Here is a 72,089-nt window from a genome sequence, read left to right as displayed (position 1 = left end):
TAAAAGATTATGTATTTTTTAAAAAAAAATAAATATTTAACCATGTTTAGGAAAAAATTACTTCTATGTATAATTATTAAAATTTAGTTACAATTAAAAAATAAAAATAATTCAAGTTGAAGTACTAAATAAAAAGTGAACAACTCGTAATTTTAATTACAAATTTGTCAATCAAACATGTATAATTCAACTTATTAATTAGGGAGCTTTTTTGATAAATCCCTTTTCTAAGACCTTTATTTCATCCAATCCATATTCTTTTTGACTATTCCATTAGGTCCTATTTGAGGTAAGAAGACTAAAATATCATTTTCATCTACTTCTGTTCCATTTAGTCCACATTATTTTCTTATGTTACAATAAGTCCTATGGGTGACATAATTACCAAAATACCCCTAATGTGAATGTTGCTATTTGAGGTAAGAAGACCAAAATATCCATTTCATTTACTTATGTTCCGTTTAGTCCACATTATTTTCTTATGTTTCAATAAATCCTATGGGTGACATAATTATCAAAATACCCTTAATGTGAATGTTCACATCCTATGGGTAACATAATTACCAAAATACCCCTAATTTGAATGTTCACATCATCAATGTAAATGTTCACACCGTTAATGTGAATGTTCACACCGTCAATGTGAATGTTCCTATTTGAGATAAGAAGACCAAAATATCCTTTTCATCTACTTATGTTCCATTTAGTCCACATTATTTTCTTATGTTTCAATAAGTCTTATGGGTGACATAATTACCAAAATACCCCTAATGTGAATGTTCACATCCTATGGGTGACATAATTACCAAATACCCTTAATGTGAATGTTCACATCGTCAATGTGAATGTTCACACTGTCAATGTAAATGTTCATACCGTCAATGTGAATGTTCATATCATCAATGTGTAGGGGCTCGACCCAGCCCGGGCCGGGGCCAACCCATGTAAAGCCTCGTGGGTGCTTGCCAAAATTCGGGCCGGGCCGGGCCAGACCGGTCCATGGGCCAAAAAACTAGGCCTAGGCCCTAGCCCTGGCACAAAGGTATTCAGGCTTTGGGTACCCCAGTGGGTCGAGCCAAGGGGCTTGGGCCTAGACTTGGGCTTGGGTCGGGCATGGGTGAACCTCACCATGTTTTTTAATTCTTTTTAATTTTTTCTTCCAAAATTTTATTATTTTCCACAAAAAAGACACCGAGCCTCTGGCAGGCCGGGCCTCGGGTCGAGCCTTAAATGGGCCTTATGCGGGCCGGGCTTTAAAGTGATGGCCCAGGTCCTAGCCCAAGTTCTCGGGCTGGGCTCAGGCTCGGGCCCAAACGAGCTTGCCTTGGGTCGCGGGAGGGCTTCGGGTGGCCCACGGGCCGCGGACCAATTTTACACTCCTATCAATGTGAATATTAACATGTCAATGAGAATATTCACATTGTCAACAGGTCGAACCCGCTCCGGGCCGCGGGCCAATTTTACGATCCTATCAATGTTAATGTAAACATGTTAATGTGAATATTCACATTGTAAATGGGCCGGGCCCGCGGACGGGTTTCGAGCCGCCTACGGGCCACGGGTCAATTTTACACTCCTATCAACGTGAATGTTAATATGTTAATGTGAATATTCACATTGTCAACGGACCAGGCCGGGCCCGCCCCGGGCAGCGTACGAGTCGTGGGCCAATTTACACTTCTATCAATGTGAATATTCACATTGTCAACGGACCGGGCTCGCCCCAGCCCAGGAAGGAGCTTCGGACCGCCCACGGGCCACAGACCAATTTTACATTCTTACTAATATGAATGTTAAAATATGAATATTTACAGCCCGCCCTGCCTCGGGCAACGGGCGGGCTTTGGGCCGCCCACGGGCCGCGGGTCAATTTTACACTCCTATCAATGTGAATGCTAACATGTCAATGTGAATATTCACATTGTAAACGGGCCGGGCCGGGCCTGCAGACGGGTTTCGGGCTGTCCACGGGCTGCGGGCTAATTTTACACTCCTATCAATGTGAATGTTAACATGTCAATGTAAATATTCACATTGTAAACGGGCCGGACCGGGCCCGCGGGTGGGTTTCGGGCCGCCTACGGGCCGCGGGTCAATTTTACATTCCTATCAACGTGAATGTTAATATGTTAATGTGAATATTCACATTGTTAACGGGCCGGGCCCGCGCCGGGCAGCCCACGGGCCGCGGGCGGGTTTCGGGCCGTCCACGGGCCGCGGGCCAATTTTACGTTTCTATCAATGTGAATGTTAACATGTCAATGTGAATATTCACATTGTCAACGGACCGGGCTCGTCCCGGCTTGGGGGCGAGCTTCGGACCGCCACGGGCCACGGGCCAATTTTACATTCTTACCAATGTGAATGTTAAAATATGAATATTTACAGCCCACTCCGCCCCAGACAACGGACGGGCTTTGGGCCGCCCACGAGCCGCGGGCCAATTTTACATTCCTATCAATGTGAATGTTACCATGTCAATGTGAATATTCACATTGTAAACGGGCCGGGTCGGGCCCGCGAGCGGGTTTCGGGCCGCTTACGGGCCGCAGGTCAATTTTGCACTCCTATCAACGTGAATGTTAATATGTTAATGTGAATATTCACATTGTCAACGGGCCGGGTCGGGCCTGCCCCGGGCAGCCCACGGGCTACGGGTGGGTTTCAGGCCGCCCATGGGCCGCGGGCCAATTTAAAACTTCTATCAATGTGAATGTTAACACGTCAATGTGAATATTCACATTATCAATGGACCGGGCCCACCCCGGCCAGGGGGCAATCTTCGGACCGCCACGAGTCACGGGCCAATTTTACATTCTTACCAATGTGAATATTAAAATATGAATATTTACATCATAAAATTGCTAACCGTTCAAAATATATTTGCAAGCGTATCAAAATTAAATATAAGGGCATAAGAGTCTAAAAAAATAGTGTAAATCAAGAAAAATGACTTTATGGAATAAAACTATACATACATGGGACTAAATGGGTTAATAAATTTCTTCATGAATTTTTGAGTTAAAACACTACTAAATGGGATTTATCAAGAAAAACCCTATTAATTAAATCATTTTAATTGATTAAATTGCTAATACATTCAATATTTCTTGTAACATTGTTGATCGAAGGTAAAATATAATCAACTTTAAGATTGAAAAGTTTCTTTTCTCATAAATAAGATATAATTAATTATATTTTATACATAATCCATGTATTCATGAAACAATCATCCATTAATTTAAAATAATACACCATATTAATCGACTTTTTAGTTTTCACAGATTAAAACAATTACTTATTTTAAATAATTCACCACATCAATTATCTTTTAGTTTTGAATTTTACCAAACTTTGTTAGGGCCTTTCAAATTCATATGAGTTTTTTTTTTTTTTTTTTTTTTTTTTTTTTTTTTTTTGGGGGGGGGGGACTAGTTTAATAGCTAAAACAAATTTGGGACCTTTTTTCAGCTCAATTTTTTGAGGCCTAAAAGCAGTAGCTTTGCCAAATTTGATGTATGAGCAGATTAGGAAACTACAATTCCAACAATATTTAGGAAACTAAAATCCTACTTCCAACATTACTTGTTCGGTTTCCAAATATGGAAACTCAAACGCTATAAAATCAAATAACCCTCCTTTTCATCATCTCCATTAATCCTACAATCTCATCCAACTCTTTCTTTCTCAAGCTTTTTGTCAATGGAAACTATATCAACAGATTACAACATTCAGATGTATCCCTTACCATGGATCGACCCACTTCCTGAAACTCCAATTATTGTCAAAATTTACATTACTCATCTTCTCAAACTACAGCTTCGTAGTCCTCAAGGCCATCTCAATTCCAATTATCCTACAATCACTCTTTCAGATTTTGAAGAGTCTTTCACGATTCCTCGTCATGTTTTCTTCTCCAAGCGTACCTCCGATCTCCATATTTTCCACCGGCTCTCCCAGATGGGATTAGATCCTAATTTATTCAATCTCCTGAGGCAGAGCATCATCAATTCCATATTTGATCCTAGTTGGAGGCGATTTGGGAACTTACGTGGGATACAAGTCATTGCTCGGGTCAATGTCACCACCACAACCGAGTTGCTTTCTGAGCAAGCAACGAGTTACGATCAGATGGTGTCTATGTTTGCAGTTGCAGATGAGGTGGTGATTATGGAGGATGTTGGTGGGTCTGTACAGAGGAGGGGAATGGGTGTTTCGAAAGCCGCCATTGATGGGTTGAAGAAAGTCTTGTTTGTTTGGAGGAGTTTGGGGAGGGAACAGAGGTTACATCTATGCCATGTTGTCATCTTTTTCATCATGGTTGCATTGTGCCATGGTTGAAATCACACAATTCTTGTCCCATGTGCCGATACTAAGTTCAAGACCCATAATATACAACAATGATTTAGACCACTAAAAAATACATCACTAATAGCACTAATACATTGGGAATGGCAAAAAATAAAAATAAAAAATAAAAACAAGGCATAGAAAGTAGGCGGGGCCTACTGCCACATCATTAGTGCTCCCTCTAGTGATTCCTTTTTAGTGCTCTCAAGCATTTTTCCATAATATATACCGTTACGATGATCATATTTTTTTTACTATATTTTGCTTAATATATTACATTGTAAACAAAGAATAGATAGTTTTGATGGATTCTTGAAAAATTTTGTATGCTCTTTAATTGTTGATTGCTTTGTTGTTTACATAATTTTGTTATCAGATAATGATAACAATCTAATACTAGGTGTTTTTTCATTGATCGACCTTGGTAAAAATCTCCTTTTCTTTTTCTTTTATTTTTTGCATACTTTCAGAAATTGTATATATATATATATATAGAAAAGAAGTGTTTTTTTCTTTTTTAGGTGACACATTTTAAGGGGCTTATTTTTTTTTTCTTCTAAAAGAGTCACATTATCATGCATTTCCATTTGTATATAGAGTTCTACACAAACTCAAACACAAACCCAATTTAGATAATTCACAAGCCCAATATCAATTTTATACAGATTCTATAAGCGCCTATAAATTAGCTGAAGTTGGAATGTGATTTGGTGTGATTTTATCACTCTTTTTCTACAGTTGATGCAACACATTTTATCAGATGATGGAAGCAACTAACGAAGAGATTTATGAATGTATAGTTCATTTTCTTATTTTGAATCGTAGAAAAAATAAAATCAAACATTATGAAACTCGGGTTTTTTTTTGGGTGTAATCTTTCCTATATTTTATCTTTATTAACAAGCTTCTGTGATAAAACTACTCTCTTATTTTTATTAAAAAAATTTGAACACAACATGGACTGATTGTGTGGAAGATTTTCATATTGAATATTTTCAACCCATGATAGAGCTTGTTTATTGCGTTGCTGCTGTCAATTTCATTGTGTCCTATTTCTCATCTATATTGGTTTCTTGTGATTTTTTATTTTTTTTATTTTTAATATAGAATTATTTATTTGTTTTTGACAATCTTATTGACTAAATTTTGGGTTTCCCATATATTCGTTTGTTCTCTTGTTAATTATATTCTCACACAAAAATAATTAAACTAACAAAATAAGAGAATATCACAAATCTTTTATGTAATTAGAAAACTAGTACGAAAAGGAAATTTGGAAACAATAAAACAATTAATAATTAAAAGAAAAATCAAACTTAAACCCTAATAATGAATCTAATACAATAGTTTTCAAGAATCAATCAAAACTACCTAATCTAAAGCCAACAATACTTCTATGATGATCACGTTATTACATCATATACGATAATCATAAAAATATTATCAATCTAGAACTACGGATCGGCACGTGGGACAAGAATTATGTGATTCCAACCCTGGCTCAATGCAGCGATGATGAAAAAGATGAGAACATAGATGGAATGGAAGTAAGCTCTGTTCCTCCCTAAATTCCTCTAAACAAACAGCATAAGTAGTGCACTTTTCATCATCTCCTTCACCATTGAACTCCACTACTTTCTTCAACCTATCAATGGTGGCCTTTGAAACACCCCTCCTCGCCCTCATCCTCGTCCTCATTGCCTCTACAGTTTCATCAACACCACCTCCATCCTCCACGATAACCACCCCATCTGCGGCTAGCATATCCGTCATCATATCGTCTATCGATTGCGCAGAAATCAACTCCATCGTGGTGGTGATTTTCAAATCCACAATGACTTGAAACCCAAGACTCTCCCCATATTTAATAATGAAACCGGAATGAGAACTAATGCGTTCCTTCGTGGAATTGCAGGGTTCGAGATTGAAACCCCTGGACGAAAGCTGGTTGAAAACGTAGGGATCCCACGAAGCAAAGAAGGGGAGATATTGAAGAGGAATGGTAAAGTCATATTGAATATCAGGAAAAGCATAGGTAGGATAATTGGATTCAACATTGCCTTGATGAGTTTGCAACTGTAATTTAACTAGATTGTTGACATGTATTTCGATTAGCCTTGGAGTTGGAGCTGGAACTAGAGGTAGTGGGTTGATTTGTGGTGTTGTATATGTTTGAATTAGGCCTGTCAACGGGTCGGATCCGGGTCGAATCTATCAAAATCTGATCCGATTAACTATTAATCCGAATCTGAATCCGAGCCCGATTATTAAAAATCTGATTACTTGCAATCCGATCTGATCTGTGTTAAACAGATATCCGATCTATATAATCCGATTTGATCCGATCCAATCCGTTTTTTTTTTCTCTCTCTCTCTCTCTCTGGTTAGCAACCATAGGCCCTACTAGTAGTAGCAAAATGATACATAATGAAAAACCCAATAAAAAAAATTACATGAAAAGTTATAATATCATAAACAATTGTCATTTTTATAAGCCTGAAATTTGAAAATAGAATTTAAAGTTAAAACATATGAAGAAATAATAAATAAAAAAAAGTATAGGGATCAAACATTGCCATTTTCCTTCAAGGTTTTCATAAGGAGACCTCCCCAAATATCTCACACTTTCTCGGATTTTTGAAATAAGACTCCCAATCACCTTCAAACCATCCTGAACAGCTAAATTTAATATGTGCGCGCTACAACGCACATGAAACAACTGTCCACCCAAATGTAGTAATCCTTGGCCATGTAGCCATCGCTTTAAGAGTCTCACCATGACATCATTACTCGTTGCATTATCAATTACCATTGAAAACAACTTCTTATCTATGTTCCACTTTAAAATTAGATCTTTGATAAAACTAAACAAATGGTCTCCATCATGCGGGTAATCAATGCGTCTATAAGTAAGGATTTTCTTCTTTAACTCCCAATCATTAGTCACATAATGGGCAGTCAAACATGTATAGGCAAAATTCTGATGGTCTGAAGTCCATATATCAGTTGTCAAGGTGATCTTAGAAGAGAGTTCATCCAAAAATTGATATAACTTGGCCTTTTCTATTTCATAAACATCAAGGACATCCGCTGTAACAGTGTTACGAGACACAAGTTTGAATATTGGTTGAAGATTATTGCAAAATATTTCAAAAAACTCATGCTCAGCCATGTTAAAAGGATAATTATGCTTGATTATCATCCTAGAAAAATCCATACGACTTCTCTCTTGATCGAATTTAAAAGTTGCAGCCTTAGGAGTAGATTCAGAAGCAGCCTTACTAGCATTCCTAGGGGCATTTGGCCCTTTAAGTACTGGGCATGTCTTCGACAAATGATTTTTTAAAGGACTAGTCCCTTTCCTACTCTCTCCAACAAATTCCCTATTGCAATGCTTACATCTAGCTATGTCATTTCCACTAGGTCCTTTAAATTTGACAAAGTCATCCCATACCTTCGAAGTTAGTTTTCGAATCCTCTTTGTGGGTCCTTGAGATATATCGTCATCCAACTCGGCATCATCAAGAATAATAGGTTCGCTATAATCCGAAGACATCTTTGGCTCAAAAACTCAAATATGCACTGCACAAGAAATCAAACATAAAGGAGCAGGAGTTCATTTAAAAACAGTGTGCACCAATTTGGAAATTATATAGATTTGTGTGCATGCGATCAATCTACTGTAAAGGCATATGGAATTCATTTAAAAACAACAAAACTGATAAGCAGCTATCCCATTACTAAGTCTTTGCAGAGGATATAAAAGATGGTATAATGCACCAACCATAATAGATATATAATTAGTGGAAGATATATAAGATGGTGGAGCTCTAAAGATGCATGTACTACAAGGGAATTTAAACCAACATCCTATCATTGAGACCCACAATTTCCAAAACCTATGGACACCAGTCATCTATATTATTTGGGAGTAATTATGGAGGATACAAATTGCAGTGTATTCATGGGGTCTATTGAAGGTAACCCTCTCTTCCTCTCTAATTGGTGTTAATTGTTTTTAAGATTCTACTTAATTAGTTCATATTTTTGTGTAAGTGAAGTGAAATAAAATTCTTGATTTAAAATACTGATGAACTTAACCAAATTTGTGGAAATCATATTATTGTTCTATAATTAGCAACTGTAATCTATAATAGACTTAACATTCACCTGTCCTGCTATGTAGCAATTCTCCTTCCTCATATCCTGAGTTGACTAGATATAAACTGCTATGTAGTAAGGCTGTGTTTGGGTCATGGAATTGGGATAATGATTTGAAAATAGAAAGGAAAATATGAGGGAAACAGTGGAAAAAACACAGCCTAATAGACAAAAAACATCAAGTTGAAACAGCTTAAATAAATCAACCGACCCCCTGATTCAAAACTGATAACAAAAATATGATATTACATTCAACAAACAACCCAAAGTACCCATCCAATAACAAATATATATAGTCCCAAAAACATCCAAGAAAATGTTTCAGAATTGATTTTCCATTCAAACAAACAACCCAGACCTCTTATATAAAGGAGAAACACAAGCACAAGGCAGTAAAAAGTAAATACAATGACAAACACAAACGGATCAGAGAGCTCATCGAAGAATACCTAGATCAGAGAAGTCGGAGAAGAAGACGATGAAAGATAGATTTGATATTGACCAGAGAGCTCACCGAAGAATACCTAGATCAGAAACGGCACAGAGCTTGATTTGGCTAAGTTCATTGTCGTCAATCGGAGTAGGAAGAGACGATTGGAGAGAGATTTGCTTACGAGAGAGATCTAGGTATTCTTTGATGAGAAATGCTGAAAGAGACGATGAGAGAGATTTGATTCTGAGAGATCTGATATGGTTTCTAGGAATTTAATCGGATTAGGCAAACAAATGGACCGGATCGGATTTATCCGAATCCGAACCGTTTTAAATGGGGCTATGCAGATTCGGATTATAAACAGATTTTCGAATTCAGATATGTATAATCGGATCGATTTAATCGGATCGGATTCGGGTTATACCCGATCCATTGACAGGCGTAGTCTGAATGTCATAACTGCTTAATAAAGTTACCATGATGAAGCTATAGAGAGAGTGTTGGAATGTTGACTATGGAGGTATGCGGTGAGTGACCTTATTTTTAGTAATGCTAGGTATCATGAAATTGTTTTCATGATCATGAAAAATTTATGACTTTTGAATTACACTTAGAATAAAGTACCACACATCAATTAAGGTAATCTAAGGATCACAAATTTTTCATGATCATTTTCATGAAATTTTTTTCATGATTCTTAACATTTCTCCCTTATTTTATAGTAGTCACAGAATTTTATTTTTTGATTGAGTTCTCATGTATAGAAACCTTAGTTCTATTAAACTTGGGATTTAAAACAAACCAACTTTTCCCAGATATTAGGAAACCACAAATTTAACTTTCCAATATGACTTTGGATTCCAAATGTAGAAACTCAACCAAAATTAGGAAACTAAAATGGGTTTTCAAATATGGAAACTCAAAACGGCTATAAAATCAAGTAATCTTGATCTTCATCATCTTCATTCCAACAATCTCATTCTCACTCTCTCTTTCTAGCTTTTGTCAATGGCAACTATATCAACAGACTACAACATTCAGATGTATCCATTACCATGGATCGACTCAATTCCTAAAACTCCAGTTCTCGTCAAAATTCACATGACCCACGTTCTCAAACTACAGCTCCGAACTCCTCGAGGCAATATCAATACCAATTATCCCACATTCACTGCTCCAGATTTTCAAGATTCCTTCACCATTCCTTATCACTTTCTCTCCTCCATCGCTTCTTCCGAATTCTATATTTTCCACCGTCTCTACGACATGGGATTCGATCGTAGTTTATGCGATCTCCTGAAGCAGCATATCATCGATTCCATATTCGATCTTGATTGGTTTCGATTTGGGAACCCTCGTGGGATTCAAGTCACTGCTCGGTTCAAATTCACCACCACAACGAATTACGATCAGATGGTGTCTATGTTGGCAGAGGAGGTGGTGATTATGGAGGATGGTGGTGGGTCTGTACAGAGGAGGAGGGGAGTTTCGAAAGCCACCATTGATGGGCTGAAGAAAGTGGTGGTCTTCAATGGTGGAGGAGATGATGAAAAGCTCAGGACATGTGCTGTGTTTGGAGGAATTTGGGGAGCAAACAGAGGTTTCTTCCATGCCCTGCTCTCATGTGCCGATACGAAATTCGAAATCTATAGCAATGATAGGTATCATGAAAAATTTTTCATAAAAATAATCATGAAAGCTTTGTAATTTTTAGATTACACTTAGAATAAAACACCAGTAATCTAAGGAACATAAATTTTCTATAAAATTTTTTTGATGATCCCTAACTTTTCCCTTAATATATTTCTACGTTGTAAATAAAGAAATAGATAATGTTGATAGATTCTTGCAAAATTTTGTATGCCCGTTTATTATGATTTAAGTTTGATTTGTGTTTTAATTATTGATTGTTTGATTGTATTTAAATTTTTCTTTCATTCCCAACAATTCCAAAAATAAACTAGTCAAATTCAAAGAGTAAATTTGTAATCAGAATTTTACTTTATCTAAAATTACAAAACAAGTAGAAAAATTATATGCTAAGGGAGTTACGGTTCTTAAAAATGAGGTGTTCTTTAAAAAAAGCAAAAATGATGAGAAATAATTTGCCGTTGATCCCATTGGTTAGTAATAAAATAAGGAATAATGCTTGGGACCCCCTTTTGGGGGTCACCCCCTCACCCCCTTTGCCACGTGGCAGGAGGTGATTGGTGGAGCAAGAAAAAAAAGAAAAAGAAAAAGAAAAGGTAACCAATGAGAGAGAGAGGGGGTCAAAGGGGGTGGGGGGAAAAGGGGGGATGAATCATTACTCTAAAATAAGCATATGAAAAATGATAGGGTAAGATTTCTCTCGAATTTACCAACTGGACCAGGTCCAATTTAGGGGAGTAATCTCTTAACTTATCATCTACTGTGTTCTTTGCTTTTTTTTTCTTCTTTCTCATATGGTTATATATTTTACGAAAAATTACAAAAAAAAAAAAAAAAAGGCCCAAAATTTGAACCTTGTACAAAATAAAATTTAAAATTTTAATTTTGTCAATTTATTTTCTAAAGTTTTTAATATAAACCATCTGTCTATTTTACCAATAAAAAATAATACTTTTGATTTTTTTGTATATACTTATATTAAATTTAATGATTAAAATATCATTTTCGGTCGATTTTATTTAACGAAAATAGAATTAAGGTTTAGATTAAAAACATTAGGGTTTACATTTATAAAATTAAAAATTCAAAGTTTCTTTTGTTGGAATGATTTAACTTTTTTTTTTTTTTTTTTCCTGCTGTAAATTTTCTTACATTAGTTCTCTCTTATTTTTATTAAAAAAATTTGAACACAACATGGATTGATTGTGTTAATGATTTTGGTATTGAGTGGTATTTTGAAAAGTTGGTAAAAAGTTAATTTTTTGACTTTTTTGTGGCTTTTTGGTTTTTTTGTGTCAAAAAAATGGATTTTTTGTATAAAAAATCTAAAAAACTAAAAAACTGACTTTTTTGAAAAGTTCCCAAAACACCCTTGAATATTTTCAGCCCATGATAGAGCTTGTTTACTTTGTGTTGCTGTCAATTTCATTGTTTCCTATTTCCCATCTATATTGGTTGCTTCTGTTTCTTTTTTTTTTTTTTTTAGGGAATAAAATTATATTTACTAATTTTGTTTTTTTTTTTTACAATCTTATTGACTAAATTTTGGGTTTTCCATATATTCGTTTGTTCTCTTGTTAAACATATTCTCACATACAAATAATTAAACTAACAAAACAAGGGAATATCACAAATCTTTTATGTAATTAGAAAATCAATTCGAAAAGAAAATTTGAAAACAATTAACAATTAAAAGAAAAATAAAACTTAAACCCTAATAATGAACCTAATACAATACTTTTCAAGAATCAATCAAAACTACCTAATTTGAAACCAATAATACTACGATAATCAGGTTATAACACCATATCATCATGAAAATATTATCAATCTGGAGCTATAGATCGACATGTGGGACAAGAATTATGTGATTCCAGCCAGGGCACAATGCAGCGATGATGAAAAAGATGAGAACATGGCATGGAAGTAAGCTCGGTTCCCTTCCCAAATTCCTCTAAACAAACAACACAAGTAGTGCACTTTTCATCATCTCCTTCACCATTGAACACCGTCACTTTCTTCAACCCATCAATGACGGCCTTTGAAACACCCCTCCCCGTTCTCGTCCTCGTCCTCATCGTCTCTACAGTTCCAACACTACCATCATCGTTCACAATAATCGCCCCATTTGCGGCTAATAGATTCATCATCAAATCTATCGATTGTGCAGAACCCAGCCCGAGCGTGGTGGTGATCCTTAAATGCACGATGACTTGAAACCCAAGACTCTCCCCATATTCGATAATCAAACCAGAAAGAGAACTGATGATGCGTTCCTTCATGGAATTGCAGAGTTCCGGATCGAATCCCATGGACGAAAGCTGGTTGAAAACATAGGGATCCCACGAAAAGAGGAAGGGAAGAAGTTGAAGAGGAATGGTGAAGTCATATCGAATATCAGGAACAGTTAAAAATGTAGGATAATTGGACTCGATATTGCCTTGACGAGTTCGGAGCTGTAGTTTAACTAGATTGTTGACATAAATTTTGATGAGCGCTGGAGTTGGACCTGGAGCTAGAGGTAGCGGGTCTATCTGTGGTGTCGCATATGTTTCAATGTCATAGTTTCTTAATATAGTTTCCATGATGAAGCTTGAGAGAGAGAGTTCTGGAATGGTGACTATGAAGATATGGGGTGAGTGACCTTCTTTTATAGTACTAGTCAGAAGAGTTTAATATTTGGTTGAGTTCTAGTATTTAGAAACCTAAGTAATATTGGACTTCCATTTGGTTTCTTAAGCTTCTAATTTTGGTTGACTTTTCACATTGGGAATCCTAAATTATATTGGAAACTGAATTTCGTTTCTTATATGTATATAGAGAATTCTATCTACCATGAAATTTTACCTCAAAAGTAATTCTTAATGTTAAATGTATTTTATAAATTTATAATTGATAAAATGTGTGTTCCACTCAAAATAAACGTGATTCATAAATATAAAAAAATTTAAATATTTTTTTATTTTGAGAAAATGATTAGGTAAGAAATTCATTTTATTTTATGTTTTTTTACACTTACTTTGCCTACCATTGGAAACTTTGTGCATGGGGATTCTTTCTTTGTTCAAATCTTGAAATTAAATAAATAGATTTATGAAGAAATCAAATTATATATATACTAAGAACACATGCTAATAATTACAACTAAATTTCAACAGAAATACACAAAACAATAAAAGGGTAAAGAGACGAAACCGAAGCCTGCACGGAAGCAGTTTCTTTAAAACAGATTTCGCCGCCTCACTGGTCGAGTGCTTGAGGAATCTCGGCGTCTGTCTCCCAGGATACGACGGTCACAACTAGCTACGGCAGAAGCACTATCTGTCTAGCTTAGCGAACAAAACAGTGGCAGCACTCTCTCACTGTAGGAACTTTCAGGCAAATTGACTTGTGAAATGGAAGTAAAAATTTCTGTGTTTGAGACTTGACAGGAGGGTCTCAATTTATACATGTATAGGGGAGAGAGGAAGACCCTCCAGCCTTTATGGCTGTTCATAATGCACCATTAATCTCTGCAATAAAGGCAGGAGTTACAAACCCCATTAATGCTCTATTAAACTCTGTAATAAATGCAGGAGTTACAAACTTCATTACCTTTTTTCCATGAAGCTAACTTCATGAGGTAATTTCTCATTTAAATCTCAATGGTTTTTGGCCATTCTATCTGTGGTGTAAAGATCTCAATGCAAAGTATCTAGATTCACTTGGACCCAACACAATAGATGGTTGGGACCCACTTTAATCTTTAATTAAAGTCACCACACTTTAATATTAAATTAAAGTCTCCAAAAATCATTTTTTCCAACAATCCCCCACATAAATAAAAATTGACCAAATGACTCAACAAACGAACACCGTTCAACAATAATGACTCTGAGAGAGAGTACAACGGACTAACCCCGACATCAGAGAAGGTAGCTTTTGGCTTTGAACCTCTCCCAGTGAAAACCTATCGAGTTTACTGGCTGATCAGTGAATATGACATCTTGAACTGCTCTGCCGTTTATGTAAACTGAGACAATAGATCTCACACGGGAATTACTCCTACCACCATTATGTTCTCACTGGTGTGCCCTGTGTGGCCTTAGACACTAGCCTGGTTCAGCGAGTGGTTTCAAAGAATCTTGGCCTGCCCAATTCTCCTAGAAGCGGCCCTACTTCACACTCACATAGGTGACTCTACTTGAGTATCCTGCTATACTCAGCTCAATAGCTTAACACACTAGAGTCATTAAAAGCTCAGCTTAACCTCTACACTTGCAGGTATTACTGATAGAAGGAATGGCTGGAGGTTTAACCTCCTCAGTGACATACCACCGTTACACGCAATTAGGTTGTCCCATTGAACCTAGATCTTGGGATCTCCAGTCAACTAGGTTGGGTTTCCATTCCGGTAACTTCCAAAGGCCTCAACCCCATTCCTTTTGACGACGTTTCGACTAACACTCGATTTAACCCTTTGGTTAGCGGATCCGCAATGTTGCCCTTAGACTATACATAGTCTATAGAGACAACTCCATTCGAGAGTAGTTGTCGTATGGAATTATGTCTACGACGGATATGTCTAGACTTTCCATTATACATATTACTCTGTGCCCTACCAATTGCAGATTGACTATCACAATGAATACAAATAGCAGGCACAGGTTTGGACCAACTTGGAATATCTTCAAGGAAATGGCAAAGCCATTCAGCTTCTTCCATTGCTTTATCCAAAGCAATAAACTCTGATTCCATCATTGATCTAGATATACACGTTTGTTTGGAAGATTTCCAAGACACCGCTGCTCCACCAAGAGTGAACACATATCCACTAGTGGACTTTGAGTCCTTTATATCTGATATCCAATTTGCGTCACTATAGCTTTCAAGCACCGCTGGATATCGAGTATAATGCAGCCCATAATCCCGAGTGTAGCGTAAATACCTTAACACCCGCACAATACCCTTCCAATGAGAAGCATCGGGATTACTTGTGTATCTACTAAGCCTGCTAACCAAGTAGGCTATATCCGGCCTAGTACAACTCATCAGATACATTAAACTTCCAATTACCCGAGAATATTCTAACTGTGAGACACTTTCATTATTATTCTTGGTAAAATGTAGACTTAAGTCTACAGGTGTCGATGACACACTCGTATCTGATCCACTAAACTTCTCAAGTATCTTATCAACATAATGAGACTGAAATAGTACAATTTCGTCAGAGATTCTTGTAATCTTAATTCCCTGAATAACATCTGCAATGCCCATATCCTTCATGTCAAACTTAGAGTTTAACAACTTCTTGGTAGTTTTGATCATTTCATCGTTACTACCTATAATGAGCATATCATCAACATATAGACACAAAATGACATAACCTCTGTCAGTGTCTTTGACATAAACACACTTGTCACATTCGTTGATTCTAAACCCATTTGACAACATTGCGTTGTCAAACTTCTCATGCCATTGTTTAGGCGCTTGCTTCAAATCATACAAAGATTTGACAAGTTTACAAACTTTCCTGCTTTGCCCTGGAGCTGAAAATCCTTCAGGTTGCTCCATGTAGATTTCTTCATTCAAATCTCCATTTAAGAAAGCTGTCTTTACATCCGTCTGGTGAATTTCTAGATTGCGCAAAGCAGCAATCGCAATCACCATCCGAATGGATGTTATCCTAGTAACAGGTGAGTACGTATCAAAGTAATCCAGGCCTTCTCGTTGCCTGTACTCTTTGATAACGAGCCTCGCCTTATACTTGTCAATAGACCCATCGGCCTTCATCTTTCTTTTAAAAATCCATTTGTAGCCTAAAGGCTTACAACCTGGAGGTAAATCTACCAACTCTCAGGTGTGGTTTTGTAAAATGGAGTCAATCTCACTTTTGATCGCTTCTTTCTATAATGGACTCTCAGGAGAAGTCTCAGCTTCGTGGACAGTTTGAGGTTCGTTCTCAACCATATAAGTTAAGAAGTCTGGACCAAAAGATTTGGATATCCTAGCCCTTTTACTCCTTCTGGGCTCATCTAAAACCTCAATTTAATCATCACCTGAATCATCAATATGATCATCCTCACTAGTTAGCTCATCAAATTTCTTCAAAGACCTTGAAACCCTTTCATGGGTTCGGCAAGGAAAAATGTCTTCAAAGAAACATGCATTCCTTGACTCCATAATGGTATTCCTGTGTATGTCTGGAATTTCAGATTTATGTACAAGAAACTGATATGCACTACTATTATGTGCATAACCAATGAATATACAATCCACAGATTTCGGGCCTATCCTAACCCGTTTGGGTGTAGGAATTGCCACTTTTGCAAGACACCCCCACATTCGTAAGAATTTATACGAAGGCTTAACGCCTTTCCATAACTCATATGGCGTCTTGTCCACCTTCTTCCGGGGTACTTTATTCAGAATGTAATTTGCAGAGAGAATTGCTTCCCCCACATGTTCTGTGGCAATCCAGAACTTATCAACATTGCATTCATCATTTCCTTTAGCGTCCTATTCTTCCGTTCAGCAACCCCATTTGATTGAAGAGAATAAGGCACCGTGGTTTGGTGGATAATCCCGGATTGAGCACCAATCTCAATAAAAGGTGATTCATACTCACCACCACGATCACCTCTTAAAGCTTTAATCTTGCGGCCTACTTGATTCTCAACTTCATTCTTATAAAGAACAAACTTGTCAATAGCCTCATCTTTGCTTTTGAGCAAATAGACAAAACAATACTTAGTGCAATCATCAACCAAAGTGATGAAGTATTTATTGCCACCACGTGATTGTATAAACTTTAAGTCACACACATCACTATGCACTAAGTCCAATGGTTTTGAACTTCTTTCAATAGAATGAAACGAAGATCTTGTCAACTTCGCTTCAACACAAGTTTCACACTTGTGTTTCGGATTAATCTTAAAAGATGGTATGTGATCTAACTTGATTAATCTACGTAAAGATTCAAAGTTCACATGTCCTAGTCTACCATGCCACAAATTGGAAGACTAAAGCATGTAAACAGAAGAAGATGCATCTTTATTCATCTTTGGGATAATAGTCATTACATTGAGTTTAAACATACCCCCCAACATATAACCCTTACCCACATACATTCCGCTCTTGGTCAAAACGACCTTGTCGGACTCAAAAACCATGCGAAAACCATGTTTACTAAGAAGAGACCCTGAGACAAGATTTTTACGAATGTCCGGAACATACAGGACTTCGTTCAAGGTCAGCTATTTTCCTGACGTCAACTTCAGGACCACCTTTCCTTTCCCTTCAACAATCGAGGTAGTAGAGTTTCCCATAAACAACTTCTCACCGTTTGTGACCGGTTCGAAAGTTGTAAACAGCTTTTTCTCGGAGCAGATGTGGCGTGTAGCCCCAGTATCAATCCACCATTCTCTTGGGTTTGAACCTACCAGATTCACCTCAGAGACAACGGCAGACAAGTGCATATCATCCTCCTCATGGGAGTGCTATTGTAAATCTGCCATATGAGCACGAGGTTTAGTCTTGTATGATTTCTTCTGCTTGTGGCAATCACTAGCCCGATGCCCATTGCTACCACAGTTATAGCACTTCCCAAAGAACCGATTACTTGGTTTCGGCGGCTTGTAAGCCGGCTTCTTTGCAACACCACCTCTAGGCCCCAACTTAGAGGGCTTCTTTCTTATTCCATAAGATTTGCCATGTTCAATGACATTGGCTTTTACTGAGGAGGTACTCCCTCCTTTCTTTCTATTATCCTCCTCAATCCAGAGTCGGACCACCAGCTCTTCAACTGACATTTCCTTGCGCTCGTGCTTCAAGTAGTTCTTGAAATCCTTCCAACCATTGGGAAGTTTCTCAATGATCACAGCAACTTGGAATGACTCGTTCAAAAGCATTCCTTCAGCATGAATTTCATGTAAGATCACTTGAAACTCTTGGACTTGGCTTATCACAATTTGAGAGTCTACCATTTTAAAATCAAGGAACCGGCCAACCACAAATTTCTTTGCCCCGGTATCCTCAGTCTTATACTTTTTGTCCAGAGATTCCCATAACTCTTTTGCTGAGCTCTTGGAAAAAAACACACTATAGAGTTAGTCTGCCAAGCTGTTGAACACATAGTCCCGGCAAAGATAGTCTGTCTGCTTCCATGTGTCAAGCGCCATGACTTTCTGCCTATCAGGCTCATTCTCTGCCACGACTGGAGGATCCTCGCTCAGAACCTTTGTAAGGTTTAGCGTGGTCAAGTAGAACAACATCTTTTGCTGCCATCTCTTGAAGTTCACCCCAGCAAATTTCTCTGGGCGCTCATGATGACTGAGCGGTCCTCCCGGAACAGCCGGAGTAACGCCATGGTTGACCACAGAGGTCACAACAGTAGGAGTAACGCCATGATTTTTTTTTTTTAGGGAATAAAATTATATTTACTAATTTTGTTTTTTTTTTTACAATCTCATTGACTAAATTTTGGGTTTTCCATATATTCGTTTGTTCTCTTGTTAAATGTATTCTCACATACAAATAATTAAACTAACAAAACAAGGGAATATCACAAATCTTTTATGTAGTTAGAAAATCAATTCGAAAAGAAAATTTGAAAAAAATTAACAATTAAAAGAAAAATAAAACTTAAACCCTAATAATGAACCTAATACAATGCTTTTCAAGAATCAATCAAAACTACCTAATTTGAAACCAATAATACTACGATAATCAGGTTATAACACCATATCATCATGAAAATATTATCAATCTGGAACTATAGATCGACATGTGGGACAAGAATTATGTGATTCCAGCCAGGGCACAATGCAGCGATGATGAAAAAGATGAGAACATGGCATGGAAGTAAGCTCGGTTCCCTTCCCAAATTCCTCTAAACAAACAACACAAGTAGTGCACTTTTCATCATCTCCTTCACCATTGAACACCGTCACTTTCTTCAACCCATCAATGACGGCCTTTGAAACACCCCTCCCCGTTCTCGTGCTCGTCCTCATCGTCTCTACAGTTCCAACACTACCATCATCGTTCACGATAATCGCCCCATTTGCGGCTAATAGATTCATCATCAAATCTATCGATTGTGCAGAACCCAGCCCGAGCGTGGTGGTGATCCTTAAATGCATGATGACTTGAAACCCAAGACTCTCCCCATATTCGATAATCAAGCCAGAAAGAGAACTGATGATGCGTTCCTTCATGGAATTGCAGAGTTCCAGATCGAATCCCATGGACGAAAGCTGGTTGAAAACATAGGGATCCCACGAAAAGAAGAAGGGAAGAAGTTGAAGAGGAATGGTGAAGTCATATCGAATATCAGGAACAGTTAAAAATGTAGGATAATTGGACTCGATATTGCCTTGACGAGTTCGAAGCTGTAGTTTAACTAGATTGTTGACATAAATTTTGATGAGCGCTGGAGTTGGACCTGGAACTAGAGGTAGCGGGTCTATCTGTGGTGTCGCATATGTTTCAATGTCATAGTTTCTTAATATAGTTTCCATGATGAAGCTTGAGAGAGAGAGTTTTGGAATGGTGACTATGAAGGTATGGGGTGAGTGGCCTTTTATAGTACTAGTGAGAAGAGTTTAATATTTGGTTGAGTTCTAGTATTTAGAAACCTAAGTAATATTGGACTTCCATTTGGTTTCTTAAGCTTCTAATTTTGGTTGACTTTTCACATTGGGAATCCTAAATTATATTGGAAACTAAATTTCGTTTCTTATATGTATATAGAGAATTCTATCTACCATGAAATTTTACCTCAAAAATAATTCCTAATGTTAAATGTATTTTATAAATTTATAATTGATAAAATGTGTGTTCCACTCAAAATAAACGTGATTCATAAATATAAAAAAATTTAAATATTTTTTTTTTTGAAAATGATTAGGTAAGAAATTCATTTTATTTTATGTTTTTTTAAACTTACTTTGCCTACAAGGCCGGCCTTGAGTTCGTCGGGGCCTAAGGCGAATTTCAGAAATATGGGCCCTTTTATATTGAAAAAAAATTTATGAATAAAACGATAAGTTATAATTTTTTTATTTGTTTGTAACCATAAAAAAATTTACTTACACATATAATCATTAAATTATAAATAAAACAATTTAATAAAACAAAATTAGAACAAAAAAATTAGGAAAAAATTATTCAATTAAAATTGATAAAGACCTAGGTAAAAAAATTTGAGCAAAATTATTTATTCCACCAAAATCTAATAGATAAAGAAGGTAAAAAAAAAAAAAAAAAATAGGGCCCATATATTGTATGTATTATTTTTCTTGAGCCCAAACACTTTTTTTTTAATATATATTTTCATTTTAATAAATATGAACCAAACTACACTTATAAATAAATATGGAGTAAATCATACATGGACCCAAAATATATTTTGGAGCCCTTTAAATTGATCCTAAAACCAAAAAAAAAAAAACACTGAGCCTATAATATTTTACCAAATTTAGGGGCCCTATTTTTGGGCCAAATTTAGGGGCCCTATGTTATATATGTTTATATGTTTTACCAAATTTAGGGGCCCTATTGTTTTTTATTTATTTATCTATATATTTTCATTTTAATAAATATGGGTCAAACATATTTATAAATAAATATGGGCTAAATTATACATAAGCCCAATAAAACATTTGGGGCCCTTTAAATTGATCTTAAAACCAAAAAAAAAAAAAAAAGTTAAACCTATAACAATCTTTTAAATTTGAGGGCCCTATTTTTAGGCCAAAATATGGAGCCTAAGACACAAGTCTTACCTACCTTAGGGCAGGACCGGCCCTGTTTGCCTAACATTGGAAACTTTGTGCATGGGGATTCTTTTCAATACTTATTTTAGTCCTCGTAAATAAATTTTTTGACTTCATCCCTAGTTGTCACGTGATAATTCGAAACTACTCAATAATAACTTGTTGATGTATAAGATAGTAGACAAAACTTGATAATAAAATGGGTAAATTATTGATAAATCCTATTTAGAAGTATTTTAATTGAAAAAGTTCATAAAGAAATTTTTTAACCCATTTAGTCTCATGTTTGTATAGTTCTATTCTATAAAGTCCTTTTTCTTTATTTATATTATTTTCTTGGACACTTATGCCCCTATATTTAATTTTGATACCCTTATAAATATTTTTTGAACGGTTAGCAATTTTATGATGTGAACATTCATATTTTAAAATTCACATTGATAAGAGTATAAAATTGGCCCGTGGCCCATGGCTAGACAAAAGCCCGCCTGCCGCCCGAGGCGGACCCGGCTTAGCCCGTTGACAATGTGAATATTCACATTGACATGTTAACATTCACATTGATAGGAGTGTAAAATTAGCCCGCGTCTCGTGGCAGTCGGAAGCCCGCCCACGGCCCATGGGCGGCCCGGGGCAGGCTCGGCCCGACTTGTTGACAATGTGAATATTTACATTGACATGTTAACATTTACATTGATAAGAGTATAAAATTAGCCAGCGGCCCAGGGCGGGCCCGACCTGGTCTGTTGACAATGTGAATATTCACATTGACATACTAACATTCACATTGATAAGAGTATAAAATTGACCAGTGGCCCAGGGTGGCCCGACCCAGCCCGTTGACAATGTGAATATTCACATTGACATGTTAACATTCACATTGATAGGAGTATAAAATTGGCCAGCAGCCGAGGGCACACCCGACCCGCCCTGTTGACAATGTGAATATTCACATTGACATGCTAACATTCACATTGATAAGAGTATAAAATTGGCTAGCGGCCCAGGGCGGGCCCGACCCGGCCCGTTGACAATGTGAATATTCACATTGATAGGAGTGCAAAATTAGCCCGTGCCTCGTGGCAGCTCGAAACCCGCCCACGGCCCATGGGCTGCCCGGGGTGGGCCCGGCCCGGCCTGTTGACAATGTGAATATTCATATTGACATATTAACATTCACATTGATAAGAGTATAAAATTGGTCCTCGGCCCATGGGCGGCCAAAAGCTCGACCATGTTCCGGGATGGGCCTGGTCAGGCTCGTTGACAATGTGAATATTCACGTTGACATGTTAACATTCATATTGATAGGAGTGTAAAATTAGCCCGCGCCTCGTGGCTGCCCGAAACCCGCCCACAGCCCATGGGCGGCCCGGGGCGGGCCCGGTCCGGCCTATTGACAATGTGAATATTCACATTGACACGTTAACATCCACATTGATAAGAGTATAAAATTGGCCAGCGGCCTTGGGCGGGCCCGACCCAGCCTGTTGACAATGTGAATATTCACATTGACATGTTAACATTCACATTGATAAGAGTATAAAATTGGCCCGCAGCCCGTAGGCGGCCCGAAGCCTGACCACAGCCCGAGGCGGGCTTGGCCCAACCCGTGACAATGTGAATATTCACATTCACATGTTAACATTAACATTGATGGGAGTGTAAAATTTGCCAGCTGCCCGAAGCTTGCTCGTGGCCCGGGGTAGGCCTGGCCCGGCCCGTTGACAATGTGAATATTCACATTGACATGTTAAAATGCACATTGATAGGAATGTAGAATTGGCCCGCAGCCCGTGGACTGCTCGAAGCCCGCCCATGGCCCGGAGCAGGCTCGTTTCGATCCGGGCCCGAGCATGTCCGAGACCCTAAGTTAGAGCCTAGGTCATCACTTTGAAGCCCGGCCCGGCCCGTCGGCCCATTTAAGGCCCATTCAAGGTTCGGTCCGAGGCCCAGCCCGCCCGAGGCGCAATGTATTTTTTTGTACAAAATAATAAAATTTTGGTAGAAAAAATTAAAAAGAATTAAAAAAAAATGGCCAGGCCAGCCCAAGCCCGACCTAAACTCGAGGCTAGGGCCAGGCCCACCGGCCTGACCCAAGGCTCGATCCATCGGCCCATCCAAAGCCTAAATACCCTTGTGCCAGGGCTAGGGCCTAGGCCTAATTTTTTGGCTCGTGGGCCGGCCCAACCCGGCCCGGGAAAGGCTCGTTTGGGCCCAAGCTCGAGCCTAGTCCGAGACCTTAGGCTAGGGCCTAGGCCATTACTTTGATGCTCGGTCTGGCCCATCGGCCCGATTAAGGCCCATTCAAGGCTCGATCTGAGGCCCGGCTCGCGTCGAAGCCTAGTGTTTTTTTTTTTTGTGAAAAATAATAAAATTTTGGTAGAAAAAATTAAAAAAATTAAAAAAAAATGGCCAGGCCCGCCTTGGGCCGCCCACGGGCCGTGGGCGGGTTTCTGGCAGCCACGAGGCACGTTCTAATTTTACATTCCTATCAATGTGAATGTTAACATGTCAATGTGAATATTCACATTGTCAACGGGCTGGGCCGGGCCCGTCCTCGGCCACTGACCAATTTTATACTCTTATCAATGTGAATGTTAACATGTCAATGTGAATATTCACATTGTCAACAGGCCGGGCCGGGCCCGCCCCGGGCCCACCTTGGGCCGTCCACAGGCCGGGCCGGGCCCACCTTGGGCCGTCCACAGGCCGGGCCGGGCCCGCGCCCGCGCCCGGGCCCACCCTGGGCCGTGGGTGGGTTTCGGGCAGCCACAAGGCACGGTCTAATTTTACACTCCTATCAATGTGAATGTTAACATATTAATGTGAATATTTACATTGTCAACGGGCTGGGCCGGGCCTGCCCCGGGCCGTGGGCGGGCTTTTGGCCGACCATGGGCCGCGAGCCAATTTTATACTCTTATCAATGTGAATGTTAATATATCAATGTGAATATTCACATCGTCAATGGGCCGGACCGGGCCCGCTCCGGGCCGCCCATGGGCCGCATGCGGGTTTCGTGCCGCTAGGGGACGTGGGCCAATTTTACACTCTTATTAATGTGAATATTAACATCTCAATGTGAATGTTCACATTGTCAATGGGTCGGACCCGCCCCGGCTAGACACAAATTTTTTCGGACACCCACGAGGATCGATATGGGCCGGGCCCTTACACATTGACGATATGAACATTCACATTGACGGTGTGAACATTCACATTAGGAGTATTTTGGTAATTATGTCACCCATAGGACTTATTGAAACATAAGAAAATAATGTGAATTAAATGGAACATAAGTAGATGAAAAATGTATTTTGGTCTTCTTATCTCAAATATGACTTAATGGAATAGTTAAAAAGAATATGAGTTGGATGGAATAAAACTCTTACAAAGTGAATTTATCAAAAAAGCTCCCTAATAAAATATAGTGGTCATAGCATTATTGCATTTTAATGGTTGTTTTGCCAATAGTCAAGAAGTTACTATAAAAAAAAAAATTATTTTTTCTCTCTATTTTTTTATATGTATTTTCATAAAAAATTAAAAAATTAATTAAAATAATCAATTTAAAAAATAATCCTAAAATTAAATATAAAAAAATATAAAAATTATATATTTGACATTAGTGTTATTTTATAAGTATCAACGATACCTTTTGAATGGTATTAATTTTATAAAAATCGAATTTATATAGTTAAAGTTATTTATTTATTTTAAAGGGAGTGGGCTCGAGTAAGTCAGTGATTTTTTTTTTTAAGTGAATTGTTTTGAATATTTATGTAATTTTTTATTTTTTATTTTTCGATACAATACACTTAATCTAAATATGTTTAAAAAGTATAATATTTATAAAAAAATTTAAAAATTCACCAAATATAAAAAATATATATAAAAAATTTAATACATTTTCATATTTTGTTAGATTCAATGATTTTTTTAATTTTTTTTGTACAAATTTTTTACTTTTTAAGTATATTAAGATTAGGTAGATCTAAAATTTTTAAAAATTGATTAAAATATTTTAAAAAACCATTAAAAATACAAAAGGGTAAATTACACAAACACACCCCTTGAGGTTTGAATTTAATATAAATGGGTGATTCTAGTTACACCATTATTTAACATTTTCACACCCTCCATCTCATTACGCCACTAAAAAAAAAAAATGTAATTTTCATTACATTCCCAATATATTACCAAAATTAACCCTAAACTAACTATTTCATCTCTTTACACTACTAATTTTGGTAACACGGTGCTAAACAATTTATATTATTCTGGTGTTATGCTGCTAAAAAAATAGATCTCTCGATCATTTTGTTGCTATACATTTATATAGACACTTTTTTCCAAACAATGATTTTTTAAATTGTGATGAGCCGGTAACACAACTCTAATTAATTTGAATTACTCCAGTGCCATGTTACCGAACAATATTTTTTTGCCTAGCATTATGTTGCCGTCCAATTAGATGATAACGAGAAATTAATTTGGGTCACTTGTGATGTGCATGTTCAGTGATACATTATTATATAAATGAGATTATTCTAGTGTCTTATTGCCAAACTACAATAGAATTGTCTAGGCCCCCGTTGTTATACATTGAAAGATTTACTTTTTTCTTGAAACATCCATAAAAAAATTCATAAATCAGACACGCATCCATAAAATCATACATAAAAAGTATTCATAAAAATATCAATTGTACGAACATCCATAAAGTATCCATAAAATCTGTTATTGTTTGCATCCATCAATCAAACATATTATCACAATTCGTCTTAGTAATTTGTAGATAATTTTTTTCCCCCTTAACAGAAATAGACATCCACACTTTTTAGAACCTGTCAACCTCTATCGTTCCCTATTGATCTTCATGTTGTCTCTGTAGTAACCACTTCCTTTATAAGTCGGTGTAAGTCTTGATTTTCTGCCATTACCTCCCGTATCTGATGTCTTTATAACAATGACAAATCCAGTCTTCTTCCCAACGTCAGAAGCCCATTTAATTAATGTTTCACGACTACTAAAAAACTTGAGATTATAAATACATTTATACGTTAAATTATTAATAAAACTCAATACAAATTAAAAATAAGAAAAAATCATATTCATAAAAAAAACTTAACAAATCTCGTATGTAATGAATTTATGACTAGAGTCCACTGATATTACAGTATTTGCATTGTTACAATGAATATAAGTATAATCCTTCCAGGTAAAAAAATAAAATATAAAAAAAAATGAAACTGAAAATACATGGTAATGAGAAGCCGAACAAATTTAAAAAAAATTTGGTTTGGGGTTACTGAAAATGTATCTTTTATTTAGTAGTTAGTTACTAGACTTATATTTTTTGTTCAACAATGTGATGCCGGACTATTTTATTTTGTTCGATTTCGAACCACCGAACGAAAGTCGAACACCAGTCTAGAAAAACGAAACAAAAACCTACCAAGTAAATAAAAAAACTCACAATTTCACTTTTTTTTTTATGGTTCTTCACCACCGTTTCTTCATCTATTGCTTTCTTTAGTGATTAAAATACTATGATTCTCACTTTTTGAAAAGAGATGTGCATGAGAAAAGAATAATTAAGAAAGGAAAAAGAGGAGTATGAATTGAAGACGAAGGGGTGTAAGGAGACAACAAAATATATTTAATTTTAGTATTTTGTCCTTAAAGGTAATTTCACACATGGATAAAATTGGGAAAAAAAAAAACTCATATGAAGGGTGTAAAGAGGTAAAGTAGTTGTGTAAGTAGAATCACCCAATATAAATTCATCCTCTACTTTTTAGAAAGGAAAATGCCCGAAGCCCCCAGTGGGCTGTGATTGTTCTGTTTTTTTTTTTTTGGATCCAATGACCAACCCCCACGTGTGTGTGGGGGTGGTGGAGGTGGTTGGAGACTGGGGGTCTCAACCAAAACTGTTTTGGAAATTACACTACACCCCTTGTTGGTTTATGGCATTTAAGCCTTCGTTTGAGAAGAAATTTTTTCGCTTGACTGTTTAACTATTTTAGCATAATTAAAAAAGTTCTGTTTGGGATGAACTTTTGATTTTTTTTTTTTGTGGTTTTGTGAGAGAAAAAGTAAAATAATTATGGTTTGGATGTGATATTTTGTCTTATTAATTTTTTAATCTATTTTACCTTTTAATGAGCTAAATTAGTGTTAACCATCTTGCACTACTAGAAATATGACTTTTTGCGTCTATTTTTTTGCGACGGATTATTTAATGGTCGCAAAAAATCATTTTTGAACATCAAAAACTTATTTTACCATCTCATTTTTCTGTCCCAATCGTGTTCTTCAAAAAATAAAAAAAAATAAAAATCAGTATTTATTTCCCAAATCTGAGCTCTCTTTCTCTCCCTCTCAATTCCCCCCCCTTTTTTTTTTTCCTTATTTCCCGAATCTGAGCTCTCACTTTCTCTCCCTCTTAAAATCTGTCTCTCGTTCGAATCTCACAGCCTCTCTCGCTCGAATTTGTCGCTCGAATCTCTCGCTCAAATCTGTCGATCGATTCAACTTTCTCAATTCCACAGCTGTTGAAGATTTCATAATCGGTAAGCCTAAACACATCTTCATCGATTCTACTGGTACAGTTCAGCTTTTGATTTTCATTTACAGATGATCATAACAACCTATATATAAATTTCACTGTCTACTTATCTTCCCTTTTGTGGATCGAATTCTGGAATTATGATCCAGAGAGTTTGAATCTGAAATGATTTTTTTCTACATTTAGAATTAATTTCTCTAGTGTTGCAACCTAGATATGAATTTCATTGTCTGCTTGTCTTTATTGTTTGTGGATCAAATTCTGGAATGTATATCCCTCTTCCTGATATATATGAATATATATACAACAAAACATGCAATTAGGTATGAGAAGTGAACAGATGAAGCAGAAGTACCTAAAGAGTTTTATAGCAATCATAACTGTTAGGCAATGAATCAGCTATGAACCGAAATGTGCGAATTAGTCTATGCACTTGATTTTTATTCCTATTAATATACTTGATTTTCATTCCTATAAATATACTTGAGTGTATTAGTCTAGGCTGATATTTATAACTGTGGTCTGAATACTCTTTTGCAATTCATATTAAGGTAAAGCAATCGAAATAGAGAATCTCCTTGAAGTAGAAAACTTGTGCAGAAGGATTTGAATGGTGTGTTTTTCTAAAAAAATTTCCCATTAATATCTTAAGGTGAAACTCTGATCTGCTTACATCTGTTTAGAAAGAGAATTTTGATGGGGCAGTGGGATTTACTCAAGGAGGACTAGCTGTAGTGGCTAGAGGACCTTGCTGCTAGAGAAGTGTTGCATCTGTTAGCTGAGATGAGGTTCTCTTCCATTGTCCTTGAAGGAGATCCCCAAGTTATTATCCACTTGGCTTCTGGGAAATGGTCAGTGGCTCAAGAGTTGGATTGATCATTTATGATATGAAAGTTGAACCTGAGCCCTTGAATGGGATATGAGTTCGAGATGTAGAGAGATGTAGGCTGCTTAGTAAATATAGTATAGCTGCTAAAACTGAGATAAGTAGGCTTTTGTACCTATCTAGGGGCCATCTAGTCTCCTAATTAAGGTGAATGAGGTGCCACCTCACCAATCAGCAGTTCTTTTCACACTTCCACAATTCCCCCCTTGTATTCCTTCCTTGCAATCAGCAATTTGTTTTTGTCCCTATGTTCTAATACACTCACATTTCATTCATGTTTTTGTTCTTTATATCCCAAACATTTTATAAATTTTTTACTACTTTTGTGCAATTAGTGAGTTCCAAGTTTTTTACTATCATATATATGTTTTTAGTTGTGTAAGCAGATGTTTGTCAAGGATTTGATGAAGGATATGATTTTGGAGGATATCACTATATTTCCCCATGTATTATGTCGTATTAGGTCTGAAATTTATCCCTAGAGCATATCATATGGACCAAATCTGGTACTGCAAATGGGCTTTCTTCAGACTGTAATCTGATTCAATTGCAAATGGGTTTTCTTCAGGGACATTATTTACCTAGAAAGCAAGTAACATGCATATGCATAAAGGGTATATCATTTGCTGTGGAATGAGTTCAGACAATCATTGTCTTGATCCATACATTTTAATGAGTAGTTATAATTATCTGAGTACAGGTTGTCACACAATGGAATTTTAATTTATATCACAATTTTTTTCTTTGTTATGCTAGGATCTTATTCAAAATACGAATGAGATAAGACTGGAGTTATAATCCTTCATTTTTTAGGGGCTTGGCTCATCTAAATGACACCTCAAGAGGCCTTGAAAATTTGATTGGGCTGCAGGCCTATGAACCGAATACCAAGAGAGAGCCAAGTTCTGTATGCTGATTGACCCAAAAAATAGTGGCCATGTTTACTGAAAATTTGATTCCAAAAGTGATAGCAATAGGCACTATTGTTAGTCTATACAATATTTTAGTGCAGCTGCCTTTATCCCCATCAATGGTAACACAGACTTCTTGCCTAACATGAAATCAAAGCCTTTTGAATTTGTTGCTTTTTAAACTTGGTTGCATCTATAAGTCTTTGTTTAATTGCCACTTGCAGATTGAGTTCAGCTGTGGTGATTCATGACCATCATTTACTATACTAACACTTGTTCCACATTTGGACTTCATAGATTTTACAGCTTAGCTGTTATCAAATTTAACATTAAATTTTTTCGATCCATCTAAGTAGCAAAATTCAAATTCCCTTATTGATCAATTACTAGAAGCGGGTCAAATTCAAGAATGATTGTCTTGATGATGGTCATACCAGTAGTTATTTAATTTTTTTTTCCCTTTTGTTTATTTATTTTTATTTTTTGACAACTCCACTAGTACCTGTCACATGCTAGTAAAATTCTATAGACAAATTTTAGATTAGCCAGATATTTATACATTCTTGCGAAGCTATATACATACCTTGACAGCTGCACATTAGCTTATGTAATTTTAGTTATAGTATGCATTTGAGATTCTACTCTTACGTGCTATATTGACAGGAAGTTCCTCAGCTTTCAGGTTGATAACTTGGAATTTCTGAGGGAAATGAGGATCAACCCAATAAAGGTTGGTTTTTTTAATTTGGCACTAGATTACACTAGTAGTTCTATTATACATATTATAGTTCCCGCAATCCCTCTTGTTTCACTTGTTTTTGTTCTGATAACCAGAATTTTGGTTATATTTTCTAGTCTTTCTTATGTTCATCTGACATAGAATAATTATGTGTGTGCTTGCTTACACATGCACATGCGCTCCAAAAATTAACCCCATGAATCTGGAAGGACTTTTGCTCTCACCTTTATAGTGAAATAATTCATCTTTGTTGCTTGTGACATTTTGGTTGGCATCAATTATAGGTTGCCAAAGCATTAGTGGAAGTGTTTGCTGAAATGATTTTGATGAATATGAGTGCAAGGTGTTATGCCAGTTCATTGATAGAGTGGAGAAACACCCGAGCAAGAAAATTGATGAGAAGATTGGCTAGTTCTGGATTGTATTTTTTTCATAAAAGAACTTTTTTCAAGTTTTTAGTTGTAATAACTTTTACATGTAGCTCAAATTTTGAGACTCAAATAGAATGTTCAATAATAATATAATGCTATACTGTCTGAATTCTTGTCATTGCTATTCCTAGAGTGCTTAACGCTACACTTTCATTTATTTATTTTTATTTTTATTTTTAATTTTTTGCGACGGTAACAAGATGGTCGCCAAAGATCATGTTAGTGTTTTTCTTTGTTTTTTGCGACGGCAAAATAGCGGTCGCCATAAGTAGTTTAGGTGGTCGCAAATTATTGCGACCGTTGTTTTGCCGTCGCAAAAAGTATTTGCCACCCCCATATTCGCGACCCCCATTTGCCGTCGCATGGGCCGTCGCAAAAAGTCTTTTGCGACTGTTTTTTATTATTTGCGACGGTTTATACCGGTCGCAAAAAGTGGTTTTTTTAGTAGTGTTGCCAAACGAAACCTAATTACGTTAATAAAAAATATAAATTTAGTTTAGTACCCTCACCTCACACTTCAAAGGAAAACTACCAAATTATTTCGAGTAATTACAAACCTTTCTTCCTATAGTACTTGAGTTTATTTATTTATAAATATTTTAAAAAATCCAACTGTTTATCAAAGTGATCCACTTTTCAAATTTACTTATTTTTTTAAAAACACAAATTCAAAATACAAATTCATCATGAAATCGCATATTCAAAATGTAATTATACCAAGTAATCATATTTTAAACTTACAATTTTAAAAAATAGATCAGTTTGATAAAAAGTTGTTATTTACCTGAATAGTTTATTTTTTTTTGAATGTTCAAAAAAAAAAAAAAAAAAAAAAACCTCATAGGATTCTCACTGCTTTCTATGTATCAGATCATCCTTCATAACCCACCACCTTTATCTTTCACATCTATGAATGTCTATACCACAACCGCCGAACCCATGACCACCAAATCATTACCCAAATCTTCACTACACCACCATGCCGGCCTCCATAAATAAGATGGCGAAGCTCTCTATCAATGTTTACTGTCACGATCACCGACGAACTATTTGAGATTGGAGGGTTTGTGCGATTGATTGATTTATTATGTGATTGGGTTTGGTGTGGTGTGGTGTGGTGCTGGTGTATTATGTGTTATACTCAGAGACAGATCGAGGATTATGACTTTGGGGGGGCCAAAGTACGTTTAATCTCTAACAAATAAAATTTGAAGTTCAATACCAATTTCTACTAACATGGAAAAAATCAATAATGTTACGATAAAATATTGAACTATATATTCCTTGTCAACATAGTTGAGTACCAAAAGATGATTATACAATTGAGAATATTTTTTTGCCCATATTCACTTACAAAAAGTAGTAATTATTTCTACATGCATTTATATACTAAAATTAGGCATCTTCAATTGAACTCGATGCTCTTTCATAATATCAAAAGCATGGATGATAGAATCTACATCAAACCCTCGATCAATGTCTTTTTCAATGTGCGTAATCAAGTAACTAGCCAGAAAACCATCTTCTATCCTATTGCGCAATTTAGACTTAATGAGTTTCATAGCTGAAAATGCACGTTCTGATGTAGCAGTTGAAACAGGTAAAGTCAACACAAGGCGGATCAATCTATCAATAAGAGGATAACTTGTCAACTTTTTTGTTTTTGCCAACAATTGACATAACTCAAAAATGGTTGACAGCTTCTAAAACTCTGGAAGTATGAAAATATCAAGCTTATAGTTTTCCAACTGATATTTCAAATGCAATTTTTCTTGCTCAGAGAAATCCATGGAATAAAATTTATTTGCAAGTTTGCAAATATCCTCAATTTTGAATAATCTATAACCATCCCTAGGATCCAAAGCTGAACTAAGAACAAGTAATTCCATTACATCTTCCTTAAACCTATTGTTTAATCTTGTAACTGAGAATCAACTGTAACCATAAAAATATCAACTCGAAAATGATGTTCCATGGTGAGTTGATCTCTTTCAGAATGAGATTGACCTCGGCCTCCTTTATAAGGGCAACTCATATCAGGAATCTGTATACCATGATCATTAGAAAATAATTCAATTTTCTCCAACAATGGAACCCATCCATCTTCTCTAAATTTTGAAATAAGTATCTTCGTTGTAGACACCAAATGCATTGCATTTAATAAATCTTGAGATTTACTTGCAAAGCTTGGCAAAGATCATCAGTAACTTCCATGATATCCCTCATACAATGTAAGATGAAGACAAACTCAAAAGATGTAATGGAATCATAAACTCCATCTGCCTCAGCTCGTTGATTCGATTTGCTTCTATCATTAATTATGTTTCTTAGGACTGCACAAATAGCACTAAACATATTTATCAAACTACAAATTGGGGGGGGCTACTCTATATAGTTTTGAAATTATCTAAAAAAAAATTGAGTGTGCGAACTCCTATAATTTTAAATTATTTTAAAATTTCTAGTATAATATATGATATTTTTCAAATTTTTTGGGGGTGCGGCCGCCCCCCCCCCCCCGGGATCCATCCTTGATTATACTGGTTGTTGACTGGTTGTTGATTTTACCATTTGTTTTTGGGATTTTGCATTAGTTGTTTTGCACTGGATTATTTCATCAGAAGTCTTATGCACATTAAATGTTTGATTAATTGATTTAAAGAAGTAATTTTCTCTGAACATGAAAGCCTAAGCTTGCTTTGGTTTGTTAGGTGGTGATGTGGTAATGCATGGTGGTGATGTGTAGCAAGGAGAGAATGATGACTGATTGTTGTTTGTATTAAAAAAAACAAAACAAACAAACAAAGAGAGGGGAATAAAAAAAGGGATAAAATTCAATTTGTTTGGCTTTGATTATCAGAATACATACTTTTTCATTTTTTCATATTTTAATGTTTTCAATGAATTTTTTAAAATATTTTAAGATATTTTTTTAATTTTTAGACACACCTAATATAAATACACCTAAAAAGTACAATATTTGTGAAAAAAATACACTAAATACCCAAAAATACAAAAAAATATGAAAATACAATACATTTTTGTATTTTTATAAATTTATTAATTTTTTAAAATATTTTTTTCACAAATGTTACCGTATTTAGATATATTTAAATAAGTTACATTTAAAAAGTAAAAAAATTACTTAAAATGTAAAACATATTCACTAAAAATAAAAAAATATAAAAAATAAAAAACTCAACTTTTAAAAAATTAAATTTAAAAAATCAAAACTAAACTGACTGATTGATATTTAGAAAAAGGGTAATATTATCCAAAATCACCAGTTGACTTAGCTGTTAACTAACATAGGGGGTCTGTTCAAAAAAAAAAAAAAAAAAAAAAAAAAAAAAAAAAAAAACTAACATAGGGGTAATTTGCAATGTGACTTTAAATGTCAAGTAGGGGTTGTAATTGTGACACCCTAAACATTTAATTAATATCACAATCAATCATGATAATAATAATAATAATAATAATAATAATAATAATAATAATAATAATAATAATAATACTAGTGTGAGTGATAGTAAAATAAAATAATTAATTTTCTATCGGTATGCAATAAAGTGTCATTTAATTAGGGATTAGTTTGTATTTTTATCAAATGAAGGGGGAATATAATTAATTTAAAGAATTGGGGCCAAAATATAATTACCTCAAGTTAAGAAGATAATTATTGATCTAACAAGATTTCAATCCAAATCTAAAGAAGATTGCTATGCGGCTTGCCTCCCTATAAATGGGAAGGAGATCAAGATCAAAGAAGAAGAAGAAGAAAAAAAAAAAAAAAAAAAAGAAGAAAAGAGAAGAAAAACGCAAGGGTAGTGGAGATAGGAAATTAAAAAGTAAGAAGTTTTGTGATAGTGAAAAGTAAAGGTTAATGATCAATCTTAAGGTGAGTTATATTATACTTTGAGTTACCATAATATATTTTATCTATGTTTTGACTTACCATAATTTATTTTATATAAGTTATATTTTATTAGTTATATTAATACAAGTTGTATTTTATAAATATTTCAATTACGTGAATTAATTTCTAAACTCTATTTGTTTAAAATGAAATTCATGGATATGTTTGTTTAAATTTTAAAGAATATTTTACTATAACCTTATAAACAATTATGTTTTCTAAGTACCACCACGGGAGTCCCATGCCTTGGGAGACTTAAATAACCATTGGCCTTTGTTTGACCACTTTGTGGTCCTCTGTTTGTCATGGATCCATTGATCTTTATTCTGACTGTCACTTCTGTGACCTCTGTTCTGTTCTATTCTATATCGTGGCTATAGTTATTTATTTACTTAAATTCTGTATTTCAATTTCTGCCACTTAAATGATTTACTTACCAAATTGAGTTATATAAATGTTTTAGCTTAACTAACTATCCATGGTTATTTTGTATTCTGTATACTCTTGGCATAATATTTCTCAGTCTGTTGTGTGCTTATAGCAGTTACACTTTCAGGTGATGAGATGTAAGAAAGACCCATAGCCTCGTGTAGTGGAATCTGTGCAAGAAATTTATGCAGATCCGTTAAATTATTTTTCTTTTCTTTTATTCCTGTCATTTTTTTTTGATGGTCGGTCGCTGCATAATAAAATAATAAAAGCCTATGAATGTATTTTTTTTTAAAATAGTAGAATGAAGTAATTTTTTGTTTAATTATTTTTATTTCGGCTTTCGCAGTTTAATCTGCTACGAATAGAATAAATTAGTAAGTTGTGATTCTAACCCTAAGCCCTTGGGGTTAGGTCGTGACATTAATTTTTAGAATGTGAGAAGGAACAATCTGTATTAAGTGTAAATCTGAATGAGTGTTAGTATGATTTACCCAATACAAAAATATGAATTGAAAACTAAAAGACCAACGGGTGATTTGTATTGAAATTTTGAAATCATGGGAGATCTTAACCAGGTTAAGGGTTGGACAGAAAAGCTTAGCAACAATCGCAGACCCATCCAAGGAGCAATACAGTTTAATGAGTTAATTTTTAGAAATCAGTTGGTTGATTTACCGAATAAGGGGGTACATTTTACTTGGTGTAATAATCGGAAAAATGGCGCCGTGGTGTATGAAAGATTGGATCGGGTTTTAGCATCGGCGCAATGGGTTGCAAGTTTTACTCACTGTTCACTAATAACTTTCCCTATACAACATTCTGACCATAGTCCCATCTTGCTCGACACGGAGTCCTATACCTTGCAAGGGCCAAAGTGGTATCGATTTGAGGCGACTTGGTTAACGGATGGGACCACAAAGAAAATTCTTCACAAGGTATGGAGTGGTGACATTGGTTCAGTAGAGCGCAAACAGGCTATTTTGATGAAGCACATAAGAAATTGGAATTCCCTCTCTTTTCGAAGCATTCAAGGCCAGATTGTAGATGTCCAAAATGAGTTTCAACAGGTCCAGGTCAATCTTAAACTGGGCAGATTGACAAAGAATGGGCATTGAGGCAGCAATTGGATTTGCTTCTTCGCAAGCAAGAACTCTATTGGGCTTAGCGGTCAAAACAAGTATGGTTACAACTTGGAGATCGAAACAATCACTTTTTTCATCAAATGGCATCATGGCGCCGGCTACGGAATCATATATCTTGCATCGAAGATGACAATGGCAACATCATCACGGAGCCTGCTGAAATCCAAAACAGTTTTGTGGCACATTTCAAGAAATTGTTCGTACTAGCGCCAACATTGTGTGGGGATGTCCCGATTCCAGGTTTTTTCCCTCCTCATTTTAATATTTTAACTGTTGTCAAAAGTCATTTAAATGCTGAACAAATTGGGATACTTGATCAACCATTTTCAATGATGGAGATTAAAAATGCGGTTTTTCAAATGGGAAAATTAAAGGCTCTTGGTCCTGACGGGTTTATAGCGGGTTTTATCAATCTTACTGGGATGAAGTGGGTCAATCCGTGGGGGAGTGTGTGCTTAATTTTCTAAATTCCGGAAACTTAATTCGGTCTTTAAATTCAACAATTTTATGTTTAATACCCAAGAAGAAGATTCCACTCACCGTAAATGATTACCGTCCGATAAGTCTGTGCAATGTGTTGTATAAAATCGGGGCCAAAGTGCTAGCTAATAGACTTCGAGATATTCTGCCTGACTTGATTTCTGCTAATCAAAGTGCGTTTTTAAAAGGGTGGTTGATATCTGACAATGTTTTATTGGCACATGAACTTGTAGAATATATTAAAAAAACACAAAAAGGGTAGAAAGTCTGTGTTTGGAATGAAACTTGACATGAACAAGGCCTATGACAGAGTCAGTTGGAAGTTTTTATTAGCAATCATGTGAAGAATGAGGTTTTCTCCACACTGGATTAGGTTGATTAAACAATGTGTCTCTACTGTTTCCTTTTCTGTGTTAATCAATGGGAGTCACTCTGAATTTTTCCACCCATCTGCAGGCCTTAGGCAAGGGGATCCGTCATCTCCTTATTTGTTTTTATTGGTAATGCAAGCTTTATCGGATGGTTTTGCTCATCTTGAAAATCAAGGAATATGTAAAGGGATAGCTATCTGTAGACAAGCCCCCCTCGTCAATCATCTTTTATTTGCAGATGATTGTTTCATTTTTTAAACCATTGACTTATCCCATGTATGGTATTCAAAATGATTCTTGAATGCTTTTTGCTCACAAATAGGGCTTCGTATTAACTTTCAAAAGTCGAAAATTTTCCCCAGCCCAAATATGTCGAACTTAGATCAACAGAGTCTCCAATCAATTTTATGTGTCAAAGTTGGGACTCACTTGGGCATTTATTTAGGAGCCAACTTGGGTTTTATGGGCCGATCCAAAGGGGTTATTTTCAACTCTATTTTAGAAAAAATATCAACTAAACTTCAAGGGTGGAAATGTAAGTTGTTAAACTTTGCAGGAAGAGGGGTTTTGGTTAGACATGTATTGCACTCAATGCCGGTATACTTAATGTCAGTATTCCGAATGCCAAACACCTTTTTGACCAAACTATCTAACACAATCAGAAATTTCCTATGGAAGTCCAATGGTGAGCTGGGCATTTACTGGAAAAAAATGGATGCATTTATGTTTCCCAAAAGATTGGGGTGGCTTGGGTTTTAGAGACTTAGCGTGTTTTAATCAAGACCTACTTGCAAAGCAGGCGTGTTGGTTGATTTCTAATCCAAATGTGTAATTGACAAGGGTCTTATTGAGTAAGTATTGTAGTAGACAATCTTTCCTTCATGTTACTATGAGTTCCAATTCTTCTTGGGGGTGGCGCAGTATCTTATGGGGTAGGGATCTATTGAAGTCGGGCCTATATTGGGTAACGGGGAATGGGCAACAAATTCGGCCGTTCGAAGATCAATGGATTCCATCTATGCTCAAACCCTTGCGAGGAAGAGAAATCAAAAGACTGCTTCCAGATATTAGAGTTGCATATTTTATTGGCAGGGATCAAGGCTATTGGAGAGAAAATTTGCTACGATTCTTCTTCCCACCAGCTTGTTCTCGTGCTATTATGTCAATTCACATACCCAATTATCCTTGTGAAGATAGACTAGTTTGGAGTCCCGTTAAAAATGGTGTTTATTCTGTAAAATCTGGGTATAAACAGGCCTTGATTCGTACTTACCCTATGTTTTATAGGACTTGTTCTACTCAAGGGGTATAGAAAAAGTTATAGAAAATAGGCTTACCTCCAAAATGGGCTGTCTTTATTTGGAAATGTCCCCATCAAATTCTTCCTGTACAATGGGAATTAAAAAAATGTAGAGTCCATGTTTGTACTAGATGCGCTCGATGTCACAATGAAGAGGAGACAATTGAACATGTATTTTTTGAATGTGAGTGGGCACAATGAGTATGGAGGGGCTCACCTTTGGGTCTGGACTTTTGAATTGGTGTACCAGTATCTTTTTTTTCAATGGTTTTCTAATTGGATTGAACAAGTTCATGACACCCAAATAGTTATCCACTTGGTTGCATTTTATGGGCCATTTGGCTACAAAGAAATTGGGTTGTTTTCTAGCACATTGGCCCAAATATTGACACAACCTTAGAGGAAGCCAGGAATCTCTTTCATATGTCTTCATGTCTTATTAAAAAAGATAATGGCACTTCCTCCATTTCTGAAAGTAATCATGGTATTAACACATCTAACTTCTGTATTTTGCAGAATGTCATAGATACTCGTAGTGTCTTCGATGTTTGGCACTTTATCATCGATGGCTCCTGGAAATCACCAACCAATCATGCAGGAGTTGGGTGGATTTGCTTAGACAACCAGCAGCAGTTGATTAACATGCAGGCTGTGGTGAAACCATTCTCATCACATGCCTTACTGGCTGAAGCGCATGCGTGTTTGGATGCCATCTGATGGGTTGTACAACAAGGTTTGAAAAATATAAACGTATACACGGACTGTCAAGTTTTGGTTCACATGTTTCAAGATCCTCAATGCAAAGAGGATTGGCATGTTAGTACTCTGGTTCATGATATTCTAGCTTTTGCTCAATGTTTGAATCATGTGTTGTATTTGTATGGTTGATAGACATGTTACTCAGCCAGCACATAATCTAGCCAAGAATGTTATTTCAAATTCCTAAAATCTAATATATGGCTGGTTTCGTTTTCAAAAAAAAAAAAAAAAAAAAAAAAAAAAAAAAAAAAAACTTCTTAATCAACACTATTCGGTAATTTCCCGTTATTAATAAATTATTAATTAATTAATAATTTTTAATAATATTTGAAATTTATTTTAATTAATAATTCGAGTAATTTTATCATTGTATAGAATAACAGTTAGAAATTTTATTTTTTCAGTTAATTTTGTTAAATAAAAAATTCTAACAAGAAGTATTTTTTTCAGTTAATTCTGTTAAATAAAAATTAGGAAAAAATGGTCTAGGGTTCCTCTCCCACTTTTCGTAATGGAAGAAATTCACAAAATTATTTTTTGATGTCTAAGGTCCCTAAATATATATCAGAGAAATTTGACTCTTTGTCTCTACTCTACTCTCTCTCTCTCTCTCTCTCTCTCTTCTTCTCTCACCCACTGTCTACCAGATCCAAGGCAACAAGCTCTGCTCCTTCACCCTCCTCTTCACCCTTCTTTACGACCTCTTCCTCAACACCTTCTCCTCCGACTCCTCCTTCCGCTCTGGTACCGTCGCAGACCTCCGCACCGCCCAGATCCGCGACCCGGCCTCATAATAGGTCGCTACTATTCTTTAAACCTGAGATTCTTGCATATATATATATATATATATACGCATCTAGTTGAGTCTTGAGGTTATAAAATTGAAGCGATAAAATATGCAGATCTGGTATTCTTCTTGGCTTCCAAGTTCTTGAAGACAATTCCTCAGGTAGTGTTTATTAATCACTCGCTGAAATTTTTGATGATATACACTTAATTTATATATCTTATTGTAAGTATTTATAGTAGGTGCAAGTGTGTTAATGAATTTGAATTTTTGTTCAGGCCGCTGCGACGACTTGCTACGTTGCTACGCATCCGAGGCTTGAAAACGTTTCTGGAAAGTACTTGGCAGACTGCAACGAAGCTTCAACATCCAAATTGGGATCCAACTCTACTGAAGCTGCAAGGTTGTGGTCTGTCCTTGAGCTCATGCCCCAATAATTTCTCAAATTTCTCTGGATTCAACCCAGAGGAATTTGAATTTTCTCTGGATTCAACTCAGAGAAAATTGAAAGGATCAGACCAACATTCATGTTTATCCTGATTGGGCAGCCATGCGAGTTTTTCATTTGATGCATGCTCTTATGGAACACAAAAAATCAAGTTATTATGTTCCAATGAATTTTTTGTTTAAGTAGTGATTCAAGATAGTTTGTTACATCTACGTTGCTACCCCGAAGTCCTCTTGGTGTGGTTTTGCATTGGAGCTTGGGGTTAGCTTTTAATTTATATATATATATATATATGTTGCTATTGTTGTTTATTCACTCAATGGAGTGAACTGTTGATAACTTTTATCTTGCTTTTGAATCTAACCTGACAATAATCCCAGCCATAAACAAAATTGACCAACAAACTACTGATCCAGATCATGTTAAAACTGAGCTAAAATCAGAGAATTTCTCTGGACCAACCCAGAGAAATTTCAGTTCAAACCAGAGAATTTCTCTGGACCAACCCAGAGAAATTTCAGTTCAAAGCAGAGAAATTTCAGTTCTAACTTGTGATGCAACTTTAATATTGATTAAGTTTACCTTATTTTCTAACCATGCAGCCAGAGAAAATTTGAATTTCTCTAGAGAGAAGGGTGATATTGCTTCGTCGGCATGTTAGCTGCTCGGATCATCCACCAACTGGTCTGTTCATATAAAGGAGGAAAGAGAAAATAAGAAAAACTAGCAGCCCGCTAAGAATACATCCAACCATAATCAAGGTAATCTTCTTTGATGATTTTGGGTTATGTTTCTTTGGTGGCAAACTAGCCACAATCTTTTTTGGGGGGATTAAGGTCAACAAGGTTTCCATCATAGTTGCTTAATTTGAAGATCTCAGCTCCATTTAAAATGATATTATACTACTGAGATTTTGTTTTCGTGTTTGGGTGTAGCTCTAGCCACGGCTCTTGCTTCTCCCCATTGTTTACTTTTGGAACCAAAACAACATAGTCTCGGCACACTGGAACTGCGTACCCATTGCTCCAAGCAATAACATCAGCTTTAACTTCGGTTGTTTCATTGTTGATGAATATGTCAAACACTCTCTGGTTTACATTTTTCATCCACCGATTCACCTCACAAAAATGCAGCTAAACAAGGTAGAAGAAACCAGAATCAATGGGGAAAAACCAGCTCAGATTGTAAAGCACATTGACATTGGAATATAGCCCCATGGCTCTAGCTGTCTTGTAGACCACCTCATGTGCAGTGTATAGCAAGGAAGTGAGTTGAGGTAGGGGAATTCTTATGTTAAAAAAAAAAAAAATGGCAGAGAAATTTACAGTGGGAAGTTTAGGGAAGTCTAGAGAAATTTTCAAAATTTCTCTGGAAAGTCTATCTGACTTAAATTTTCTCTGAACCAATTTTCTCTAGCTTGAATTTTCTCTGAATTGATGTTGAGGGACCTTAGACATCATGAAAATATTTGATGTTCTTTATACTATAAAATCATAATATCAAGGACCTTAAAAAAAATACCCCTAAAAATTATGATAAGGGACCATTTGTAATTTTTCTAGTTATAAGATATAATTCATATTTTACGTAAATTTCAAATGGTATATTCGTAATTTATCTTAATGAAAATAGACTAGTAATTTAATTTGAAAATAAATAAAAAATTTATAATTTAAATTGATAAAATTAAAAATTAAAGATTTAATTTGTTATTAAGGCAAATTTATGATACAACTTTATGATATAAATTTAGGAAGAAGAAGAGACCGTGAAGAATGATCGAGATTGGGACAGGTTGATTCATGGAGTAATAATACCGTTGATGACCGTTACGGAGTTCAAACCACTTGCTTCGTTGCATTTATGTCATCTATGCAATCATTTTCTAGGCTCTCAATTGCTTTGAGACATGGTAGAGATTTTACAATATATCCCCTTTTGAGGTCTAATCGAACTCTTGCACTTACACTATGCAATCTCAAGCTTCAATGGGAATCTCAATCCTATCTATATCACTCAGCAAATCAATTCAGAACTGCCGAATTATCGATACCCAAAATGGATAGTTTCGTATATCAAAGTGTGAAACAGACAAATTGGATGATCACGAAGCTATGCAGAGAGGGTCAAATTGTCGAAGCACGCCAATTGTTTGATAAAATGCCTGACCCAGATGTGATTGCGTGGACGAGTGTTATCTCGGATTATATACATCGCGGAATGATTAGAGAAGCAAGGAATTTGTTTGATAGAGTGGATGCTAAGAAAAATGTGGTCACTTGGACTGCTATGGTTAGTGGGTACATAGGAATGAATCAGATTTCAGAGGCAGAGAAGCTATTTAATGAGATGCCTCACAAGAATTTGGTTTCTTGGAACACTATGATTAATGGGTATTTGCAAAGTAATCTAATAGATTCAGCATTGAGTCTGTTTGAGAAAATGCCTGAGAGGAATTTGGTTTCTTGGAATGCAGTTATGACGGCGTTGCGTCAATGTGGGAGAATTGAGGAGGCTAGGAAGCTTTTTGATTATATGCCCAAAAGAAATGTGATCTCTTGGACTGCAATGATTGATGGTTTGTCAAAAAATGGGAGGATTGACGAAGCTCGGGTGCTTTTTGACATAATGCCAGAAAGAAATGTGGTTTCATGGAATGTTATGATTACAGGATATGCAAATAATTTAAGGTTGGAAGAAGCACTTGAATTGTTTGAGAGGATGCCGGAGAGGGATATTCCTTCGTGGAATGCAATGATCACAGGGTTTATCCAAAATGGGAATTTAAAGAAGGCAGATAAGTTTTTCAATGAAATGCCTGATAAGAATGTCATCTCTTGGACAACCATGATTACTGGGTACATCCAAGATGGTCAAAGTGAAGTGGCGTTAAGAATCTTCTCAAGAATGCAGGCGGCCAATGGCGTAAAGCCAAACCAGGGAACTTTCATAAGTGTTTTGGCTGCTTGTAGTAGTTTAGCTGGTTGTAGCGAAGGACATCAAATTCACCAGGTAATTTGCAAGACAGTACATCAAAATGGTGCATTTGTGATATCAGCACTTATAAATATGTACTCTAAGTGTGGAGAATTAAGTACTGCTAGGAAAATGTTCGATGATGGATTTGCAGGCCAGAGAGATTTGATCTCATGGAATGGAATGATCGCAGCCTATGCTCGCCATAGATGTGGCGGTGAGGCAATCAGCCTTTTCAAAGAAATGCAGAACTTAGGAATCAAACCCAATGATGTTACATACGTCGCAGCGTGCAGCCATGCTGGTTTGGTGGATGAGGGATTGAAGTACTTTGACGAGCTCATAAAAGACAAATCAATACAAGTGCGACAAGATCACTATTCATGCTTGGTTGATCTCTGTGGTCGAGCGGGGAGGGTCAAGGAGGCTTTTGATTTTATTTAGCGGCTTCCAATTGAGCCTTCTGGTTCTGTTTTGGGGGCTTTTCTTGCTGGATGTTATGTTCACGGGAACACAAATATGGGGAAATTGGCTGCAAAAAGACTTTTGGAATTAGAGCCAGAAAATGCAGGTACTTATATGTTGCTGTCTAACATATATGCTTCAAGTGGGAAATGGAGAGAAGCTGCGAAACTTAGGTTGAAAATGAAGGACAAGGGGTTGAAGAAGCAGCCGGGTTGTAGCTGGATTGATGTCGGAAACAAGGTTCATGTGTTTGTAGTTAGTGATAAATCACATAGCAAAGCTAATCTTATTTATTCTTTAATTCGTGATCTTCATGTGAAAATGAAGAAGGTTGGGTACGTATCAGACAATGATTTTACCATGGAAGAGGGTTTTCTGGTTACATAAATTTTTGATACACGCAATATATTTGATTCAGTGATAAAAGAGCTACTATTGTGGCAGGTGAATTGGTTTTTTCAATAGAATGAAATTGTTTGAACTGATACACTGATGAGTAAGGATGAGCATCGAACTCAGAAGTAATTGATATTGCTTTTTCAGGCAACATAAGCTGGTAATGGTGGGATATCAGTTTTCATTTCAAGCAGAGGTAGGTGAAGAAGTGAATTGAATGAGACAAAGCGGGTAAGGGTGACTGCCATTTATGTATCTTTTGAGGTCATGATTGAGCTCACCATAAAAGAATGTTATTATGATCAAGTTTGACTGGTAATGGGTGATTGAAATTAGCAGTAAATGGAGCATAAGGAGAGTAACATTAGAAGAGAATGTCTTGGAGCTAGTGTGTGATGAGAAAATATGTTAGTAGTCCAGAGAATCATCGTGGCTTGTGTATATGGTGTTCTTGACCAATGAAACCGTGCAAAAGGGGAGGGATGGGGCCAACCTTGTCTCTTGTCCAGCAGTCCAAGGTGAGTTAAATTAACTTCTCGTGTGACTATTGCTTTCATTGGTATGGGGGCACCTTAGCTCAACTTGTCAAGAATTGAATGAAGTTCATATTTCCTTGAATAAAAATTGTCAAGGATTCATGTATTTGGGAAAGATGTTATCGTCATAAACCTAGATATTAGTGTTACACGCTTATCTCTCATGAGGCTTCATAGGCAAAGTGAGATTCAATTGCTTTGTCTGTAGATATCATTAGCTCTACCATGTTTGATACATGTTGCACTTAATACAAGGCCTTCATTATAATTGTAATGTAAGAAATGAATTAAGTAAAACCAAGCAAGTTATTGCTATTGAAATCTACAAATTTGAAATGTATTAGTTTTTGTCATTTTCTAATCTATGAGATATTATATAAACTACTAATACAAATGGATAATAGTGATGGGATTTTTTGGTCTTTGAAATAGGTACTTTGATGGTGAAATAAAATAAAAAGAAAAGAAAAAACAATGAAAAAGTGTGTGAATCACGGTGGCTGCAACTTTATAACATATCCATCGCAATATGCTGGTTGGGACTACACACCCACATGATGACTGGTTTTTTTATTTTAATCTTTACTAGGATTATTATCCATAGTCCCTTTCTCATCATTTGCTTTCCTTTTCCTTTTTTCTTGTTTTTTTGCTGATGAAATTGGACAGTCTTTGTTGCAAGTGAAAAGTTCTTTTTTTTATTATTATTTTAGGAAGAAGACAATTTATGTAATTAAAATAAAATTTCAACTTTCTTTTGTCATATGTGTAACGCCCTCAAAAATAAACCCATCACAACATACATTCACGATAAATAGAAGAGATTTCATATTACAATCATCAGAGTATTTTTACAAAAGGTATTACATGTTGACAACTAAAGTAAATGCCTTATAGGCTTACAACTTTCCAAGTCAACACTTGGTTACAAAAAGGGGAGTACTAACCCTACACAAAATAAGCCCTTGGCTTGATATACATGTAATACAACAAAATAACAAAAAGGAGTCTGACTGCCTCAAGCCTCCCAAGCTACGTCCTTGGAGGTGACATAACACCTGTACCTGAAAATGATGTCCCATATAGGGTGAGCCAACGCCCAGTAGAGATATGCTAAACATAATGGCTCCGTTTGGTGTAGCTGTTAAAACAACTTATAGATTATAGCTTAACAGATTATAGATAATAGTTTAACAGATTATAGATTATGACTTTAATCAGAAGTTGTTAATCTGTTTGGTGTAGTTGTTGGATTATAGATTTAAGTTGCTGAGTAGTGTTTGTTAAATAAGCTGTGAAATAGCTTTTTCAATTAATTTTTATTTTTTGTTTGTCTACATTTCTCATAAAAAATAATAATAATAATCTATAGTCCATTTGAGTCTTTTTCTATTTTTAAAAAAATAAAAAATAAAAAAATTTAAGAGTATAACCATAAATTAACATGTCCACAACAGAAGCTGATAATCAGAAGCAAGGGGTGAGCAGCTTCTCAGAATCAACTTTTTTGAGTTAAAATAAGCTGTTAGAATCAGAAGCTGTTTGAAATAAGTTTAACCAAACAGTCCAAAATAACTTTTTCAAAGCTAAAAGCGATAAGTTGGCTCTGAAAAACTGAAACAAACACCCCCAATATGAGCAATAACTAAAACATTAGCACTTGATAAACGTTTAACTCATATACACCAACATACAGTACAATCCAGTTCCATAATCCTTCACTTAACAAAAACTCAACTTATAAATATGGCTCAGAACCTGGCCAAACAACTTAAGTGAGAGTACATCTCATGCCAACAATACTTCAAATTGCCATTTCACAGAAATTGTGTCCGCGAGATTCGACACCCATGTGTAATTATTTTCTTATGGCCATTTTACGGAAATTTCATCCGCGGGACTCGGCACCCATGTATAGATATTTTCGGATTGCCATTTTACGGAAATTTCATCCGCGGGATTCGGCACCCATGTATAATTATATTCGAATTGTCATTTTACGGAAATTTCATCCGCGGGATTCAGCACCCATGTATAATTATATTCGAATTGCCATTTTACGAAAATTTCATCCGCGGGATTCGGCACCCATGTATTCAAATACTCATCATATACAATGACTAACCAATACACAAATTCGTTATATTATTCCAACCGTCACACTCAATGACATACTCAAATTGATTAGTTTTAATTCACGTAATCATCATGCAGTGTCTACAATAATCAAGACTATCCTCCACCGATAACCCAAAACAATTATTTCTAAACAGATAATAAACGCACCAACAAATAAATTATCAACATTTTCAAAGGTGAGTGATTAATGCATCCAATTCCACCATTCTACTACATAATGAGCTAATTTCATTATTCCCAACTCAATTTCATAATTCCATAACATTCCCAAATTAATTACATAAATTAATTCATATCATCAAATTAGGGCTTTTCTCCATCTTTCTCAATATTGACCCAAAGGCCCAAAATATCTTCAATAACATCAATACCCTCATTTTATGACCCAAATTACACAAGTGTGGGCCAAAATAACAAAACCCCTCTTTCTCATTTTGAAAACCCTAACACCCAAAATTACTCAATATCAACATTAAATCAAAATGACCAATAGTTTATGTCAAAGACCATAAAAATGAGTAGTTATTCCTACCTCAAATTTCGGAGCTCAACGGAGAAGATGATAAAAACTCAAAGTGCTCCAAATCCCAAGATTTTCAGATAGAAATGTAGCCCAAGCTAAGCTCTACACTTTTTACAAAGACACCAGGGTAGGAGATCACTCAAACTAGATCAAACCCTAGTGAGAAGTTGTGTTTTAGAGAGAGAGGCTCTCCAATGGAGTTTTTGAAAAGTAAGAGAGAGAAAAGGAGTTGAAAAAGTGATCCAAAAAGTCGAACTTCGGACTGATATACAAGTCGCCTTGCTCGAGCGTGGAACTCCCTGCTCGAGCGTCAGATACAGACTCACGCTCGAGCGTGAAAAGCGCCGCTCGAGCGTCGATTGCACACTTCCAGAAGTTTTGCAGCCCATGTTCCCCGCTTGAGCTTCAGACTCCCCGCTCGAGCGGAGGAACAAAAACGAAAGGTCCCGCTCAAGCGTACGACGACTTGCAGAGACAAAATATTGGGAGATGAATATTCACGCTCGAGCGTCAAAACTCCCGCTGAGCGGAGAAGCAACAACAAAGGGCCCGCTTGAGCGTCAAAAGCCCCGCTCGAGCGTAAAGGCCAAAAATCTGGGCATCAACTTTTGATTTCTAACACAACTAACCTATTCCAAACCTGCCCAACACAATCCAAGACTCAAATACAAAGAGTAAATGATGTAAATGAGAATAAGACAACAACATAACCACGGAACCAAATTCGGAATGCAATAATCAAAGAAAAGGAAAATCGGGATCGCTATAATATGCCACACTCTAAGGAGTCTGCAAGTCCCATAGAGTGATCAAGGCTAGCTCAGATATTTTTGCCGTCCAAAACACATTCTTAATATGGGATCTCTCATATATTTAAAAAAAAAATTATAATTAAAAGATTATGTATTTTAAAAAAAAAATATTTAACCATGTTTAGGAAAAAATTACTTCTATATATAATTATTAAAATTTATTTACAATTAAAAAAAATAATAATAATTCAAGTTGAAATACTGAATAAAAAGTGAACAACTCATTTTTTTAATTACAAATTTGTCAATCAAACATGTATAATTTAACTTATTGATTAAATCATTTTTAATCGATAAACGAATACACATTAGGCTAAAAGATAAGTTCTATAGAACGGCTATTAGACCAGCGATGTTGTATGAGATGGAGTGTTGGGCAACTAAGAAACAACATGTAGATAAGATGAGTGTAGCTGAAATGAGGATGCTAAGGCGGATGTGTGGCAAGACTACACAAGACAGAATTATGAATAAGTGTATTCGAGAATGGGTTAGAGTAACACTGATAGAATATAAGTTGAGAAAGAATCGATTGAGATGGTTTGGTCATATTCATCGGAGACCAATAGAGACAGTAGTGAAGAGATACGATGCTGTAACGGTAGATGGAAGTGTTAGGGGACGGGGTAAGCTTACATTAACGTTGGCTAGCGTTGTAAATAGAGATATGAATATACTTAATTTGACTAATGAAATGGCCTTTGATTAGGCTGCGTGGAGAAGAAGGATTTATGTAGCCGACCCCATTTGATGAGACTTAAGACTTGGTTGGTTTGATTTGGTTTGGTTTGGTTTTCTATGAACTGCTGCCATAATTCGGCAATAACAGTTCCATTGGCAAATCATTAGAGATGCTCTAACATTGTTGACTGAAAGTAAAATATAATCAATTTTAAAATTGAAAAGTTTCTATTCTCATAAATAAGATATAATTAATCGTATTTTATACGCAATCCATGCATTTATGAAACAATCATCCATTAATTTAAAATAATACACCATATCAATTGGCTTTTTAGTTTTTAAAAATTAAAACAATCATTTGTTTTAAATAATTCACCACATCAGTTATTTATTAATTTTGAATTTTTACCAAATTTTGTTAGGGCATTTCAAATTCAGATCAGTTTTTTTTTTTTTTTTTTTTTTGACTAGTCTAATAGCTAAAACAAATTTGGTACCATTTTTCAGCTCAATTTTTTGGGGCCTAAAGCAGTAGCTTTGTCAAATTTTAGCCAAAACCGGCCATGAGAGTGATAGTCACGCATGCATGAGCGGATTAGGAAACTACAATTCCAACAATATTTAGGAAACTAGAATCCTACGTCCAACATTACTTGTTTGGTTTTCAAATATGGAAACTCAAAACGCTATAAAATCAAATAACCCTCTTTTTCATCATCTCCATTAATCCTACAATCTCATCCAACTCTTTCTTTCTCAAGCTTTTTGTCAATGGAAACTATATCAACAGATTACAACATTCAGATGTATCCATTACCATGGATAGATCCACTTCCTGAAACTCCAGTTATTGGCAAAATTTACATTACTCATCTTCTCAAACTACAGTTTCGTAGTCCTCAAGGCTATCTCAATACCAATTATCCTACAATCACTCTTTCAGATTTTGAAGAGTCTTTCACGATTCCTCGTCATGTTTTCTTCTCCACGCGTACCTCCGATCTCCATATTTTCCACCGACTCTCCCAGATGGGATTAGATCCTAATTTATTCAATCCCCTGAGGCAGAGCATCATCAATTCCATATTCGATCCTAGTTGGAGGCGATTTGGGAACTTACGTGGGATTCAAGTCATTGCTCGGGTCAATGTCACCACCACAACCGAGTTTCTTTCTGAGCAAGCATTGAGTTACGATCAGATGGTGTTTATGTTTGTAGTTGCAGATGAGGTGGTGATTATGGAGGATGTTGGTGGGTATGTACAGAGGAGGGGAATGGGTGTTTCGAAAGCAGCCATTGATGGGTTGAAGAAAGTGCTAGTGTTCAATGATGAAAAGTCCACTAGGACTTGTCCTGTTTGTTTGGAGGAGTTTGGGGAGGGAATAGACACTACAACAAAAAGCACCAATGGCGACTAAAAAAATGATTTTCGTCGCTGAAAGTTGCACAAATGGCGACTAAAATGGATTTAGTCGCCAAAATTGATGACTTTTGCTGACTAAAGGAGTTTAGTCGCCGAATATAGGGGTTTTAGCGACTACAAAAATTTTAGTAGCTAAAAGGCACGATTTTTGGCGACTAAAAGCATTTAGTAGCCAAATTTATAGGTTTTGGTGACTAAAAAATACTTTAGTCGCTGAATATAGGTGTTTTACCGACAAACAAATTTTTTGTAGCCAAAAGTAAAGGTTTTTGGCTACTAAAAAACATTTAGTAGCTAAAAGTGGACAATTTGGCGACTAAAACTGAGTTTAGTCGGCAAAAGTGCAGGTTTTGGCGACGAAAAGTAAGTTTAGTCGCCGGAAGTAGTTTTTTGGGGCGGAAATTAATGTTTTTAGCGACAACGCAACATTTAGTAGCCAAAAAGCATAGAATTGGCAACTAAAATTCAGATTTAGTCGCCAAAAGTGCTCTCATATTTTTTTTTAGTAAATACTTTATTTTTTTACATAAAATACATTAAATAAAAATAATTATTTATATATATAGTTTTGTATTAATACCGGCGAATATAGTATATAAATAATATATGTTGCATTAATATTCGTGTGAGGTTGTAGTGGCGTAGTGGGGAGAGAGTGTTGGTAAAGGTTGAGAATGTTGGGAAGTTGGTGGTCATAGGTTCGAAACTTGGTAGCAGCAAAGGCAAGAATTTTTTTTTCCCGAAAATGCTTTCAGTGACTAAAGTCAGTGGTCGCCGAAAGCTGGGTTGTTGGCGACGAAAGGTTTAGTCCGGAAATGTATAAATAAAAAAAAAAAAATAACTATTGGCAACTAACAGTTTAGTCGCCAAAGGTATAATTTCCAAAAATGGAATTGACTATTGGCGACAAATTATTTAGTCGCTGAAGACCTGTCTATTGGCGACTAACAGTTTTTTAGTCGCCAAAGGTATGCGCGACCACGTATTGGCGACAAAACCGGCGACTAAAATATTTAGTCAGGAAAAGTGAAAATTTGACATTTGGCGACTAAAAAAGGACTTTTGGCAACTAAAAATTTAGTTGCCAAAAGTATATTTTCTTGTAGTGAGAGGTTACATCTATGCCATGTTGTCATCTTTTCCATCATGGTTGCATTGTGCCATGGTTGAAATCACATAATTCTTGTCCCATGTGCTGATACCAAGTTCAAGACCCACAATATATACGATGATCATATTTTTTTTTTACTATATTTTGTTTAATATATTACATTGTAAACAAAGAATGGATAGTTTTGATGGATTCTTGCAAAATTTTGTATGCTCTTTAATTGTTGATTGTTTTGTTGTTTACATAATTTTATTATCAGCTAATGAAAAAAATCTAATACTAGGAGTTTCTTCATTGATCGACCTTGGTAAAAATCTCCTTTTCTTTTTCTTTTATTTTTTGCATCGTTTCAGAAATCGTATATATATATATATAGAAAAGTAGTGTTTTTTTTTTTTTTTTTAAGGTGACACATTTTAAGTACTTAATTTTTTTTTTCCCTAAAAAAGTCACATTATCATGCATTTTCCATTCGTATATTAAGTTCTACACAAACTTAAACCCAAACCCAATTTAGATAACTCACAAGCCCAATACCAATTTTATGCAGATTCTATTTGAAAAATACTCCCAATTTGAGTTTCACATGAAATTTAACTACAAATTCTATATGGATTATACTTTGATTGTACAAAATCTTTCTTACATCATATACATATTATTAAAAGTAGTGTTTTTCCTATACTTACATAGCGATACCGGTTTTCCTTTCCTTTGATTATTGCATTCCGGACTTGGTTCCATGGTTATGTTGTTTTCTTATTCTCATTTGCATCATTTACTCTTTGTATTTGAGTCTTGGGTTGTGTTGGGCAGGTTTGAAACAGGTTGGTTGTGTTTAGAAACCTAGAGTTGATGCCCAGATTTTGGCCTTCACGCTTGAGCGGCGGTTTTGACGCTCGAGCGGGCCCTTCGTTTTTGCTTCTCTGCTCGAGCGGGAGTTTTGACGCTCGAGCGTGGTTTTTCATCTCAGCATTTTTTCTCTACAGGTCGTCGTATGCTCGAGCGGGAGTTTTGACGCTCGAGCGAGACCTTTGTTTTTGTTCCTCCGCTCGAGTGGGGAGTCTGACGCTGGAGCGGGGACCTTGGTCTGCAAAACTTCTGGAAGTGTGCATCCGGCGCTCGAGCGGCGCTTTTGACACTCGAGCGTGAGTCTGTGTCTGACGCTCGAGCGGGGAGTTCCACGCTCGAGCGGGGCGACTGTTATTTCAATCTGAAAAGTGACATTTTGGATCACTTTTTGATTTTCTTTCTCTCTTACTTTTTCAAAACCTCCATTGGAGAGCACCTCTCTCTAAAATCCCAACTTCTCTCTAGGGTTTGATCTAGTAGGAGTGATCCTCTATCCTTGGGCCTTTATAAAAAATGTTGATCTCTTTGTGGGCTACGTTTTGATCCGAAAATCTTGGGGTTTGGAGCATCTCGAAATTCTTCATCTTCTTCCTTTGAGCTCCGAATTTGAGGTAGGGATAACTACTCATTTTTATGGTCTTTGACATAAACTATTGGTCATTTTGATGTAATGTTGATATTGGGTAATTTTGGGTGTCAGGGTTTCAAAATGAATAAAGAGGGGTCTGGTTATTTTGACTCATAAATGTGTATCTTGGGTCTTTAAATGATGGTATTGTTGTTGTTGATGATATATGGGACCTTTGGGTCATTGTAAAGAAAAAGGGGGAGAAAGCCCTAATTTTTGTTATGAATTAATTTATATAATTAATTTGGGAATGTTATGGAATTATGAAATTGAGTTGGGAATAATGAAATTGGCTCATTATGTAGTAGAATGGTGGAGTTGGATTCATTAATCACTCACCTTTGAAAATGTTGATAATTTATCTGTTGGTGTATTTATTATCTATTTAGAAATAACTGTTTTGGGCTATCGGTGGAGGATAGTCTGAATTGTTGTAGACACTGCATGATGATTAGGTGAATTAAAACTAATCAATTTGAGTATGTCATTGAGTATGACGGTTGGAATAATACAACGAATTTGTGTATTGTTTGGTCATTGTATATGATGAGTCTTTGAATACATGGGTGCCGAATCCCGCGGATGAAATTTCCGTAAAATGGTAATTCAAAAATATCTATACATGGGTGCCGAATCCCGCAGATGAAATTTTCGTAAAATGGCAATTCAAATATAATTATACATGGGTGCCGAATCCCGCGAATGAAATTTTCGTAAAATGGCAATCCGAAAACATCTATACATGGGTGTCAAGTCCTGCGGATGAAATTTTCATAAAATGGCCATAAGAAAATAATTACACATGGGTGCCGAATCCCGTGGACGCAATTTCCGTGAAATGGTAGTTTGAAGTATTGTTGGCATGAGATGTAGTCTCACTTAAGTTGTTTGGCCAGGTTCTAAGCCATGTTTATAAGTTGAGTATTGTTAAGTGAAGGATTATGGAACTGGATTGTACTGTATGTTGGTTTATATGAGTTAATTTATCAAGTGCCAATCATTGTGTTTGGTTTGAGTTTTTTGAATTAAGTTTTTTGAAAACTCAGTTTTTTGGTTTTCGTGTTTTTTGTTTTTAGTGAATATTTTTAAAATTTTAAACATTTTTTTTTACCTTTTTAGATGCTCTTTACTTAGATGTATCTAAAAAGTAAAAAATTTATGAAAAAATATTTTAAAATTTTAATAAATATATAAAAATATAAAAATTGTACTGAATTATCGTATTTTCTTTTTATATTTTTGGTATTTAGCGAATTTTTAGAAGGTTTTTTTCACAAATTTTTTACTTTTTAGGTATATTTATGTTAGGTATGTCTAAAAAGTAAAAAACAATTGCTTAGAATATTAAAAAAATTTAGTAAAAACAAGAAAACATGGAAAACAAAAATATAGAATTTTCTGAAAAGTGTTTTTGGAAAAGCACAACCAAGCAAGCTGAACGTTTTAGTTATTGCTCATATTATGTTTAGCATATCTCTACTGGGCGATGGCTCACCCTATATGAGACATCATTTTCAGGTACAGGTGTTATGCCATCTCTAAGGACATAGCTTGGGAGGCTTGAGGCTGTCAGACTACTTTTTGTTATTTTTTGTTGTATTACATGTATATCAAGCCAAGGGCTTATTTGTGTAGAGTTAGTACTCTCCTTTTTGTAACCAAGTGTTGACTTGGAAAGTTGTAAGCCTATAGGGCATTTACTTTTGTTGTCAACATGTAATACCTTTTGCAAGAATACTTTGATGATTGTAATATGAAATCTCGTCTATTTATCGTAAATGTATGTTATGATGGGTTTATTTTTGAGGGCGTTACAACTTAGGTGGTACATTATAAGAGCTTACTTTTTCTTCTAAGAGAGTTACGCCAACCTGTATTTTCTTAATTACCTATAGAGTTCTATACAAACCCAAACCTAATTTAAATTATACTAACTTTACCAATTTTATATGGATTTTATTTGACCAATATTTATTTTTTCATATATTTTTCATAGTAAATTGAGATAATCCACAAATCCAATACCAATTTTGCGTTTCACATTTTTCTTTTTAATTTTTTTAAGGGTATTAAGATTTTTTTTCCACGTATTATTCTATACTCAATATCAATTTTATATTATTCTATATTATGGATTTGTCGTTAAATTTTATGGTGATTTTATATATGAAATTATATTTCATTTCCTATATTATTTTATATAACCACAACTCATATTACAGATAGTGGCAGAGCCAGGAAACTAAATTAGAAAGGGCACTTCTTGATTACAACTCTAATTTTTTTTCCCATAACCAACAATAAGAAGATAACAATAATTTTTGAATTAATATTAAGTATAAAAACTTAAATAAATTATTACAAAAGTATTTCACATAAAATTTTACAATTAACTTCGAGTAAAATAAAAAAGAAAGTATTGCGTGTAACTAGTGTATCACAAACAATGTAAAAGCACTTATATATTTAAGTCTTAAAATAAATTATATAATGGTAAGATAAATTAAATTTTTACAAAATTTGAGTAAAAATTTCATATAATGGTGATATTACGTCATTATTGACATATGATATCACCAACCAATAGTAAAACAACATATGAAGGGTGAACTGCACATGTAAATATAATTAACACTGTAGCAATTTTAACATACATATAGTGAGGTTAATTATATTTGCATATCAATGATGGATATTACCTTTATATTGAGATTTTTTCATAAAATTTTCATACAGAAAAATATAATTTATGCTAGTCACTTCATTTTTAGTAAAACAATCACTATTGTTTTCATAAATTTAAAATGCCCTTGACATTTTATTTTGAATATTATTTTTGTTTAAAATTTTATTTATAAACATATGTAAAAAAAAATTCAAAAAAAAAAATTCAAAAATCCAAGGGAAGCACGTGACCCCCCTAGGCCCCATGTGACTCCGCCACTGATTACAGATGATTAATCACTTCACACACTGATATGTATCTATCATTTAGATGTTTTCATTATTTTTTCTTTTTGAATTTAGATGTTGTTATGTGATTCTTTCTTAGTTAGTCGTTGTTAAATTTCTTTTTATATAGCTGATATTTTAATTTAATTAAAAGTGTTTATGTTACAATATTATAATTTAATATATATATCATATAAAATCATTATATGATAACCTAACTATAACATATTTATATTTAATTTTTTAAATAAATTTTATATAATTTATATACACACATATTTTTATTTTCCAAATGAATATAAAAGAAAATTAAATAATTAGAATTACTTTTAATTTATATTAGTAATTCTTCTTCTAATTTGACTATTATTTTTAATATCAAAATAACTATTTATTTTATTATTTTATAATTTAATATATATTATACAAAATTATTATAGTATAATTACACTTTTATAATACGATAGAACTAAAATTATTAAAATACAGAAATAACTTAACTAAAATTAATATATGTAAGTATTCAAGTAACAATTTTATAGAACGATAGCGTCAATATTATTAAAATAAAAAATTAAAATCATACTTTAATTATTTTTTTGTAACACACATTGTACTATCAAATATTTTTTTTTATAAAAAAAATAAAAAAAATAGCACGTGCGCTGTACAGGTCAACTGCTAGTATATTATTAAAAGTAATGTTTTTCTCATACTTAGGTGGCACATTATAAGAGTTTACTTTTTTTTTAACAGAGTTACGTTAGCATGTATTTTCTTAATTACATATAAAGTTCTACACAAACCTAAACTAATTTAAATTATACTAACTTTACCTATTTTATATAGACTTTATTTGACAAATATTTTTTTTCATATATTTTTCATCGTAAATTGAGATAATTTACAAGTCCAATACCAATTTTGCGTTCCATATTTTTTTTTTCTTAATTCCTTTAAGGGTATTAAGATTTTCCTTTTTTAAATGCTATATTGCCCCATTTTCTTCTTCTTCTTCTTCTTCTTCTTCTTTTTTCCTTATTTTCTTGTGCATTATTTTATATCCAATATCAATTCTATGTTATTCTATATTATGGATTTGTTGTTTAAATTTTATAGTGATTCTCTATATGGAATTATAATTTATTTCCTACATTATTTTATATAATCGCAACTCACATAAGGAAAAACCTGCACAATAATGATATTCTCGAAGAATCTCTAAAATTTAAATTTACTGCTTAAGTTAATTTTTTAATTGTTGAACAATTAATTCTTTTATGTTTTAATATCATATTATAGATGATTAATCATTTCACACATTTAGATGTATCCATCATTTGGATGTTTTCATTATTTTTTCTTTTTGGGTTTAGATGTTATGTGATTTTTTCTTGGTTAGTCGTTATTGAATTTTTTTTTTATATAATCGATATTTTAATTTAATTAAAAGTTTTTATTTTAAAATATTATAATTTAATATATATATATATATATATATCATATAAGGATAATCCAACTACAACATATTTACATTAATTTTTGTAATAAATTTTATACAATATCTATTTTTGCATTTTTATTTTCCAAATGAATATAAAAGAAAATTAAATAGTTTAGAATTACTTTTAATTTTATGTTACTAATTCTTCTTCTAATTTAACTATTATTTTTAATATCAAAATGAGTATTTATTCTACTATTTTATAATTTAATATATATCATAAAAAATTATTATATGATAATTATAGCGATCCCATGTTTTCCCCTTTATGTACAGTATTCTGAACTTAGGTTCCGCGGTTGAGTATTGTTGCATTTGTTTCATTTCCATCCTTTAATTCCTTATATTTGAATTTTAGGATGTGTTGGGCAGGTTTGTATCAGGTTGGGAGTATTTTGAAACAAATGGTTGCTGCCCAGATTTTGGTGTCTTCGCTCAAGCGAGACTTTTGTCGCTCGAGCAAGCTCTGTGTTTTAGATCCTTCGCTCGAGCCAGGGTTCCTTCACTCGAGCGAAAGTTGGGTGATGTGTCTGGTGGCTCGAGCGAGAAATCTTGCACTCGAGCTTGCGTCTGCGTCTGGTTCTGAACCTGAAGGTTGCAATTCTTCGCTCGAGCGAGCTTTCCTTCGCTCGAGTAAGTGAGGTCTATGTTTTGGGTTTCTTCGCTCGAGCGAGCTTTTCTTCGCTCGAGCATGCTTCTGGGTTGCAGACCTGAAGCTTCGATTTGTTAGCTCGAGCGACGCTTTCTAAGCTCGAGCGAGGTTTCTTTGTGTCTGGTCGCTCGAGCGACCACTCCTTCGCTCAAGCGAGCCTCAAATATATCAGTTGGCAGCAGCGGGTTACACTTCACTTTTTCGTCATCTTCTTTTATACAAACCCTAGACCAGCTGCTCTTTCTCTCTATATATACTTTCTCTCTAGGGTTTCATCTATTTCTAGTGGTCTTCTACCCTAGTCCCTTTGGAAAAAAGGTAGAGCTTCGCGAGGGCTTCACTTTAATCTGAAAAGTTGTGAATTTGGAGCACTTTGAGTTTCAGCTCTCTTCTCCTTTGAGCTCCGAAAATTAAGGTAGGAATAACCTACTCTATTTTATGAGTTTTAACATAAATTTTGGTCATTTTGATTAGATGGTGTTGCTTAGTCATTTTGAGAAAATCAGGGTTTGATTTGAGGTTATAAAAAGGGGAGTTTTCAAATGTTAAAACCTATGTGTGTATGAGACATTGAAAAATGAAATTGTTGTTGTTAAATCGATGAAATTGAGCCTTTGGGCTAATACTGAGAAAAGGGGAAAAATGTCCTAATTATGTTGAATAATTAATTTGGGGAAATGTGAAATTGAAGTGAAATTCATGAAATTGGAAAATTGTGGGAGTAAATGGTGTAGTTGGATAATTTAATCACTCACCTATGAAAATGTCGATATTTTATCTGTTGATAAATTTATTATCTGTTTAGCGATAACTGCTTTGGGCTATCGGTGGAGGATAGTCTTGATTGTTGTAGACATTGTATGATGATTAGGGAAAACTGAAGCCAATCACATTGAATATGTCATTGAATATGACGGTTGGAATAATACAGCAAATGTGTGTATTGATTGATCATTGTATATGATAAGTGTTTAAATACATTGTATATGTATATTGTTTGGGAGGAGATAGGGGATGTACTCCATGGTTTGAGAGGAGATAGGGAATGGACTCTCAAACCTGTTTGGGAGGAGATATGGGATGGACTCCACTGATACAACAAATCTGTGTTTCAGTTGAAATATGGAAGTGTTTTAATATGAGTTATATTCTCATGTGAATTGTGAAACATGGAAGTGTTTTAATATGTGTTATAGTCTCATTAAATTGTTTGGCTAGGTTCTGAGCCATAATTATGAATCGAAACTGTATAAGTGAAGGAAACTAAAATGAAAAATGGATGTACTTTATGTTGAATTGAAAAGTGTTGTAAGTTGGTTTATAAGTGTCAATCATATATCAAATGCTATTGTTTTAGTTATTTCTCATACTTGGTTTAGTATATCTCTACTGGGCATTGGCTCACCCTATATAGGACATCATTTTCAGGTTCAGGTGATCTGCCACCTCCAAGGACATAGCTTGGGAGGCTTAGAGGCTGAAGATCCCTTTTTGTTGTTTACCTTTTTGTGGATTACATGTAAATTCAAGCCGAGGACTTAATATATATGAGTTAGTACTCTCTTTTTTGTAACCAAGAGTTGGTTTGGAAAGTTGTAAGCCTGTAGGGTATTTACTTTTGTTGTCAACATGTAATACTTTTGTGACAAATACTCTGATAAATAGATGTACACCTTATCCTCTTGAATATATTGTCAATTTCTTGTATCATGAATGTTTGAATTATGCGTTTATTTCGAGGGCGTTACAACTTGGTATCAGAGCGCACCGGGTTCGAATACTTTGGGTACACGGGAAGTGTTTAGTACCACAATGAGTTTGTCTCGCTTGTTAGAGACTTATGCATGATGTTATATGTTTATTTGATAACATGTTTATGTGACTATATGGGTATGAGATTTAGTTTCTAGGATGTTGATTGGATCCTTGGGTTTCTGGGAGTCCTGTTGAAAAAGCACCTGATCAATGCTGTTTCTAACTGGAACTCTAGTAACGCCTCGGGACTGTCATTATCCGGAAATGAAATTTCTAATTGCTTATGTGATTATGTGCTTACGTGGAATGAATTACTGTTGTCCAATGCATTAGGATGCAAGTGTTGTAGCTTCGGCACATTTATGAATGTGCTAATGATCTTCGTTACCTTTATTAGGATGTCAGGACGAGGACGTGGTGGTAGGTGAGATAGGCCTAAGAGGCAAGAGATGCCTATACCGGATGAAATTCCAGCACAGCAGGAGGGTGTTGGTCAGGCCAATGTGGCCGAGCCAGTAGGTCAGCAGGCCATGGGCGCCTTAGCTCGCGAGATGGCAGGAGTATTGAGGGAATCCATGGACATTCTCAAAGCTGAGAATCAAGTCCAGGCCCATATGGTTGAGGCAGGGCCTTCTTTTCTGAAGAGGGAGTTTTTCCGGTCCGATCCGGATGAGTTTGTGGGTATCCTAAAGAGCCACTGAAGGCTGATGAATGGCTTGAGCAGATGACGAAGACGTTTGAGATGTTTGGCATCGAAGACGAGGCATTGAAGGTGACCTTGGCGTCTTTTCAGTTGAAGGGAGACGTGGGTCAGTGGTGGAAGTTCGTGCGAGGTCATATTGGAGGGACTTTGGAGGCTTTCGTTGATGCCTTTCAGGAGAAGTTTCTGTCTCTCGCTGTTAGGGAGAAGCTGAGGGATTAGTTCTGTCAGCTTAAGCAGCTGAGTACACCAGTGGCCGAGTTTGAGGCCGCATTTACCAGTTTGTCTAGGTTTGCACCTGAGCTAGTGGCGTCTAAGGAACGCCGTTGTCTAGAGTTCGAAAGGAAGTTGACGCACGGACTCAAGGTTAGGGTTGCTGGGTCCATGACTCGGGAGTATGGACACCTTGTGGATATTGCGGCCCATATGGAGATTATTATGCATGAGGAGGAGGAGAGGTTGAGGGGCTCCAAGAGGAGTCAGGATGGCCAGGGGGATGGCAGGAGGCAGAGGGGTTCTAACCCTCAGCAGTCACAGAGTGCTTTTGTGAGATCTACCTTTCCAGTGCCGAGTTCAGGTTCTGGGAGAGGCAGTTAGGGAGACGTTACTTGTTACAAATGTGGTCAGCTGGGCCACAAGTCTCCAGCTTGCCTGCAGAGGGGAGGAGGACAGAGAGCAGCTTCATCTTCGGCTCGTCCTCAGAGCCAGAGTTAGAGCAGACGTCAGCCGATTTCTTGTTACCAGTGTGGTCAGGCGAGGCACCTGAAGAGGTTTTGCCTGCAGTTGAGTGGCACATCTAGTTCGAGGCAAACTCAGAGCCATCAGCCAGCTTAGTCAGTTCAGGCCTCGAGGGCCAATCAGGGAGCCTCATCGTCTCAATCTGTACAGCAGACTTATGCTCCGAGAGGTGAGCAGGTAGATCAGAGACCTTCAGGGCGTTGTGTATGCTGTTACCACGCAGGATCTTGTACCGACTCTATCTGTTGTGAGAGGTACCTTTTTGTTTTGCAACTCGGTTGCTAATGTGTTGATTGATACGGGTGCATCCCATTCCTTTATATCTGCTACATTTGCATCTGTTTTGGGGTTGGAGTTGGTGCAGTTAGCATCTCCTATTTGTGTTGTATCACCTGTTGGGGGTGAGTTAATTTTGAAGCAGGAGTGTAGAGGTTGTGATATTGAGGTCGCCAACCGCCGGCTTCCAATTTCTTTTGTAGTTATGGCTATGTCGGGTTTTGATGTGATTTTGGGTATGGACTGGCTATCGTCATACCGGGCTGTTATTGATTGCTACCGCTAGTGGGTTATTGTGTGTACCTTGAGCGGGGATTGTTTCCACTTCTTGGGAGACCGGGTTGGTAGTGTTTTGCCACTAGTGTATGATCTGCGAGGGCGGAGTGAGCTTAGTTGTCTTCTCACTAGCTGTATGAGTAGTGAGTGTGATGCGACCCAAACTGTATTGCCGAGAGTGGTTTGTGAGTACTCGGACGTCTTTCCCAAGGATCTTGTTAGTTTGTCATCCCATCGAGAGGTGGAGTTTTCTATTGATTTAGTGCCCGGCACAGCGTCGATTTCCATGGCACCTTACCGTTTTGCCCCAACCGAGTTGAGTGAGTTGAAGATTCAACTCCAGGAATTGCTAATACTTCGCCGTGGGGAGCACCGGCCCTTTTTGCTAAGAAGAAAGATGGGACTTTGCGACTTTGCATTGATTACCGGAAATTGAATCGGGCTACGGTTAAGAACAAGTACCCTATGCCCCGTATAGATGATTTGTTTGACCAGTTGAAAGGGTCTTGTTGTTTCTCTAAGGTAGGCTTGAGATTGGGTTACCATCAGTTGAGGGTCAGGGAGGAAGATGTTCTGAAGACGGCATTCCGTACGCGGTATGGCCATTACAAGTTTCTGGTGATGCCTTTTGGGCTCACCAATGCACCGGCAGTGTTTATGGATTTGATGAACCGGGTATTCCGGGAATTCTTAGATCGTTTTGTAGTCGTTTTCATGGACGACATGCTGATTTATTCACCTTCTGAGGAGGAGCGTGAGGAACACTTAAGAGTGGTACTTGAGTTGCTTAGAGCCCGTAGGCTGTATGCCAAGTTTGGGAAGTGTGAGTTTTGGCTAACAGAGGTTAAGTTCTTAGGCCATGTAGTTTCTGGGGAAGGGGTGTCTGTTGATACATCCAAGATTAAGGCAGTGCAAGATTGGGCACAGCCTAAGAGTGTTTTTGAGATCCGTAGTTTTCTGGGATTAGTTGGGTATTACCGCCGGTTTGTGAAAGATTTCTCCAGGCTAGCTTCACCATTGACTAGATTGACGCGAAAAGGAGTCAAGTTTGTATGGAGTGAGACTTGTGAATAGTCGTTCCAAGAGCTGAAAGTTAGACTTACCACCGCTCCGGTTTTGATTATTCCAGAGAGAGGTTTGGGCTATGTGGTTTATTGTGATGCCTCACGAGAGGGTCTGGGTTGTGTGTTGATGCAAGAGGGGAAAGTGGTAGCTTATGCCTTGCGGCAGTTGAAAATACACGAGAGGAACTACCTTACACATGACCTAGAGTTAGCAGCTGTGATTTTTGCCTTGAAGATTTGGAGGCATTACCTGTATGGTGAGAGGTTCGAGGTGTTCTCGGATCATAAGAGTCTGAAGTATCTATTTACATAGAAAGATTTGAACTTGAGGCAGAGGAGGTGGATGGAATTTATTGAGGATTACGGCTTTGAGTTGCATTATCATCTGGGAAGGCCAATGTTGTGGCGGATGCCCTTAGCAGGAAATCCATTAGTGATGTAGCTTGTATAGCCATCCGGGAGTGGGAGATGTTCGGTGCACTTAGCGAGTTTGATTTGTTTCTGGGCGAATCTGTTGAGTCTATGACTTTGTTTTCAGTAATTGCGCAGCCTACACTTGTGAATCGAGTATTAGAGGCACAGAGAGGTGATCTTGAGGTAGAATCCCTCCGGGAGAAGATCTCCTGTGGGAAGGTTGAGAAGGGTGTGACTGTGTATCTTAAACTGAGTGTGAGATACCGAGACCGTTTGTTTGTGCCGGAGTCTTGCCGAGAGGAGGTACTCCGAGAGTTTCACCATTCACGCCTTGTGGTGCATCCAGGAGGCACTAAGATGTATCGTGATTTGGGTCGCCAGTTTTGGTGGTAGGGTATTGTAGACGCGCCCGTGTGAGGCCCTCGTGCTACAGTTCGGACTCGATTTGTGTCACGGTCCTTAATCTGAACCAAAGAGTCCAAATCTGGCAAATCGTTTTGAGAAAACAGATTTTTGAAAGAGAAGTGCCAAACATGGACTGCTTTGCCAGATACAGAGTCGTCACCTAAATATTTTTTATGGGGGAATTTAGGAAACCCTGACTCGGTGCCAAAGGCCACGTGTCTGTCATCACCAAAGTTGCCTCAGCTCGGGAGCTTGGGTACGATTAGGGAATGTCAGCTATGAGCACCCTCTCTCGCCCGATCCGAAGATCGGCCTCTACTAACCATGATATCCAATTTTGAAAACGTTATGTGTTCTTATCCCGATTATTAGTCTAGAATTACTATGTTATGCGCACAGCACAAAGGTATGGACTAGATTGCCTAATTTGGGAATAAGCATTGCATATCCGTTTGTTTTGGAAAAATGTTTTGGAATTTGCTACTCGCAAGTAGGCTAAAACACGGATTTCAATGAGCTATTCCAACTCAGACAATCCAACCTTCACCCACAGGCATTCAAGCAGTTATATCACATAAGTAGCTAGCCTCATGGTAATCATGCTATCATGGCAACACTTACACGCATGCAAGGATGCTAAAGCATAAATACTTACATCGTACTCCATGCCAAAACAAAGAACTCGTTAGCAATCAATGCATGATCCAAGTCCATGTTTAAATGTCTAATGCAACGCATACGGAATGTCACTAGAGTAAGCTCGGCTAGTCTATGAATGACATGTGAAAATGCACAAGTAGCATGTATTCAAGTTAGATTTGAAATACTAATGCAGTTAGCATGATGCGTCGAGCCCGGTGCATGCAAGACAAATGTGTGGATGCACGCATGCATAGCATAAGGTATGCTAAATTAAACATGTCCTAATACTAACCATCAAAAGCAGGTAAGTAAAAGGGATAAAGAAGTGGGGAATGGCAAACATGCACACACTCACCGACACTTATTACAGATTCGCCCTCGCTCGGAGGGACCGAAAGAATAATACAATTCGAATAATGAATTAACTATCCTAGCTAATTAATTATTACAGACCAACTAAATTAATTAAACAAATTAATTAATTTAAGAAAGCAAGAAAAAGGGCCTCGGGAAGAGGGCTCAATGCACGCGTGCTCGGGTCTTGCTCGGAAGTCCACTGCCATGCGTAGGCTGCCTCTGTTTTCCCTGCTCTACCCCTCTGAAAACTGCCAAAGTCTCAGAATTGCTTCCCTGGACATTGGGAGACACCACCGGCTGAGGAGAATGGCCACTGGCAGTAAGATGTGATCATCGACTGTTGATGAAGCTATCGGCCACGGATTTATGGTCGGTCGGCACTGAACACTGCCGGTCGGCCAAGAATGTCTGCAGAACCTGCAATTTACAGTAGCAGAGGGCAAGGCACAGCATGGCAATGCATTTCAAGCAATGTATGCACCGACCATATCCCTTATCATGTTTATGACTCAAAGGGACATGGTCCTTGGTTCTCGGACCATCAAGCGCGCATTTCAATGCATGATAGCCCAAGAGACCAAGTTGTGCATTTTTCATTTCAAATGTAATGCAATGCATATAGTCAAACCAAGGGGCTTCTACCTCTATCATGACTCACTTCAAGAGGTGAGGCAATGCATGCACAATACAATGCAACCTAGGCATGCGAGCTAAGGATGCAACATGGCAATGTAATGTGTACATGCAAGTATGCAAGCAACCATGCGAGGTGAGCATGCAAACAAGCAAAGAGATGGACTTAAACATGATTAGGCAATTCTTAAACAAGCCTAAATCAGTGGCCAAAGTGCTCAAACATGGAGGCCAACACACGCACACACATGCACATGTTAAAGGGCTAATACTTAAGCACAAGAGGGCAACTCTCAAGAACACTTGAAAGAGGCACAACATGGACAATTAGCATGTAAATTAAGCTTTGAAAATCATGCAAGAACATGGTGCCAAACCAACCCAAACAATGCAATCAAGGTATGCAAGCAAAGTCCAAGATTCAAAGCAAGCTAAAGGGGTATTGAACCACACTTAACAAGACCAAACATGGCATGAATTCAATGACCTAAAACAGAGTTTTAGCACATAAAACAAAGCCCAAAAGATTACTTAGATGGCATCTAAATGACTTGAATTCAAAATCATGCACAATGACCAAAACATGGAGCATGCAACACAAGCCTTTGACACATCAAAGGGACCATGAAATGCAATCATACAAGCATACTAAGTGGACTGAAATGACATGGAAAATGGTCCCAACCCATTAAATCAAAGCAAGTAATGCATGCTATACACTCACACCCTTAAGGCCAACAAGCCAAAAATGCAAAGGGGCTATACAATGCATGCCAAAGTCAACCCAAACAACTAAGGACAGACCTTAATCATGGCAAAATAAGCATGAAAGCTTCACAAAGCCAAGCCTAAAACATGCTAGAACAATGGTTTACAACCTAAGGCATGTTAAGGCAACAAAATGGCATTACAAGGCATGTATGCTAAGCAAGCATGGTGTACCAAAACCAACTTAAAACAATGCTATTTCATGGAAAAATAAGCATAAATAATAGCTAAGGCATGGTCAACAAGAGCCTAAGCTAGGTGCTCCCTCAAGAGGCAAAAATGGTCCTTTTCAAGGACAACAAGGAGAGGGGGTGGCCCTCTCCTTCTTGGGACCTCAAGGCACCATCCTTACCACTGAAATCCCTCAAGATTTCAGTGGTGAGGAGGCCAAAACACTAAAGTCCCGGAGCTCACACAAAATAGCACAAAACAAGGGCCAGACAAGGCTTAAGAGGGGTCAAACAACCCCAAAGCTTAGAACACTCTTAACAAACTATTTAGAGGCCTTAAAAACAGAACTTTTATGTATTATATGCAAAGCCAAAAAATAGTTTCAAGATAGGTAAAAGTAGTGTGCAAAAATGGGGGTAAAAAGGGACTAGTTTCTTACCCTTGAAGTCCTCCTTCACAAATGATGATCTTGTTGCCTCCTTGAGCTCAAATCCAGTCAAGAACACCAAGAACAACCCTCTGGTCCCTCAACAACCAACAAAAGGTGTAACACTATGTGTTTGTGTGCAATAGTATGGACAAACACACACTAGACACACACAAGAGAGAGATATAGAGATAGGAAATATGTATCAACCCTAACCCTAATCCAGAACTCCCTCTGAAATTTTTTGTAACCCTAATGCCAAGAGAGGAGCCCTCTTCTTATAGGCAACTCCCTCTTGTAAGGCTTTCAAAACAAGCCATCCAAGAGGAAAATCCCTCCATACACGTGTATGGAGGGGAGCAGAGTGGGTGCTAGCTATCGCAGCTGGCACAAAATATCTACTAAAAGTAGATGAACAGTGATCGGCCATTCAAAATTGCCATTTTGGCAAAATAAATGGCCGACCGGCAACAAAGAGTGCCGACCGGCAATATACATTGCCGATGGCATAAAATCACTGGCCGGTGGCCTCAAGCCATGGCCGGTGATGTGTGGGGATGCCTCACAAGGCATTCCCTGCCCCTCCAAGGCAAAACACAAGTGTTTGGTGCAAAACCAGACACAACACGGTCGAGTCGAGAGATCCTGAGGCAAGGCGCGCAACCGAGACCTCCGGGAACTCAAGACGAACACAAACAAGGGTAATCACCAAGTGTTCCAATGGTGACGTCCAAGTCTTGAGGATGGTCAAAAATGGGGTGTCTACAGGTATGAAGAAAGATGTGGCAGTTTTTGTATCTAAGTGCCTTACTTGTCAGCAAGTGAAGGCCGAGCATGGCCAACGGGTTTGTTGCAACCCTTGCCTATAGCCGAGTGGAAGTGGGAGCATGTCACTATGGATCTCGTTGTAGGTTTTCCAAGGATTCAACGAGGTAGTGATGCTGTTTGGGTGGTTGTAGACCGGTTGACTAAGTCGGCGCACTTTATCCCTATGCGCGTTAGAGATTCGGTAGACCATCTTGCCGACTTGTATGTTCGGGACATAGTGAGGTTTCACGGGGTCCCAGTGTCGATCGTCTCAGATAGAGATCTACGTTTTACTGCTAGGTTGTGGCAGAGTTTGCAGAGTGCCTTGGGTACTAGGTTGTGTCCTTGACTTTAGTGGGTCGTGGGAGAGGCATTTACCCTTGGTGGAGTTTGCTTACAAGAACAGTTTCCAATCGAGCATTGGTATGGCACCGTTTGAGGCCTTGTATGGCCGACCGTGTAGGTCTCCAATTTGTTGGGCCGAGGTGGGTGATGCACCTTTGTTGGGCCCAAAGTTGGTTCGGGAGATGACGGAGAAAGTTGAGCTTATCCGTAAGAGACTTGTTACAGCCCAGAGTCGTCAAAAGTGTTATGTCGACCGTAGGAGGAGGCCTTTGGTATTTGGGGTGGGTGATCATACTTTCTTGAAAATATCACCTAGGCGGGGATTGATGAGGTTTGGTAAGAGTGGGAAGTTGTCCCCTCGATTTATTGGCCCTTTCGAGATCCTTGAGAGGATTGGCGAGGTTGCCTACCGTTTAACTATGCCGCTGTAGTTGTCCGGAGTGCATGACGTGTTTCATGTTAGTATGCTTCGGAAATACGAGCCGGATCCATCGTATGTATTGGATTGGATCGACTTAGTGGTAGATGAGGATGCCTCGTATGAGGAGAGACCGGTTTGGGTCTTGGATAGGCGGGATCAAGTCTTGCGAGGCAAGACGATACCCTTGGTGAAAGGTTTGTGGAAACATCACGGGGTTAAGGAAGCCACTTGGGAACGTGAGTTGGAGGTCCGAGAGAAATATCCGGATCTATTTGTGGATGTATGATCGTATGTTGAATATTTTGTTGTATTGATAAACTTTAAGAGCATTGAATATGTCTTAAGTTGTAAAACATTGTATATGTTTCGGTTTATGGGAGTATTGTGGTAAATGCCTTGAAAATGAAAGTTAATGTAGCATTGTATATGTTGAATGTACTGTAGCAATGCAAATATATCTTTAACATTGAATATGTTATGAAATGGTATGATATTGGAAATTTCTGAATTTCAAAGAAAGACATGTTGTCAATGCATATTGAATTATATTGTGAATTGCCTCTTGAATAGAGATGGGATGACCAGCAATGGGTCAAGATGTTGGTTATTGAATTATAATATTGTTGGGAATTGAGAAATCATGTTTTTGAAACTTATATCTAATTTCGGGGACGAAATTCTTTAAGGGGGGGGGGGAGGTTATAACGATCCCGGGTTTTCTCCTTTATGTACAGTATTCTGTACTTAGGTTTCGCGGTTGTGTAGTGTTGCATTTGTTTCATTTCCGTGCTTTAATTCCTTATATTTGAATTTTAGGATGTGTTAGGCAGGTTTATATCAGGTTGGGAGTATTTTGAAACAAATGATTGCTGCCTAGATTTTGGTATCTTCGCTCGAGCAAGACTTTTGTTGCTCGAGCGAGCTCTGTGTTTTAGATCCTTCGCTCGAGCCAGGGTTCCTTATATTCTAACTTTTATTCTCAGTCCTATCTCAAAGGGTGTTTGACATGTGCTAAATTAGTATATTTTTTGTCTTTTTATGAAAAAAATGAAATATGAATTAGGTTTGAAGTGATGTGGTAAAGAGGTAGTGTAACCTAAATGAGATAATTGTGACTCAAATAAGATAATATGTTAAAATAACATATATTATTTTAGTACATGTCAAACACCCCTTACTCTTTCATTGTTCGAGAAAGTATTTTATATAACAGGTGCGTCATGTAATCCATACGACATAATATACCACATGAGAGGTTAGTTTTTGCTTGGTAAAATGCTACTGTTCAATTGCATCAAACTTTGGTCTCATATTTTTAGTAAATGTCAATTAATGAGTTGATAGGTAACACCACGTCACCTCGGTCATATATGGCATGCCCATTATAATAAACATATATGATATAGACTACTGAGCTGGCATGCTCCTATAAAAAATAAAAAATATAAATAAATAAATAAAAATAAAAAATGCACAAACTAAAATAATCTTTTAGTACTCTAAACTATTTTTTTATAATAAAATTCTCTTCCACTTACTAAATGTAACTTAATAAATATATATAGAATATATCACATCACCTCAACCATGGACTCATTACACAACATAATACACATCATCATTTTTATTTGTTATAGAATATATCACATCACCTCAACCATGGACTCATTACACAACATAATACACATCATCATTTTTATTTGTTATTTTCCAATAGAATATATTACGTTGTTCAGAAGTTTATTACATGTTTGGGAATTAGACCATATCAATTTTTTCTTGCACACAAATATATCATCAATTTTTATTTTAATTTTAATTTTTTCAATTTTTATTTTTGCTTTGCTTTGCAATTACATTTTAGTAGTATTTATCTTTAGAATAACCAGTGAACCTGGTTCAAAAACGTCAAAAAAAATTTAAAAACAAAAACTCTGTTTGATTTAGTTTTTGAATAATTTGATTTAGTTTTTGAATCATAATTTGAGTTTTGAGTTATATTTTGAATTTTGAACTTTTAAAATGATGAAAAGAGAAAACTTGTTTGGTTATGAGTTTTGAAATTTTTTTTGTAACGCTCTCAAAATAGACCCATAAATCACACATTCAAGACATCCGTAAACTTAAGAGAATAAAACATAATTCCATTAATCAGAGTATTCATTACAAAAGTATTATATTTTGACATTAAAAGTAAATGTCCTACGGACTTACAACTTTCCAAGCCAACACTTGGTTACAAAACGAGAGTACTAACTCAAAACACAAAATAAGCCATTGGCTTGATTTACATGTAATACACAAAATAATCACAAAAAGGAAGCCTTCAGCTTCTACAACCCCCTCCCCCCCAAGCTACATTTTTGGAGGCGGCATATCACCTGTACCTGAAAATGATGTCCCATATAGAGTGAGCCACAACCCATTAGAGATATACTAAACCAAATATGAGCAATGACTAAAACAATAGCATTTGATAAATGGTTAACACTTATAAACCAATTCAAATCACAATACAGTTCCATGACAATCATGTCGATATTACATTCCACTTTCCTTTACTTATATCATTTCAATTCATAATCATAGCTCAGAACCTGGCCAAACATTTTAATAAGACTATAACTCATATTAAAACACTTCCATACTTCATAATTCACATGAGATTATAACTTGTATTAAAACACTTCCATACTTCGCAAATGATACACAGATTTGCTGTATCAATGGAGTCCATCCCCTATCTCCTCCCAAATATCCGGTTTAGGAGTTCATCCCCTATCTCCTCTCAAACCGTAGAGTACATCCCCTATCTCCTCACACACAATATAATGTATATAAACATTTATCATATACAATAATCAATTAATACACATATTTGATGTATTATTCCAACCGTCATATTCAATGACATAAGATGTTCGATTAGTTTCAATTTTTCCTAATCAACATACAGTGTCTACAACAATCAAGACTATCCTCCACTAATAGCTCAAAACAGTTATTTCTAAATAGATAATAAATGCATCAAACAGATATAATTTCAACATTCTCATAGGTGAGTGATAAATTAATCTAACTACACCATTCAATCCCATAATTCCTCAATTTCAGGGATTTCAACTCAATTTTATAATCCCACATTTTCTCCAAATTAATTTATCATAACATAATTAGGGCATTTCTCTCCCTTTCTCAACATCAACCCTAAGGTTCAATTTCACTAATTTAACAACAATAATACCATTTCCCAAGGTCTCGCATACATATGGGATTTAACATTTGAAAATCCCTTTTATATAAATTACACAATAAACCCTAATTTTTTCTAAAATTACCCAACAACACCAACTAATCGAAATGACTAAAATTTATGTCAAAACTCATAGATTAGAGTAGGTTATCCCTACCTCAAGAGATGAGACCAAATGGAGAAGATGAAGAATTTTGAAGGTGCTCCAAATTCCAAGATTTTCGGATCAAAATGTAGCCCACACCAAGCTCAACACTTTTTACAAAGGAACTTATGGTAGAAGATCACTCAAATTAGATGATTCCTTAGAGAGAAGTTGAAGTTTAGAGTGAAGAGCTCTCAAATGGAGGTTTTGAAAAGGTAGAGAGAGAGAGAATGCTGAAAAGTGAACCAAAAGTGAAATCCCGAACTGACATAAGAACAGGTCGCTCGAGCGTGGGATTCCCCGCTCGAGCG

The 72,089-nt window shown here is 36.3% G+C and overlaps 2 protein-coding genes across 2 annotated transcripts; both read left to right on the top strand.

Moving 5' to 3' along the window:
- Positions 1-35,797: 35,797 nt before the first annotated feature.
- Positions 35,798-36,355, top strand: LOC145800182 (uncharacterized). The gene has a single exon (XM_082889826.1). The coding sequence runs from the start codon at positions 35,798-35,800 to the stop codon at positions 36,353-36,355; it is 558 nt and encodes a 185-aa protein (XP_082745952.1).
- Positions 36,356-42,260: 5,905 nt separating this feature from the next.
- Positions 42,261-45,253, top strand: LOC114309541 (uncharacterized). The gene has a single exon (XM_028255288.2). It carries the CDS (start codon positions 42,391-42,393, stop codon positions 43,945-43,947), a length of 1,557 nt encoding a protein of 518 aa, XP_028111089.2. The 5' UTR covers positions 42,261-42,390; the 3' UTR covers positions 43,948-45,253.
- The last annotated feature ends 26,836 nt before the right edge of the window (positions 45,254-72,089 follow it).

Source organism: Camellia sinensis, chromosome 10 (assembly GCF_055761805.1).
Source record: "Camellia sinensis isolate YWXY chromosome 10, ASM5576180v1, whole genome shotgun sequence".
In the NCBI taxonomy this organism is placed as follows: domain Eukaryota; kingdom Viridiplantae; phylum Streptophyta; class Magnoliopsida; order Ericales; family Theaceae; genus Camellia; species Camellia sinensis.
The sequence above is the reverse complement of the archived record's forward strand: the minus strand, read 5'-3'. Positions and strand labels throughout refer to the sequence as shown.

What these genes read in the sequence shown, in the direction of transcription:
- LOC145800182 (XM_082889826.1), top strand. Translation starts at nt 35,798, where the DNA reads ATGGGAGATCTTAACCAGGTTAAGGGTTGGACAGAAAAGCTTAGCAAC.
- LOC114309541 (XM_028255288.2), top strand. Translation starts at nt 42,391, where the DNA reads ATGTCATCTATGCAATCATTTTCTAGGCTCTCAATTGCTTTGAGACAT.